Source organism: Pseudorca crassidens, chromosome 18 (assembly GCF_039906515.1).
Source record: "Pseudorca crassidens isolate mPseCra1 chromosome 18, mPseCra1.hap1, whole genome shotgun sequence".
NCBI classification, from domain to species: Eukaryota; Metazoa; Chordata; class Mammalia; order Artiodactyla; family Delphinidae; genus Pseudorca; species Pseudorca crassidens.
This window is the reverse complement of record NC_090313.1, coordinates 52,168,345-52,240,433: the sequence shown is the minus strand read 5'-3', so window position 1 is coordinate 52,240,433 and position 72,089 is coordinate 52,168,345.

Genomic DNA, 72,089 nt, shown 5'->3' with positions numbered 1-72,089 from the left:
GAGAACATGTCTTCTATTGCCCCCACCTATCCAGTCAATGAATGATGGATAATAGGCTGCAAAATATCTCAAGGTAGGACAACTTTTGATGCAATTAATACTCTTGATCTCCCTATGAAATCAGGCTGAGTCTAAACTTCAGGTAAAACCATAAATTTGCTTGACTTTTTCTCCTGCTCTGTTCTCACAGATTTCACCAGAGAGCACTAACTCAATAAACAACTTATGCCTAAATCACCATCTCAAATTCTGTTTCTGGGATCTCAAACTAGGACAATATCCTATTGTCATAAAGGAAACTGTTTAATTAGAGAAAATCAAATGGGAGGGTCAAAGAATTATCTGTTGAATGTAAAACCATATGGGAAAAACTATACATACTCAATACTAACTATACTCCTTAGCTCCTCTGTATCATCTAATCTACTGTCCATCCCTTGTAGTGTATTTTGTCAGTTACTGTATTCTTCATCTCTGTTTGGTTCTTCTTTGTATTCTCTAACTCTTTGTTAGATACTCCTAACTTCTCACTCTGTTCATCCAATCTTCTCTCAAGTTCTTTGAGCATCTTTATGATTATTACCTTGAACTTTTTATCAGGTAGATTGCTTATCTCTATTTTAATTAGTTTTTCTTCTGGGGGTTATCTTATTTCTTTCTTTGGAACATATTCCTCTGTCTCCTCATTTTGCCTTATTTGCTCTGCTTATTTCTATGTATCTGGTATGTTGGTTATATTTCCCAACCCTGGAGAAGTGGCCTTTTTAGGAGATATCCTATGTGTCCCAGCCACACATTCCCCTCTGGTCACCAGAGCTATATGCTTTAGGGGTGTCCCTATGTGGACTGAGTGCGTCCTTCTGTTTTGACAGGCTGACCACTCTGCCTGGTTTGGTAGGCATGCTGGCCCCTGATCTGGTTGGTTGTCTGGTCCTGTCTTGTGCAGAGGCTGCCTGCTGTTGGTGAGCAGGGCTGGTCACAAGTCAGCTAACTGCAGAACCCTGGGGTTCCCAGCTCTAGTATTTGCTTGCTGGTGGGTGCTACTGGCTCCTGACATGGCTGGCTGTGGGTTCCAGGATGTCCCAAAGCTGGTGTCTCCACTGGTGAGTGGAACTGGATTCTCAGGCAGTTGGCTGAGGTGTACGAGGTGTCTCAGTGTCGACCTGCTGGTGGGCAGTGTTGGGGCCCAGGGATGCCCAGGCTAATGACAGCCTGCTGGTGTTGGATCCAGATCTGGGGTCTTTGGCTGCCAGGTTCTGGGGAACCCAGAGCTACTGTAGTCCTGCTGGTGGGTGGGACACTTTCTGGTACAGCTGACTTTGAGGTTTGGGGTATCCTGAAGCTGGTGTCTGCCTACTGGTGGATGGGGTTATATCCCAGGATGGTTGGCTGAGGGGCCCAAGTTGTCCCAGAGCTGGTGTTGGCTTGCTGGTGAGCAGAGCTTGGGTCCATGGAGGCCTGGGGTTACTGTGGCCCACTGGTTGGTGGTGCTGGGTCCTGGGGTCTCTGGCTGCAGGGTCCTAGGGGTTCTAGAATTGATGTTGGCCTGCTGGTGGTTGAAGATGAGTTTTGACAACTGGTTTGGGGATTCTGGTGGGTCCCGGGGCTAGTGCTGGTGCACTGATATATAAGACCAAGTCCTGAGCCCTCTGGTAGACAGGCTGGTTCTGGGAGGGCTGTGGGCTCAGCATGTCTTAAGGCAACTGACATTCTGATTGGTGGGGCTTTGTCCCCACCCAGTTGGCTGCTTGTCTTGAGGCATCCCTGAACTGCTGCTAAGAGTACTCATGAGCAGGGTCAGCTCCTGGCTCTAATAAGCTAAATGGAAGATTCCTAAAATGGTGCTTGCCAGCACCAATGTACTCCTGGGAGAATGAGCTCCCATAAATGTCTGCTGCCAGTGTCTGTGTCCCCAGGGTGAGTTCCAGTTGCCTCCTGTCTCTCCAAGATCAACAGGTGTGTCTGACCCAGGCTCCTTTCAAATTACTGCTTCTTCCCTGGGTCTCAGAGCCTGTGAGATTTTGTGTGCACCCTTTAACAGTGGAGTCTCTATTTCCCACATCCTTCTGGCTCTCCCTAAAGTAAGCCCTGCTGGACTTCAAAGCAAATGTTCTTAGGGCTCATTTTCTGGGTGTAGGAACCCTGGACTGGGTAGCCTGATATGAGTCTTGGACCCTTCGTTGCTTGAGAAGACCCTCTGCAATTGTAATTATTCTCCCATTTGTAGGTCACCCACCTAAGGGTATGGGTCTTGACTAGACTGCATTGCCACTCACCTATCCATATCATCAAGGTTTCTTATTTATATTTTTAGTTGTAGAAGATATTTTCTGCTAGTCTTCTGGTTTTCTCATTAATAGTTATTCTGTAAATAGTTGTAATTTGGGGGCTTCCCTGGTGGCACAGTGGTTGAGAATCTGCCTGCTGGTGCAGGGGACACGGGTTCGAGCCCTGGTCTGGGAGGATCACACATGCCGCAGAGCAACTAGGCCCGTGAACCACAACTTCTGAGCCTGTGCATCTGGAGCCTGTGCTCCGCAACAAGAGAGGCCGCGATAGTGAGAGGCCCGCACACTGCAATGAAGAGTGGCCCCCGCTTGCCACAACTAGAGAAAGCCCTCACACAGAAACGAAGACCCAACACAGCAAAAGTAAACAAATAAAATAATAAACTCCTACCAACAACATCTTCTTTGGAAAAAAAAAAAAGTTGTAATTTTGGTGTACCCATGTGGGGAGGTGAGATCAAAGTCTTCCTACTCCACTGTCTTGATCACATTCTCTCACTTAGATCCTAATAACAAAGTAGGCACTGTGTCCCATGATGAAATAAATTTGTGGAAACAACATTGAGATAATATAACAATGTCCACATATGGAGGCTAGGGTGAGAAATGCTGAGTGCCTTCACATAAAAATTTAGAAAAAACAGAGGCAAAATTATCGAATTATGTTTAAACACTCTTTCATGTTCAAGATGTTGATAAGTATATTTGTATAAAAGATTTTATAAGGACTCAAATACATAATTGCTTTCTTTTGATAAAAATGAATTGCCTCCTGAAAATACTTTTATGGAAATACATAGATGCCAGTGCATTTTACTGACATTTTTTTTTTTGCTGTACGCGGGCCTCTCACTGTTGTGGCCTCTCCTGTTGTGGAGCACAGGCTCCAGACGCACAGGCTCAGCAGCCATGACTCACAGGCCTAGCCGCTCCGCGGCGTGTGGGATCTTCCTGGACCGGGGCACGAATCCGTGTCCCCTGCAACGGTAGGCGGACTCTCAACCACTGCGCCATCAGGGAAGCCCCTGACATTTTTTATTAAGTTACATTTTAAAAAAAAATCTTATCAGCATTCATATAAGTAAACAGTGTGTTTTACTGCTCATTTCCTAATAATTTAACCTGGTACCATCTGACAAAAAGATTGTAACTATTGAAAAACACTTTAACATATTAGAAGTATCTCTTCTTGCAGAAAAATAATATGTTCACTTATTAAGATATGCAAGATATGGATATAAAGTCCATTTTGAAGATACATATTTTGCCTATGATTTCCCCATAGTGAAATAACATGTTAAAAAGAAAGGGTTTTTTGTTCGCTTGTTTTATTTTCATTTTGTTTTTACAATTAGCTAAACTCAAAGCACTCAGAACACAATCTTTTTCCAGATTTTTGTGTTCTTACAAAGATATACAAGTTTTCAAATATAAAATTACTGACATCTTAATTGCATAAATATGAGATATGAATGAGACTGTAACTCACTTCCAGAAACTTTTTTTAAATCAATATTTTCTAACAGGAAAGTTTAGAACTAAATTAAATCATAAACATAAAATGACATTTTTCCCCATCCATATTTGTTAAAGGCACCAAATATACCTGAGAATACTACCATATATATAAAGAAAATAAAAGCCAGAAAGAAGTCACAGAACCTTGAAGGAAATAGCTATAAAAACCAAAAATCACTCCAATACTAAACACACGTGACCTCCATAATAGACAATTGAATTCTGAATCATGTCTCTGAGCTCATTGTGTTTTGCTGCATAGGCATTTTATTTGGCTGCTGTTTTCTTCAATTTTATTCCTAGGCAGAAAATCTGCTGAACCTCTGGAAGCTGGCAACTCAGCCAGGCAATTTACTTGTGCCCATATAACTGAATACAACATAGTGTCAACATTTACCTCTGCCAATTCCTGACGGCAAACACACTTTGGCTAGACCGTCATAAACCTGGACTAATGAGAAATATAAAGCCTCAGAAGGATCAAAGATTCAGTCTTTTCACATTAACAACAGAGGTTGGGATACCATATGTAATTGTTTCAATCTGCCTAGACAACTGTTCACCATCAATATTGCTCTACCCCCACAAACACAATCCTGGCCTCATCCATTGCACAGAAAATTTGTAAATAGGTTTGTGGTTGGGATTCTGTGTGATCTGCTGAGTGTGCATGTCTTATATGTTATGTGAGACAATATCCCATAGTTTCTTCCATGGCCAACTCTTCCTAAGATATGCCTGTGGTCATTTAACAACAACTAAAATTGTCTGAAATTATCCCAGCAGCCTTTGGTCAAAATGCAGTGTTCTTCAGATGAGCCCCAAGTGTCTGGTCTATTCTAACAGAACAATTTCTTAGTGTCTAGTGGTATCAACATTTGCTTTGAGCTTTCAGTTGGGTGAGGCAAATAAAATATTTTAAATGATGATTTCCAGTTACTTCTTGAAAAATAGGGGAAGTCCTGATTTTCTATTTTTTATTTTTCTGAAGCTGAACTTGTTCTTTGGGGAAAAATATTGCCCGTATTCATCCACATTTGTGGCAACACTTACAATACAAAAATAAATTGTGTAACTATACAATACTCCAGCCCAAAGGAGCACAGATTCCAAATCTACTTGGTTCAGACTGCAGCTTCACTCTCCAAATAAGATTTATGACTCCACTTGGGACTTGCATTATTGGGCAGTGAGGAAACTTTACTAAGGAAGAGGAACATGTATTTAAGTCATGACAGAATTCTGACAGATTTTCTCCTAGAAAGGATGGGAAGATTGAGAGTTACCTTAAATCCCCTTAACTCTTTTGATGGGAAGCAGTGAAGCAAGTTTAAGGTAATGTCATTTTCTGCTGTTATATCAGTACTATCTAAGATAAATTTCACCATCTAAGCTGCAATTTATCAACGTTTTTAGTGATAGTACAACAAATCATCCCAAAAAGAAAGTTGTTCAAGTTGTTTTCCCAAAACTAATTGTTTTTCTGGTATTATGAAATTTAGATAAGTTGTAATTTTCTCAGTATGTTTAAATAATTTTATAACAGGAAACAACCTTAAGGGGACCCAGGTTGCCTGATTTTTAATACAATCTGTAGCCGAAAGGCGAAGCTGTTTAAATATTAATTCTGCAATGTCATTCATTACTAGATTCGGAAAAATATACTTCGGTTGCTACTACTGAATCCTCCCTGAATATGTTTCATGTTAATTACCTGCTTTAATAAAGGTTAGGAGTGGATGACTTAGAAATAAAACCCAACAGTAAAAACAATCATTTTATCCTTTTCTGCACTTATTTTCTTTTATCATTTATCCTTATACTTCAATTCGTTTGTGCTTTTGTAACTGGCTATGACAATGGTGCAGAATGTTAAAAAGGTATATCTTGGTTCAAAGTCAGGTAATAATAACCTTCTCTGGTAATGACCAACATAGAAGTTAAATATTAACCATTTTCAAATTTTCCTTTTTGACTTTCCTGGCGGTAATCTAATAAGATGTCAATGTAAACGTTTCTTTTAATATTCATGCCCACAATTATATGAATATGCAAGACTCTTCGTGCTCCTAATACAGAGCAACAGCAAATATAAAGCGAGTCTGTGGAGAACTTCAAGATGGCAGGCGGATAAGACATGGACATCACCTTCTTCCCCCGAAATACATCAGAAACACACCTACACGTCGAACAACTCCTACAGAGCACCTACTGAACGCTGGCAGAAGACTTCAGACTTCCAAAAAGGCAAGAAATTCCCCATGTACCTGTGTAGGGTAAAAGAAAAAAGAAAAAACAGAGACAAAAGAATAGGGACGGGACCTGCACTTCTGGGAGGGAGCTGTGAAGGAGGAAAAATTTCCACACACAGAGAAGCCCTTTCACTGGCAGAGACGGGGGCTAGGCGGGGGTTGGTAAGCTTCAGAGCCACGGAGGAGAGCGCAGCAACAGGGGTGTAGAGGGCAAAGTGGAGAGATTCCCACACAGACGATCGGCCGACCAGCACTCACCAGCCCGAGAGGACTGTCTGCTCACCCGCCAGGACGGGTGGGGGCTGGGAGCCTGAAGGGGACTACTACACCACAGCTAGCCGGGAAGGAGTCTGGGAAAAAGTCTGGACCTGCCTAAGAGGCAAGAGACCATTGTTTCCTGGTGCACGAGGAGAGGGGATTCAGTGCAATGCCTAAACGAGCTCCAGAGATGGGTGCGAGCTGCGGCTATCAGCGCGGACCCCAGAGACGAGCATGAGATGCTAAGTCTGCTGCTGCCGCCACCAAGAAGCCCGTTTGCAAGCACAGGTCACTATCCACACCTGCCCTCCTGAGAGCCTGTGCAGCCCGCCACTGCCAGGATCCTGTGATCCGGGGACACCTTCCCCGGGAGAACACACGGCATGCCTCAGGCTGTTGCAATGTCATGCTGGCCTCTGCTGCCGCAGGCTTGCCCCGCATTCCATAACCCTCCCTCCCCCCAAGCCTGAGTGAACCAGAGCCCCCGAATCAGCTGCTACTTTAACCCTGTCCTGTCTGAAGCGGGAACAGAAGCCCTCAGACAACCTCCATGCAGAGGTGGGGCCAAATCCAAAGCTGAACCCCAGGAGCTGTGTGAACAAAGAAGAGAAAGGGAAATTTCTCCCAGCAGCCTCGGGAGCAGCAGATTATATCTCCACAATCAACTTGATGTACCCTGCATCTGTGGAATAACTGAATAGACAACTAATTATACCAAAATTGAGGCGGTGGACTTTGGGAGCAACTGTAGACTTGGGGTTTGCTTTCTGCATCTAATTTGTCCTGGCTTTATGTTTATATTAGTTTAGTATTTGGAGTTTATTACCATTGGTAGATTTGTTTATTGATTTGATTTTTCTCTTCCTCCTTTATATATATATATATATATATATATATATATATATATATATATATATATATATTTATTTCCTTTTTCTCTTTATGTGAGTGTGTATGTGTGTGCTTCTTTGTGTGATTTTGCCTATATAGCTTTGCTTTTACCATTTGTCCTAGGGTTCTGACTGTCTTTTTTTTTTTGGTATAGTTTCTAGGACTTGTTATCATTGGTAGATTTTTTTGTTTGTTTGTTTTGGTTGCTCTCTCTTTCTCTTTTTTTATTACTTTTTAATTTTTAATAATCATTTTTTATTTTAATAACTTTTCTTTTCTTTCTTTCGTTCCTTCTATCTTTCTTTCTTTCCCTTTTTCTTTCTTTCTTTCTCCTTTTCTTTCTTTCTTTCTTTCTTTCTTTCTTTCTTTCTTTCTTTCTTTCTTTCATTTTTTCTCCCATTTCTTCTGAGCTGTTTGGCTGACAGGGTCTTGGTGCTCTGGCCAGTTGTCAGGGCTGTGCCTCTGAGGTGGGAGAGCCAACTTCAGGACACTGGTCCACAAGAGACCTCCCAGCTCCACATACTAGCAAATGGCAAAAAATCTCCCAGAGATCTCCATCTCAATACCAAGACCTAGCTTCACTCAATGACCAGCAAGCTACAGTGCTGGACACCCTATGCCAAACAGCTAACAAGACAGAAACACAACCTCTCCCATTAGCAGAGAGGCTGACTAAAATAATAATAAGGTCACAGACACCCCAAAACACACCACCAGATGTGGTCCTGACCACCAGAAAGACAAGATCCAGCCTCATCCACCAGAACACAGGCACCAGTCCCCTCCACCAGGAAACCTACACAACCCACTGAATCAACCTTATCCACTGGAGGCAGACACCAAAAACAATGGGAACTACAAACCTTCAGCCTGCAAAAAGAAGACTCCAAACACAGTAAGTTAAGCAAAATAAGAAGACAGAGAAATATGCAGCTGAAAAAGGAGCAAGATAAACACTCACCAGACCAAAGAAATGAAGAGGAAATAGTCAGTTTACCTAAAAAAGAATTCAGAGTAATGATAATAAAGATGATCCAAAATCTTGGAAACAGAATGGAGAAAATACAAGAAATGTTTAACAAGGACTGCGAAAAAATAAAGAGCAAACAAACAATGATGAACAACACAATAAATTAAATTAAAAATTCTCCAGAAGGAATCAATAACAGAATAACTGAGGCAGAAGAACAGATAAGTGACCTGGGAGATAAAATAGTGGAAATAATTACTGCAGAGCAGAATAAAGAAAAAAAGCATGTAAAGAATTGAGGACAATTTTACAGAAGTCTGGGACAACATTAAATGCACCAACATTCGAATCATAGGGGTCCATGAAGAAGAATAGGAAAAGAAAGGGACTGAGAAAACATTTCAAGAGATTATAGTTGAAAAATTCCATAATATGGGAAAGGAAAGAGTCAATCAAGTCCAAAAAGTGCAGAGAGTCCCATACAGGATAAATCCAAGGAGAAAAATGCCACAACACATATTACTCAAACTATCAAAAATTAAATACAAAGACAAAAATTAAAAGCAGCAAGGGAAAAACAACAAAGAATATACAAGGAAATCCCCATAAGTTTAACAGCTGATCTTTCAGCAGAAACTCTGCAAGACTGAAGTAAATGGCAGGAAATATTTAAAGTGATGAAAGGGAAATACCTACAACTAAGATTACTCTAACCAGCAAAGATCTCATTCAGATTTGACAGAGAAATTAAAAACTTTACAGACAAGAAAAAGCTAAGAGAATTCACCACAACCAAACGACAAAACCAGCTTTACAACAAATGCTAAAGGAAATCATCTAGTCAGAGAACAAAAGAGAAAGAAACTACCTACAAAAACAAACCCAAAACAATTAATAAATGGTAATAGGGGGCTTCCCTGGTGGGGCAGTGGTTGAGAGTCTGCCTGCCGATGCAGGGGACACAGGTTTGTGCCCTGGTCTGGGAAGATCCCTCATGCTGTGGAGCAGCTGAGCCCGTGAGCCATGGCTGCTGAGCCTGCGTGTCTGGAGTCTGTGCTCTGCAACGGGAGAGGCCACAACAGTGAGAGGCCCACGTACCGCAAAAAAAAAAAAAAAAAAGGTAATAGGAACATATATATCAATAATTACCTTAAATGTAAATGGATTAAATGTTCCAACCAAAAGTAATAGACTGGCTGAATGGATACAAAAACAAGAACCATATATATGCTGTCTACAAGAGACACACTTCAGACACATATAGACTGAACGTGAGGGGATGGAAAATGATATTCCATGCAAATGGAAATCAAACGAAAGCTGGAGTAGCAATTCTCATATCAGAAAATATAGACTTTAAAATAAAGACTATTACAAGAGACAAAGAAGGACACTATGTAATGATCAAGGGATCAATCCAGGAGGAAGATATAACAATTGTAAATATTTAAGCACCCAACATAGCAGCACCTCAATATGTAAGGCAAATGCTAACAGCCATAAAAGGGGAAATAGACAATAACACAATAATAGAATGGGACTTTAACATCCCACTATCACCAATGGACAGATCACCCACAATGTAAATGCATAAGGAAACAAAAGCTTTAAATGATTTATTAAACAAGATGGACTTAGTTGATATTTATAGGGCATTCCATCCAAAAACAACAGAATACACTTTCTTCTCAAGTGCTCATGGAACTTTCTCCAAGATAGATTGTATCTTGGGTCACAAATCAAGCCTTGTTAAATTTAAGAAAATTGAAATCGTATCAAGTATGTTTTCTGACCACAACGCTATGAGACTAGATATCAATTACAGGAAAATATCTGTAAAAAGTGCAAACACATGGAGGCTAAACAATATACTACTTAATAACCAAGAGAGCCCTGAAGAAATAAAAGAAGAAATCAAAAATACCTAGAAACTATGACAATGAAAACACAATGACCCAAAACCTATGGGATGCAGAAAAAGCAGTTCTCAGAGGGAAGTTTACAGCAATAGAATCCTAATTCAAGAAACAAGAAACATCTCAAATAAACAATGTAACCTTACACCTAAAGCAATTAGAGAATGAAGAACAAAAAACCACAAAATTAGCAGAAGGAAAGAAATCATAAAGATCAGATCAGAAATAAATGAAAAAAAAGAAGGAAACAATAGCAAAGATCAATAAAACTAAAAGATGGTTCTTTGAGAATATAAACAAAATTGATAAACTGTTAGCCAGACTCATCAAGAACAAAAGGGAGAAAACTCAAATAAACAAAATTAGAAATGAAAAAAGAGAAGTAACAACTGACACTGCAGAAATAAAAGGGATCATGAGAGATTACTACAAGCAACCATATGCCAATAAAATGGCCAACATAGAAGAAATGGACAAATTCCTAGGATAGCACAACCTTCTGAAATTGAACCAGGAAGACATAGAAAATATAAACAAAGATATCACAAACACTAAAATTGAGACTGTGATTAAAAATCTTTCAACAAACAAAAGTCCAGGACCAGATGGCTTCACAGGCAAATTCTAACTACTAGAGCTAAACAATGAATTTGGTAAAGTAGCAGGATAAAGAATTCATGCAGAGAAATCTTGCATTCCTATACACTAATGATGAAAACCCTGAAAGAGAAATTAAGGAAACACTCTCATTTATCTTTGCAACAAAAAACTGAGAATACCTAGGAATAAACCAACCTAAGGAGACAAAAACCTGTATGCAGAAAACTATAAGATACTGATGAAAGAAATTAAAGATGATACCAACAGATTGAGAAATACACCATATTCTTGGATAGGAAGAATCAATATTGTGAAAATGACTATACTACCCAAAGCAATCTACAGATTCAATGCAATTTCTATCAAACTACCAGTGTCATTTTTCACAGAACTAGAACAAAAAATTTCACAGTTTGTATGGAAACACAAAAGACCCCAAACAGCTGAAGCAATTTTGAGAAAGAAAACCAGAGCTGGTGGAATTAGGCTCCCAGACTTCAGAATATACTGCAAAGCTACAGTAGTCAAGACAGTATGGTACTGGCACAAAAACAGAAATATAGATCAATGGAAAAGGATAGAAAGCCCAGAGATAAACCCACACACATATGGTTACTTTACTTTTGGTAAAGGTGTTAAGAATATACAATGGAGAAAAGACAGCCTTTTCAATAAATGGTGCTGGGAAAACTGGAGAGCTACATGTAAAATAAAGGAAATAGAACACTCCTTAACACCATACACAAAAATAAACTCAGAATGGATTAAAGACCTAAATGTAAGGCCACACACTATAAAACTCTTAGAGGAAAAATTAGGCAGAACACTCTATGACATAAATTACAGCAAGATCCTTTTTTTACCCACCTCCTAGAGAATTGGAAATAAAAACCAAAATAAACAAATGGGACTTAATGAAACTTAAAAGCTTTTGCACAGCAAAGGAAACCATAAACAAGATGAAAAGACAATCCTCAGAGTAGGAGAATATATTTGCAAATGAAGCAACTGACAAAGGATTAATCTCTGAAATTTACAAGCAGTTCATGTAGCTCAATGTCTAAAAAACAAACAGCCCAATCCAAAAGTGGGCAAAGATCTAAATAGACATTTTTCCAAAGAAGATATACAGATTGCCAACAAACACGTGAAAGAATGCTCAATGTCATTAATCATTAGAGAAATGCAAATCAACAGTACAATGAGATATCATTTTACACCAGTCAGAATGGCCATCATCAAAATCTACAAACAAAAATGCTGGAGAGGGTGTGGAGAAAATGGAACACTCTTGCACTGTTGTTGGAAATGTAAATTGATACAGCTACTATGGGGAACAGTATGGAGGTTCCTCAAAAAGCTAAAAATAGAACTACCATTCCACCCAGCAATCCCACTAGTGGGCATATACCCTGAGAAAACCATAATTCAGAGTCATGTACACAATGTTCATTGCAGCTCTATTTACATAGCCAGGACATGGAAGCAACCTAAGTGTGCATCAGCAGATGAATGGATAAAGAAGATGTCGCACATGTATACAATGGACTATTACTCAGCCATAAAAATAAATGCAATTGAGTTTTTTGTATTGAGGTCGATGGACCTAGAGTCTGTCATACAGATTGAAGTAAGTCAGAAAGAGAAAAACAAATACCACATACTAACACATATATATGGAACCAAAGAAACGAAAAAATAAATGGTTTTGAAGAACCTAGGGGCAGAACAGAAATAAGGACGCAGATGTAGAGAATGGACTTGAGGACATGGGTAGAGGGAAGGGTAAGCTGGGACGAAGTGAGAGAGTAGCACGGACTTATAAATATTACCTAATATAAAATAGATAGCTAGTGGGAAGAAGCTGCAAAGCACAGGGAGATCAGCTCGGTGCTTTGTGACCTCTTAGAGGGGTTAGATAGGGAGGGTGGGAGGGAGATGCAAGAGGGAAGAGATATGGGTATATATGTATATGTATAGCTGATTCACTTTGTTAAAAAGCAGAAACTAACACACCACTTTAAAGCAATTATACTCAATAAGAATGTTTAAAAAAATAAATAAAGAGAGTCTTATCTTGGATTTTACCCTATATATTCTGAGGTGTGTGAGTCTTTCAAAGTAAAGTATTCTCTTGTTTATGATACATCTAGCTCAATTTCAAAATCTTTGACATTGGCTAAATGTAGTTGCATAAGTAACATATAGTGTATTAACCTTCACAGTAAATGTTCTTGTTTTGTGAGTTTAGTCATAATGGGCTTTTTCAAACATTGACTATCTCTGCTGAATAATTGTTTTCCTTCAGAGTCATTTAAACATGTTTTTGTTTCCACTTTTGTTTAAATAAAAGAATGGTCACCATGAAATATATTAACCCCTCCTCCCACTCTATTTTTGTTTAGTCTTTTGGATCTTTTTTAGCAATAATATAACCAGTCTTAAAGTTCTTCTCAAAATAGGTCAAGTAATTCAATTATATTAATAATTGTTTTTTCAAGGTAAAAATGCTCCCCACACCCCACTCCCAAATCTGATCTTATCACTCTGTTGAATGACTTTACTAAAACTTCAGTGTCAGATTCAGAGAATCGGTTTATATTATCCTCAGTAAGGCAAAATTTTATTTAAAATGAACATTAAATAATTCTCTTCTCCACACATATTTTAAAATATTCTTGGTAGTGATGATCCATCTCCCTTTTATGTATTTTTTTTCATTAGTCTCCCCAGACAAATTAATATTAGACTTTCTGTCTTTTGAAATTCCCTGTCCCAAAAGTTTTCAGTAAAATTTTCACTGATTGCTTTATTAATCTGTATTCTGCTGGTATCAAAGACCAAAGTTCAACTCCATGTAGGTAAAACAAAAGGGAACTTAATTAGCTCAGATAACTTGGAAATCCAGGAAATATACCTGTGCTCAGGCACATTTAGACCCTTCTGTTCAAAGTATGTTGTGATATTTTACCTTAGGTTCTGCTTTGTGGCTTCACTGCTCTGGTTGTTTCTTACAATGGAGAGGATTACTTGTTGGGTCAACAAATATCTCTGACCAGACCAGCAAGAGACCAAAGCATATCTTTATCTATAAACTTTAATAGATAAATATACTATAATAATGTTAGGTTTCTCTGACAACAGTTTTATATTAAATATTGAATTAATTTTTTGTTTTAAATCCTACATTTAGTTTGTTTACATAGACCTTGAAGAAAAATCAGTTTAATAAGTTTTTCAGAGGAGAGTTCCTTGGTCAGAAGAAAAACTTCCTCTTATTTTCTTCTTTTTCTCAGTATTTTTCAATAGTCATCAATTTGAAAAATGACCAGTTAACAATTTTACAACTCTGTAGAGTGATTATGGTCACTAAAATACTCCCTCATGTGCAGGTAAGTGTGTATAAATGGCCTGTTTTGTACTAGCAGAAAACAGAAAATATGCAACACAGTAAATTCTCTCTATTTCTTACATTCAATATTTTTCCCTGAAGCCTTATTGATGTTGTGTAGAACTAGTGATATGCTGTTATTTCATTTTCTCTTCCATCCTTTCTTCCTTATTCCCAGTTTGAAGAAAACAGGAGAATATGGATCAGCATTTCTGAATCCATATAGCCTTAAGTAATTCCAACCTAAGATATCATCAGTAATAATAATACAATAGCTTAAAGAAGTCATGGATAGAGGACTGTTTCAGAGTTTATGAAATGAGACCACTTTATTTGAAATAAAAAAATTATTTTGTACTTGATATCAAAATGGAGCAACAATTAGAAACTACCAAGGTATAAAATCAAAGCCAGAGACAGAACTCCAGACTCTCTCTATACCATCACATATCTTCATAGTAGCATTAAAATAGGTATTTTCTAGTTTCAAATCCATTTATAGAAGGAGAAACTTTATTTCAGAAAATATTTAAGGATTATTCTTTATGTGCCATGTACTGTTTACAATGTTAAATAATGATGCAAAAGTTGAAATGTACCCTTCACAATCACTTAGAATGAACAAGCAAAGGGAAAAATGTATAATATTTATAAATTAAAAATTATATATCAGACAAGATTCTAGACTCAATTCTAGATAGACTTTACAAGAGAGATCATATGATATTTGGGCAACTTGAAGGATTTTCCATGATATAAGAGCAAAATTATTATTCCTAAACCTTTGGTAATAAAACTAATAAAAAAAAGAAAAAAAATTCCAAAAGTTTAGCAATCAAAAATGTATCACTTTTGTATGTCATTTTGTGATGAGGTGACTTTGACCATGCTGCGATGTGATGACAGTTTATTCTCCAGCGTGGCATTCCTGGGGTACAATCTCTTCTTCATCCTACAGAAATAAAAGATGCTTAGCATGGACATACAACTGTCTTTTGTGTATGTGTGTTTAACTCTAAAAATGTATTTATTTTCCAGACTTCTACGATGGTAATATAGCCTTAGAATGGTAGTATCACTCACAAATGAAAGGTAGGGAGTCTTCTTTTCAATCCCATATAAGCTTATATTTTATACGTTTCATACGATTTTTGGCACTATATGTGTGCAATTTAAATAATAATGATAAAAGAGACCCATGTACTAGCCACCTAAGATAAAAAATAAATTTGCCAAAACCTTAGAAACGTCATTGCTCACACCTCTTTCCCTCTGTCCTTTGCTTAATAGAAAACCTCTTCTATTACATTCGTGATAATTATTTCCTTTGCTTCATACATTTATCTCTCATGTGCACTTAGAGATAACATGGTTTAGTTATGCTTATATATTTTTGTGACTTTTATCCTCTACTTAAAGTCATGTTTTTGAGATACATTGATGTGAATACAAGTATTTGTATTAACATTTATGCCTGTGTAATTAATACTGTATGTTTTGGTGGCAACACATTTTTATTTTCTATTCTGTTATTGATGGTCATTAGGTCATATCCAGCTTGGGGTTATTATGAAAAATGCTATGAATAATCTGCTGCACATCACTTGGTGCATAGATATGGGAATTTCTCTAGGGTATATATTTAGAGTAAAAATGTTAGGTGTAGGGTATGTGCACGTTTAAATTTACTAGGTAAAGCCAAACTATTTTGTAAAGCCCATAAAAATATCTACTCTAAACAGTGATATATGAGAACTGTCACTAGTGCATGGTTATACATTCACAACCTGGATATTTTATATTACTCTTCCTGGTTCAATTGATTTCTTCCTTTATTCCTTGTATTCCTATAAACAGGGACTTAAATCTAATTATTTTATTAAATTCAGGTAAAAATTTTTTGGTGGGAATACCACAGAGATGTTACAATACAATTTATTTTGCAACATCTCAAACATTGCATAAAGTCAGAACCTCAATGTTCATGATCCTAAAGTTTGATCATTTTGTTATGATCATGGCTGAAGTTTTCTCCATTTTAAAGGTATATATTTTTAAAAATATTTATTTATTTATGGCTGTGTTGGGTCTTCGTTTCTGTGCGAGGGCTTTCTCCAGTTGTGGCAAGCGGGGGCCACTCTTCATCGCGGTGCGCGGGCCTCTCACTATCGTGGCCTCTCTTGTTGCGGAGCACAGGCTCCAGACGCGCAGGCTCAGTAGTTGTGGCTCACGGGCCTAGTTGCTCCACGGCATGTGTGATCTTCCCAGACCAGGCTCGAACCTGTGTCCCCTGCATTGGCAGGCAGATTCTCAACCACTATGCCACCAGGGAAGCCCTAAAAGTACATTTTTGTACTTAGAAAATAATGTCTGAAAGACATATTGAAGCAATATGAATCACTTTTCAGCAGCTAAGTTTGGGGAGGTTTTATAATCATAATTTTCTAATCCAATCACTCCTTTTACATTTATTAGTGAGCAACCCTTTTAAATCAAGCAATATAATGACCCTTAAGGAGGCAGGGTAAATGCTTACTTATGTCCTTTTAATTACCGATTTTCTGAATAAAGATATGATGTCATAGATACTTCAAATGGTGTAAATGAGTCTCTTTTATCAATTTTTGAGCATCATTAAGGACTCATTGATTTATATTTAATATTTTATAATTAATGAGAATCATTGAATACAAATGTGGCTGTTGTGAGTACCACAAAGCTCACCTCTGTGTCCCTTGAAAACTCCTTTAGTCTCTGAGTTCCTCTTTGTTTTCTGGTATAACATGGTCCTAGGGCTTACTTGGTACGTTCATGACACAGAACTTATCTAAACCATTTATCCTCAAAACCTTGGATTTTTTAGTGGAAAATTATACTATGAAGGAAGATCTGGAAGCTACATCTATTTATTGCTACTAAGACATTTTTACTTTCAAGATTAGTAAATAAAAAATGTTTAGAAAAAATATGTACAAATATATAAATTCATAGATAGATGGAGAGATAGATCAAATAATTTAAAATTAAATTGGGTGTGCTTAATTATTTGTAGTCCTTTCACATAAACCAAAATTTATAATTATTAATAATATTAATAGATTTTACTTAACGTGTCACCCATCATCATTCATGAAGCATTTTAAAATTATAATTAATATATTAATAGTGACAGACTATTGACAAACTTTATTTCTTTGTAGTTTTTCCCTTGTAACATACCCCATTACAGATGTACAATAAGATAGTATATTGTTCTGAAGTTACTTGAAAAGATTTACATTTTTTCTGTGGGATTAAGTCACCAATTTGAAATCAGGAATCAGTTGTCCACTTCTGTTGCCAGTCACTAAACAGAATCATTCTATTGTCCCTCTGCAGAGCATTTAATCTAAAAAAATTCTAATTACTCAAAATATGATTTTTTATGGGCTTGCTGTCTACAAGAGTCCAATCAAGGAGACAGTCTCATTTATTGGCTAAAGTTTTATTATGCTTATGAAATAATTTCTGATTTAATAGAAATATAAGTTCAGACCTATTGAGATGTTACTGTTTCTTCAGTAATAGAACATTTCAGTTCATAAATACAGGTTCAGCCATCTTTTGTTATGACCAAACAGTCAGATGTGCTTTCTTCAGTGTGGTTGCATTGTGCCAATATGTTTCTTTCTTTCTTGTGTACCATAGTTGTTTCATAATAATAGTTTTTAATTCACAGATATCTTTAAAACATTTTAAAGGTTAAAGTAAATTACAAATAAACTATCATTCTAGGCAAGTGACACAAAGGAGAGTTGGGGCAGAATCAAATATATAAGTTTATATTTCTTACCACTGGAAAATTTTGAAAGAGTATGGAAAAGCTGAAGATATGGCTCAAAAAACTTCTAATTGATTTTAGATGAAATCAATTCAAAAATTAGTTAATAAAAGTATCTTCTAAAATTCAGACATATACAAGTATTCTAAATGTTTTGGAAAATAAATGAAGAAAGATTGCATGGTAAATATGCCAAAAGGAAATAAAGCAAAATGTTACCACCGGCTAAATCTAGATGGGATGATTTATTTTTATTTTAAAATTCTATTTATATTTGTTTTCTGCAATCTTTGCAATGCAATTCAGGATCCAATCTTTACAATGAATATATATTACTTTAAAATAATGAACTAATTATGGCAAAGTCACTTTGCCAGCTATGTTAAAATCCAAGGGTAAAGAATGATTAAAATGACAATGACACTGCCTATCTTAATTTCTCAATGGCTACTGCAATATTAATTTAGAAATAATTTAGAAATAAAAGACATAGAGTGACCCAGTATGTTTAAAAAAGAGAATTATAAAAAACAATAATTCCTTTTTTTCTACCCAATACATTTAACTGTATCTTGTCTTAAATATATGTTCCAAATACCAATACCAAATCAACTTTTCTTATAACTGCAGTGTGATTTCATTTGAAATGTATCTGACTCTTATCTCTCATTTTCCTTAATCATAGAGAGAATACATTTACAGCATCATATTTGTTATTCGAATCATAGAACATGAAAGTTTATCACACTTTTTTTCTTATAATCATTTGAAAATTTTCATATGTTAGCTATAAGTCCATTTTCTTTTTGTGTTTTGATATCTTGAAAATATGATTTGGAAAGTTATCTAAAAGAAGAGATATAAAAATTAGGTAGGAGACAGGTTCTACATTGATCTTAGAAACAACTCTCTTTTAGATTATTTGAGAAATGCAAAGCATGAGTATTCAGTATTTAGCAGATGCATTTATTGTTATAAGCAAACAAAGTAACATCCCTAAACTAGTCGAATACATGAAAATATATATATTTTCAAACACATGAAAAGAATATTTTTACCACTTATTTTATTATGTGAATAAAATATTGATAGACCTAGAAAGATATGAAGGGTACCCAAGACTGATTAGATTTTTGAAAACAGTTTCAATGATATTTTAAAAAATAAGAAAATTACCCACAATAGACTTTTCATATTTGTTATTTATGAATACAACTTTAGATTTAGCTCAGTTTTTTCATAATCTTCTGGATAATTTCATCTTTTAGACTACCATCCAACTTAAATATGAATAAGTACTTTATATACTTCTAATAGTCTATGAACCAAGAGAAGAAGATTTACTGGGTTCCATGTATTTGGGAGATTCCATTCATGAAGTACTGTTCCTTAACTAGAGCAAATCCTCAGTACAAGGACCAAAACTTTCATTAATTTTTCATGATGAGAAAACAGCCAGTAGCTTCATTATGTTTACATAATGAAGCATACAACTCAATCTTAGGTTTTTGTCCTCAAACGTGTAGGATTTTTCTCAATATTCTTTGAAGTTACATTAATATTCTACCTATGGATATTTTGTTAACTCAATTGAGATCATCTATCTGTCTATCTATCATCTATCTGCCACCTATTCATCATCTTTCTATCTAATCTAATCTGCCCCTTCCCAATCCTTCACCATATTTGATTTTAAATATTTTTTACGTTATCACACAATCACTGTTACTTCTTCCAACATGCTTCCAATTAATCTTATTTTTTTCTTAACACTTTAAAATAATTTATATAAAATACAGTTAACCCATTTAAAGTGTTCAAGTCAATATTTTTAAATGTATTCACAAAGTTCTGAAACCATCAACACTATCTAATTTTAGAATAGTTTCATCACCCAAAGGAAACACGGCTCCCCTTAGCAGTTATTTCCTGTTCTACCCTAAGGCCAGCTCATAGGCATCTACTCATATACTTTCTGTTTATATAGATTTGTCAGTTCTGGATGTTTTATATAAATGGAAGAATATAACGTATTATATTTTTGACTGGCTTCCTTCACTTAGCAAAATATTGTCAAGGTTCATCCATGTTGTAGCATGTATAAGTAATTTATTCCATTTTATAATTGAATAAAATGCTATTGTATGACACTTTATACCATTCATCAGTTTAAAGGCATGTGTTGTTCCTGCTTTTGGTCATTATGAATAATGTTGCTATAAACATTTGTGTGCACTTTTTTATATTGCATAGATTTTTATTTAAAGTTTATACCTAGAAGTGGAATTACTGGGTCATATCATAAAACTATATATAACATTTTGATGAATTGTCATACTGTTTTATAAAGTAATTGTACAATTATACATTCCTTTGACCAACCTACAAGCATTCCAATTTCTCCATACCCTCAACAATACTTGTTATTATCTGTCTTTTTGATAATAGTTACCCTAGTGGGTGTAAAGTGGTATCTTATTGTTGTTTTGATTTGCATTTCCTTAATATCTGAAGCTGTTCAGCAAATGTCAAGTGCTTATTGGTCCTTTGTTTATTTGTGTACATAAACATTCTGATTATCATTTAAGTGGTATTTTTACTTTTTAAAATATTTAATATTTTTATAATTGAGTTGTAATAGTTCTCTAGAACTATTACATTCTAGATACAGATATTTTATCAGGTAAATATTTTGTTTCATTATGTGGCTTGCCTTTTTATTTTCTTGGTGAGATACTTTAAAGCATACATGTTTTAGTTATGGATGAAGTAAAATTCATATTTTTTCTTTGTATCTTGGCTTTTATTGTCATATCTTATAAAGCTTTGCCTATCCCAAGTTCATGAAGATTTATCTTGTGTTTTCTCTGAGATTTTTATATTTTTAGCACTTACATTTAGATTGTTGATCCATTTAGAATTAATTTTTGTGTTACAGTGTAAGGAAGAAATACAACTTCATTATTTTGCACTTGGTATCCTGTGGTTTCAGCAATATTTATTGAAAAACACTGGAGGTACCCCCCCCATAGAATGCCTTGGTATCCTTTTCAATTGTCAATTTATTATTCATATAAAGTTACTTTCTTGACTCTGAATTTCATCCCATTGATCTAAATGTCTACCCTTATGCCAATATATTACTGCAGCTTTGTAATAATTTTTGAAATTATAAGTTGGAATGCTCCAATTTTATTCTTTTTCAAGATGATTTTGGATACTTTAAGTCTAAACATTTTCATGGGTTCAGCAACTAGAATTTTCATAGGAATTTGTGTTAAATATGTAGATCAATTTGGGGAGTATTGTCATAATAACAACACTAAGTCTTCTGATGCATGAACTTGGGATATCTTTCCATGTATTTAGGTCTTCTTTAATTTCTCTCAACAATATTTTGATCATGATGTATAATCCTTTTGATATATTATTGGATTATGTTTACTAGTGTTTTGTAAATGGTTCTTGTGCATATATTTATAAGGGATATTGGTTTGTGGTTTTAATTTTTTGGGATGTCTTTGCTTGGCTTTACTGTTTGGGTAATACAGGCATACCACCTTTTATTGTACTTGCTTTGTTTTGCTTTGAAGATATTGCATTTTTTACAAATTGGAGGTTTATGGCAACCCTCCATAGAATGTCTATCATTGCTATTTTTCAAACAGCATTATTTTTTATCACTTGCTTTCATCCTGATGCATTCTTTAATGGTCATATCACTTGCTTTCCTCCTGATGAACTCTTTATTATGTCATACCTGCTAACTATGAATGCTCTCAGTTGTTGCCTAAATGGGAATATGTTATTTCCCTTTTATTTTGTAAGATAGTTTTGTAGGATATAAGATTCTAGGTTGACAGATATTTTGCCTTTCAGAGCTTTGCATAGGTCATCCCACTGCCTTCTGGTTTTCTCCGTTTCTGATGAGAAACCAGCTGTAATTGTTATTGAGGTTTCTTGTATGTGACAAGTCAGTTTTCTTTTGCTGCTTTCAGGGTTTTCCTTTTATCTTTTGCCTTCAAAAGTTCTACTATGATGTGTTTGCTTGTGGATATCTTTCTATATATTCTACTTAGAGATAGTTGAGCTTATTGGATGCATAGATTAAATTGTTTGTTTAATTTGGAAGTTTTTGCATTTAGGTGTTTGAACATATTTATAATAGTACTTTGAAGGTTTTTTTGTTGTTGTTGTTTGTTTTTTCTCTGAAGTACCATATTTGGGTCACGTTGAAGGCAGTTTTTATTGCCTGTTTTATTTTTTCTGTGTATGAGTCAAAGTTTCATGACTTGTTTGTTTTGTATGTCTCATGATATTTTATTGAAAACTTTGTTATTATTTGTTTATTTATTTATTTATTTAGTGATTTTGATAGACTCTTTCAGGAAAGTCTATTACCCCTGCAGAATCCAGCCTCTAATGTTGCATCCCAGAAGTTGCACTATCTTCATGATACCCCATACACTGTGGATGACAAACTGTCCAGTCTGCCTCTATTAGTATCACACTCAGATGTTTATTTCCAATGATTACTAGTTGATTACTATTCCAACTAAGTCAGCCTCTTCTGCAGGATAGTTTTTGGGCACAGTCTTCGGGGTTTGACCCAATCCCAAGAAAGCTCTGTTTTCCCTGGTTCTTTCTGATAAATGACTAGCTGGTCTATTATTTTATTTGTTGCTATAACAAGGAACTACCAGCCTCATCTTAATTATTTATCACTAAGATCTCCATTTCTGATAGTATCCTTGGGCGTGAAGATCCCCAAACTCTGCTGCAGATAAAGTCAGTCACTTTATGGAGAGCTACAAATTTCTGTTATTATGGCCTACAACTCCACCTGGGAAGAACCTATGTGCCATTCATCCAGAGCTGGGGGCATGGAGTGCCTCATTTGCCTTACATTTGCATTCCTACTCTAAGGAGAGCAGGGGGCATGGATGATAGCCTCTGGTTTCTTGGCTTCCTTTTCCTGTCATTGGAACATCTGCCATATGAGTGATGTGGTAGGATGATCAAGGCCTGGGATTCTCAATCTGCTGCAACTGCAGTAGTCTTGCACTCTATGAGTAGAAGCTTGGTAGATGAAGCAGATTGATTGATTTTGCTCTGCTTGCCTCAAATAAAGGTTTTGCAACATAGATCTGGGAAATGAGAAATTTTTGTCTGCCACTATCAGAGAGAAACCATATATATATATATATATATATATATATATATATATATATATTCATTTTCTGTGTGATCAAGACAATGACAGGGACCCTTTTTTTTTTATGCAATTACATTTGTTTCATTAGAGAGAGGGTCCATGAGGAGCTCAACCTGACTTTCTAGGAATGGTTCTCCTCCTACTATATTTTAATAATTATACTCTGAGGCAATGTGTTAGTCTAAATATCTTGTAGTTTGATGCCATATATATGTGGTGTCAAATGCTAATGTTGATATATGTTTTCTATGCTATGACAACCAGGACAAGTAATACACAATATTCTAATTCTTTGTTGTTTTATTAATTTTTAACCAAAATTATGATAAAGCTATCTGCATCATTCCTTCAACAAGATTGTGTCAATATTAAATAAAATAAATAACTACCCAGAATGCCTTGAACTTAGAAACTAAAATTTATCTGCCCAGTCTAGAATCTTCTTCATGTAAGGTAAATGTACTTCTTCTCTCCTAGGAAAGATAATGGACCCTTAAAAAAAGAAATAATGAAAGCTCCATACTTATATTTCTAAAGAAAGCATATAGCACAGAGACAGAATTGGCAGCAAACCAGAATAAATGTAGAAGCACTCTTAGGTAACTTGTGTCTACTCTTTTATTTAGGCTCTCTACTTCATTTTGGATTTTAGCCCTAGGATTATTTTTGTAGGGGTCTTTGAACCTTACATTACAGTTCAAGAACATTAAAAAAAGAATGATATTTCAATTTACATAAGATGTCCTTCTCAAGATCTTTAGTCCATTATGCACAAGTTCCTCTTATTTCTTCTCCCACAGTTATCCAATTATTTCACTCATTTTCTGAAAAATCTAACCCTTAATGTGAATAATCCCAACTATGTAGTTTGTTTTCCTGATCTGCGATGTTCTGTATGTGGTCATGACGAGATGGTCATGGACTATGTGTATGCTGTACATACATGTTACTTTTGCATTTCCTCTCACATAGACCAAGGATCTATGCTTATCAGGTTAATAACATTATGCGTTGACTTTAATTTCTGTCTAAGTCTCCACTGAGACTGTTTCCAAGTCTGATATGTACAAGTCATTGATCATATGTTTTATCATAAAATAGTCATCATTTGAACTAGTAGTAATATAGTTTTCCCTTCAGTGTATTGATAGCCCATAGATTAAGTTCTAAACATTCAATTACACATTTTAAGCAATAAATAAGGATGATAATTTTCTTGAAATTGATCCTTTTCTTTGGAATAATAATCTGCCACATAGGAAGATTTTTGTGTGAACATAAAAATTCTCATGACTTTAAACCATATGAAAATTAAGTCTCAGACAGTGCCTAAGTAAGATAATTTTATTGTGGCAGTAAAAGCTGATGTCTGATTAGTAAAGACTGGTCTTCATTACCAAACATTATGTTCAGACTCCTTTTCTATCCTTATTTACAAGGAAATTTATGCTTTGCATGACTCATAAAATGTTTCTGGATTTTTAAAAGAACTTACTAAAAATTAAAGATATTTTGTTTTAATGTTTATAGAAGTGAGAACTATTTATATTTAATGGGATTATAATAACATTAATAATAGTTAACACATATATAGAACATATTCTGTGCCATGCATTGTTGTAATTCTCTTCTTTCCTCTGAATCCCTTACATAGTGAACAATGGCAAGTGACAGAACTGTCAATAAATGGTTAATAGCAAGTCTGCAATCTTTTCTTTCATTTTATAATTGTGGTGAAAGAAGGAGGATGTGTTCCAGAAGTAAACAAATAAAGACAATCCAGTCAAATCTTCACATGTACATGTTAATGATAGAACTCTTAGAAATTATACAAATGCTTTTGCTAGCTGGAAAGTTCTTATGTATGGAAAGGTTTCATCAGACCATTCCATGCCTAGTGTGTATAGCATACTTTGTAAACAAAGCTGGAATCATGGAATTTTGAGGCATGTTTCATAGCAAATATCACATTAGCTGTGCAACTATCTGAGTATAAAGTGGAGATATTTCAGGGTTGAACATTTCTCTTTTAAGTCATGGTGATAAATGCAAAAGTTAGATTTTCAGTATATTAATTGTGGCCTAAGCGTGTCCTGATAACGCAGGATAGGAGATGTAAAGGCATTCCTAGACTCCAACTTGTTCCTCCTGAATATTCTTTAGTTATTACTTACAATTAATAGTAAAGCTTGATGTTGGGTAAACTTTCTAATTTGTGATAGTTTGATTTGGTGTTCTTTGTTTTATCGATTAATGCTGCATTTTTGTCTAAAAAAGTCTACTTTATCCGGACTTCCCTGGTGGCGTGGTGGTTGAGAATCTGTCTGCCAATGCAGGGGACATGGGTTTGAGCTCTGGTCTGGGAAGACCCCACATGCCGCGGAGCAGCTAAGCCCGTGCGCCACAACTACTGAGCCTGCGTGTCTGGAGCCTGTGCTCCGCAACAAGAGAGGCTGCGACAGAGAGAGGCCCGCGCACCATTATGAAGAGTGGCCCCCACTTGCCACAGCTAGAGAAAGCCCTCGCACAGAAACAAAGTCCCAACACAGCCAAAAAAATTAAAATATACATTAAAAAAAGAATATTGTATTTAAAAAAAGTCTACTTAATCCATATCTTTCTACCTCACTTTTTCTGGTAAACAGGCCTTCATTATTTTATCTTAATCAGTTGAAATTTAAACTGAAAGGAATATACTTATTGAACATATTTACATTGTGTAAAATATAGAAAGGAATATACTTATTGAAAATATTTACATTGTGTAAAATATATATATACTTAGAATAAGAGATAATTTATAATTTACTTAGTTGTTTTCTAGAGAGATAAGCAGGTTTTTTGTAACTCTGAATTTATATAATTAATCCAAAAAAGTCTAAGTACAATCTTAACTAGGAACTAGCTGTTGTTTATGTTTTAATTACTTTAATAATAATTGTCATGCTGCATTAATTACCAAGCAGAATTTGCAAACATTCTTTCCTAATTCCCCCCACTATTTTACCAACCAGAGGGCTTCATGGCAATCTCACCCTGCTGAGGTTCAGAGCATAAAAAAAATGAATACTTAAAATTAAAATATAGCTTGTCACACAGAATGAGCACTTGATGCCATTTACAAGGACTAGGTGAATGTTTATTCAGGCATGTTTGATGTCCCAGCAGGAATTATTTCAGTTAAATATCAGTGTCATTGCCATTAGAGAATACTGAAATAAGAGCAAAAGACACACACACACACACACACACACACACACACACACACACACACAATAGGAATTTAAGGCATCTGAACTGAACCAGATTTGCAGGAGGATGGGTTCAATTTGTCTGCATTACCTAAAGTAAGAGAAAGTAGCCTCAGAAATAGATCAAGAAAGTTTGACCTTTGTTGTTACACTGAATGTGAAATTCCTGCAGATACCATTATTTGGAATTTTCTCCTGGTGAGTGAAAGATAATACCTTTTTAGGAAGGTTAGGAAATGAGAATGATTAGAAAAAATGCTTTACGTTTTTGCACTTAGTATATAGTTTCTTGAACTAACAAGTTAGAAGTTATTTTAATGAAGAAAAAATACACAAGATGAATATTTGGTTTAATCACACATGTAAATATGCCTAACTGAAGGGAGGGAGAGAGAGAGAGGAAAGAAGGAGGAGGAGGAGGAGGTGGAGGAGAGAGAAAGGATAAGAATGTCCTATTTAAGGGGCTTCCCTGGTGGCACAGTGGTTGAGAGTCCGCCTGCCGATGAAGGAGACACAGGTTCCTGCCCCGGTCTAGGAAGATCCCACATGCTGCAGAGTGGGTGGGCCCGTGAGCCATGGCCGCTGAGCCTGCGCATCCGGAGCCTGTGCTCCACAACGGGAGAGGCCACAGCAGTGAGAAACCTGCATACCGCAAAAAAAAAAAAAAAAAGAATGTCCTATTTAAATATATTTTTATTTTTAAAATACTCCAAGATACTATGATTTGTAAATATGTATATGTGTAAAACACAACAATTATAGCAGCTTAATGTAAGCAAAATTAAGCCATGTTTTAGTTCCAAAATACCACTCAACAACACAGCACATCAGCAACCATTCACACAGAATGATGTAGATAATTAATCTAATTTTCCCTCCACTTCATTTTGTGTTCTATTAGTTTTCTTATTCAACCTTCCAAGTCACAAATCTAATTTAAAAATTCTTAACTAGTCTAACGCATAATGTGTTCTATCTGCGTTCAGTGTCTAGCAGTGAGCAGAGAAGCTGGAATACTAATTTGCTTCAGAGTGTGCAAAACACTCAATAATCAAATAATAAAATCCCAGATCCAGCACTTCTTAATGACATGACCAAATGAGTCCAATGCGTTGAAACGTGAGCATAAGTTAAAAAAAATTAAAACAACGAAGAATAAAATAATGTGAAAGAAGAAGAAAAAAATCAAGCTACCCGGTGCCATATATTCAGTATACTGGGTCTCCACTCAGAATGGTCACTATTCAAGATAAAAAGACACTAAAATTAACAAGACAAGTTTGAATAACAACTTTGCTTACTAGTGTTGCTATTTTAGTACTGCTTATTACTTATATTCTCTCTCTCGTTTTTCTTTTCTGCCTATCAACACACACACACACACACACACACACACACACATGCAGTTACCATTATTTAAGTTTAATATTTGAAATTGTTTTCAATAGACTCTTTGTAAGAGTCTGTATTATATTTTTCAAGGTGGTGGGGCTTTCTTTTTCCTTTCCTTTCTTGCTGTGTTCACATCCCCTTTGGTAAAATAAAGTTTATTTGGATATACTCTCTTGAATTCAAAGTAAATGAAAAACCCACACATTTCAGAAAATGAAGAAATAGGATATGTCAGAAAAATTAACCATGTACTGAGTGATTAAACTATTTTGTGTAAGAATGCCATTTCTATTTTGTTTAAATGTAATGCAATTTACCAGACCATAAAGAACTCCTTAGATGAAATGGCTGTTTTCCAGGCAATGCTACTCTGCTGCTGATTGCAATATATTCTGACATCTATGACAGTTTTATAGTTCTTCTATTCTGTGCTCTGAAGTGTCCTTACTTTGATGAAGGCTTACTCCTGGGAAATGTACTAAAATTTTGTAGACTGAAAGAACGATAAACAGTTTCATAGGAAAACAGTATCACCACGTGGCACAATTGTGTTGCTAATTTGTTTTATGTTAATATAGTAAAATATTTCAAAAGGCCTTTACATCAGGATTTAGAGGAGAATTTTTTACACATGTGAATACTCCAGGTAAAATATAAGAACAAAAATCATGAAAAAGAAATAAAGGCTCACCATATCTTTGATAGCCTCTTCTGTCCAATGCAAAATATATTAGAACAAGGTATATTATGTGAATTGTTTGAACTATTATATAACAGAGCTTAAAATGGATTTGAGTACAATAATTTTAATAAAGATTATCTTAGGCTAAACAACATAAATGTATATTTTGTAGAATAGTTTATTATAAATAGTGACCAAAGATATTCATTGCTTTAAAAATACTCTTAGGGGGCTTCCCTGGTGGTGCAGTGGTTGAGAGTCCGCCTTCTGATGCAGGGGACACAGGTTTGTGCCCCAGTCCGGGAAGATCCCGCATGCCACTGAGTGGCTGGGCCCATGAGCCATGGCCACTGAGCCTGCACGTCTGGAGCCTGTGCTCCACAAGGGGAAAGGCCACAACAGTGAGAGGCCCGCATACCGAGAAAAAAAAAAAATACTCTTAGAACATGTTTAGTAAATAATATCTGAAAAAAATTTTAGAGATTCATGAATTGCTTGTGATAAGTACTGTATTTCCATTTTGATAAAAGCAGATATATAAAAAGCAAATTCCTATTTAGAATGTGTTATATTAAATAACTATAAGGAAACATACACAGAAAATGAAGTCTGGCCTGCAACATCTAAATGATCAATTCACAAGAGAAGAGTTTACAATGTTATCAAACGATAAGAACATAAATGGATGTGTGCGTGCATACTCATATTGAAATAAGTTATGGAACATATTGGCATATGTAGATGCGCAGATATTCTTGTGATATTCATGTATAAACCAATGGAAAGTATTTCAGTTAGATCAGTGTCCAATTTAAAGAGAGTCTCCTAAGTGATTTTTTCAAATCACAATTAGTTAATAAATAATTTTATACTGAAGTAATGATACAATAAATTTTAAGAATATGAGCTTTAGGTTGTTAACTTTTTCATTATAGAAGTATGAATTAATCTTAGAAAAAAATTAGAAATGAGGAGCCATCCCAATAAGTTATTTGAATAAGGAATTATTTTCATGAAGAATAAGTAGACTGCATAGAGCCCAGGATAAAGATAAATATTATTATAATTGTCAATTTGTTTCATGAGCTATAACTTTTGAAATGTATATAAACTATTGCACCTCAACTAGATGAAATACTTAGGTAAATAAATGTGTTTGTATATTGGATAAGCTTACTTTTTTCATGGGCAGCACATGTAAATTGGAAAGGAAAAATATAATCCATTTTACGGCAAAGTTACAAATATATAAATGTCGGATATACTAATTGGATATTATTCTTTTTTGCATATTTTTCATATTAAAGGCTTTTATCCAATTTTTTGGGAAGGATGAAAAACTAAGACCAGCATTTTTTTGCAGCATTGACTAGTTTCAAGATCTAGGGTTGAGAGATTGGAGCATAGCTATAACCCATAAGTTGCAGTAAAAATCCTTGTGAGGTTAAAAGGATTTACTTGCTAAATCCATAGTTCAATTATCTATATTATTTCTCATCTGCTTTAATTCCCTATTTGTTTATTTGTTTTTCTTGGTTATGGATCACATTCTCCTGCATTTTCTCATGTGCAGTAAGTTTTGATTATGGATATTATGAATGTTATGGTTTCAAGTGTCTAGGTGTTATTTTAGGGAGTGTAGAAGTTTGTTTCTGGAGTGGGTTAAGTTACTTAGAAAAGAGTTTATTCTTTTTCTACATATATTTTTGTTTTGTTAGGAAGTTTTTACTAGAATAGTTTTTACTCTTAGGTATGAGCCCTTTGGAGTCTCTGCTGAATGTTGCAAGTTTTCACACAAGAATTCTCCACTTATGAACACCTTAACATTTGACCCATCAATCCCACTTTTATATAGTCAATAAAGATAAAAATATATGTCCAAAGAAAACTGTACTTGTTCATAACAGCTTCCTTCACATTTGTCAAAATCTGGAAACAAAACAGATGTTTATCAATTAATGAATGGATAAACAAAACAATGTATATCCATAGAGTTGAATACTGAGCAATAAAAGATCACTCAATAGAGATAAATATAAGAACATAAATTAATTTCAAAAAAACATTAAGCTGAATGAAAGAGCCAGACACAAATTATACATACTGTATCATCTCTTTACATGAAATTCTGGAGGAGGCAAACTTACCTACCCTAACAGAAAGATGAGTGGATGACTAGGGCTGAGATTTGGGGGAATTGACTGAGAAGGGACAGATGGAATATTTTGGAAACTGGAAGTATTTCATGTCTTGATTATGGTAGTTCTGTTATGGATGTATATATTTGTCCAAACTAAAAAAAAAAAAAAAAGACATTTAAGACAGCTGCATCTCATTATATGTGAACTATTTCTCAATAACTTGAACTAATTCACTTGGGAAATGAGAGTAGCATGCTAGAGGAGCCCAGGCTTTGAAGTCATATATAATGGGATCAAATCAATTCTCATATGTGTGACAATTGGCAAGTCAATCATTCTCTCTAAGTCTTAGTTACCTCATCTATAAAATGGGGAATGATGGCAAACATCTCAGATTGACTGTAAGTAACAATTCCATGTAGAGCACCTCTCACATAAAATATACTGAAAAATATGAGCCCCTTTCTCTCTCTTTCAATATACTTTCTTATTCTAGGATACAAATCATCTAATGATGACATTATGAATTACTCAGCCAAAATGATGCTCCTCCAAAAGTGTAGCGCTTATATTTGAAGTACGTTTTAATTAGCATACTTAATATTTACATATGTCAAAGCTAAGGCAAAAAGACTGCCCAACATTAGCATGGTCTGTTTGATGTTGACCTTTCTAATAGAGTTACCTATAGCTCATAGAGTGATCTGATTTCAGGGATTCAGTAAGATAGTTAATGACTGAGATTTTATTGCCCCAAGCTAAACTAGCTTCTGTTCACTCATTCATGATTATAAATAAATTTGCAGTTTATATCTTAAAAGATATATATGAGTTGTTCCTAAAGAATTCTACTCTTCAAAGCATGAAAATAAGTAAGAACAGAAAACATAGGCAAATGTTTAGGCAAAAATACACATGCGTGAGGGTATATTTTGAAATCTCTGAATAAAGTATTTATTAAAATCTGTAGTTGCTACAGTCTTTAACATTTGAATAGTTTAAGAAATCATTTAACTATTCCATAAAAATTGCATAGATTTAGATTTTCATTTTCTTAGGCTATCCTATTTTCCAATAAAACTCATCACTGGGACCCATCTTGCATCATTAACTGACATCTCAAATTCATCTGCTAGTGCTGTAATAAATAGCCTAGGGAAAGGCTATATGGGAGTACATAGTACATTAAGTAAGCCTCTGAACACAGAGAACTAATAATTTTATACTTTCTTAGAGAACAAATTGTTTGAAAGAAATAAACAAGTTTAAAAGGAGGTAATGAAAACTATATCTGGAAAAGTAATATACTATTGAATACATTTCAACAACTTTATTATTATGCAACAATCTTTTCTCCCTACCTATGATTCCTTAAATTATTTCCCAGCACATTATCTCCAAAGATGCAAAATAAAAGAATCAAAACTGCTAAATAAAAATAAGCAGGCTTATTTTCTTATTAGTCTCTCACAAACATGCAAAACTGTGTTGCAAGTAAAAATACATTTTTTTTATCTCATATCTTTTTTTTTTTCCCTTAGGAAGCCTTGCAATTACCCACTGGACTAGGAGCAGAATGAACAGAAATTATCTATGAAAGGTGAAATAAAACTCTGCTATTTTCTTTTATATGTGTATCAATCAAAGAGGGAACACATTTTGGAATCAAGAAAGGAATTATTACTACTGAAGATAAAAATAAAATATGTCTACCTTTAAGTTATTAAAACTATACGATATATACTGAGGACATTCTGTAAACTGTTCAATATGCTAAATATTTTGTATCCATTAAAATATTTTATTTCATTAGCCTCACCTGATTGGCAATAATATTTCTTTTACAGGTTATTTGCATGAAGTCATCAGGTTGAGTTATCAAAAAAACTCAGGCAACATACAGGCAGATTTAGTACTCTTAAGCCTAGGAAGTATCAATTAACTTTAATAACTAAAAAGAAAAGAGCCAAATGAAATCTACTATTGTAGCTGAATAATCAAACTTGATATTTCTTTATAAGGATCTGTGAAAAAATACATCTCTGAATTTATTTAAATAAAAATGTTTATAATGCATTATTTATCATGTATAGAATATAGAATATAAGAATGGAAGTATAGAAAATAAGCAAGAGACAGTATTTAACCAAATTTTGTAATATATAATCATTTAAATATAAAATATCTCCACCAGTATCATCATTTTAATGTGTCTGTGTGTGTGTTCCTTGTTTGAAACCTTACAATTGATCCCAGGTTAATATTAATTAAAGAATAGAAAAAAATGATATAGAATACTGATTGAAAAAACTTGATAACAATGTTCAAGAGCAAACTTCAAATTAGTATTATTCGACTATCTCAATTGTCCTCTTGATATACTTCTGTGTGATTTGACTGATGAATTATATATTAGTTTGTAAGTATTTAAATCAATCATATTGTCCAGGTACTTTTCATATTCATTGTCAATCTGCCTTACATCGGGTGAAAATGCATTAGAAAAACACTGAAAGAAGTTCTTTAACACTTTAAAAGTATTTCAAAATGGATTGCCAAATTTCACTTAAAATAATAAAATTAGTTTAATTAATTTCATTATGAATGGATTTGGTATTCATCACTTTGGGATTATGAATAAAATAACACTTATAAATGAGGAACCATATGCTTAAGATGAATATTGGCTCATGTAGTAGAAACTTGGCATGCAAAATATTAAGGAGGAGCCAAAGCACTCATTTAAGAAATTACTACATCAATGTTTTGCCCATATTATTATCTTTAAAATAAATATATGTTTAATAATTTTAATTCCTGTTAATTTTGAGGAAATATGGACAATCATACACATACATAACCAGTTAATATTTGTTTACTTATTTAATACTTATATGTTATTTATTATAAGAAATTGGCTTATGCAGTCGAGTTAGGGAGGTGGCTAAGCACATCCAAAGTTCAGGCTGTCAGGAAGTGAGGTGCATACGCAGACTGAAACCACACAGTCACAGGAGGAGGCTGCTGTACACAGGGAAGATTAACTCTCTCTCTCCAGGAAGGGCCTACACCCTCTTTTAAAGAATTCCGAATTATTTAGTCAGGTCTGTCAGACGTAATCTTCCTCTGAACTGATTAGGTCAGACAATCTCAGGATAATCCCTTAATTGAAAGTTAACTGATCAAGGAACTGAATTACATCAAAATCCCTTTTATTTTGTCATATAATATTATGGAGTCACAAAAGTAAAACCTCTCATGTCCTGTCCACACTCAAGTTGAGGGAAGTATAAAGAGCGTGTACACAAAGGGGTAGGAATCTAAGTGTCATCAGTGGTTTTATGTTAGAAAACCACCAAGGTATTATTATTATATTATTAGCCTAAAAGAGAAAAAAGCCATAAAATTTCATCCATCAGTTTTTAAACATTTGATCATTTCTTTAATAAAGGGAAAGTTTCCTAACTTGATAGGTAATACCAATCATTATCTGGAATATCAATGTAAGTAAAGTAAAAGTCATAAATCTGAAATCTCACTTCTGTATATATATATAAATTCTCACACAAAACCATAATAGGACAAATGCAAATCAAAACCACAATGAGATATCACCTCACCCGTGTCAGAATGGCTACCACTAAAAAGAAATAACAAATATTGAAAGGATATGGAGAAAGAGGAACCCTCGTACACTCTTGGTGGGAAAGTGAATTGGTGCAGCCACTGTGGAAAATAATATGGAGGTTTCTCAAAAAAAACAAAAATAAAACTACCATGTGACCCAGCAGTTCCACTCCTGGGTATATAACCTCGCCAATAAAAGCACTAATTCAAAAAGATACATGCATCTCAATGTCATAGCAGCATTATTTATAATTGCGAAGATATGAAAGCAACTTGTGTCCATCAACAGATGAATAGATAAGAAGATGTGGTATGTGTGTACACACATATGCATGCACACACAGACACAATGGGATACTCCTCAGCCATAAAAAAAGAATGAAATTTTGCCATTTGCAGCAACAAGGATGGACGTGGAGGGCATTAAACTAGGTGAAATAAGTCAGACAAAGACAAATGCTCTATGATATCACTTATATGTGGAATCTAAAAAATACAGCAAACTGGCGAATACAACAAAACAGACTCACAGATATAGAGAACCAACTAATGATTACCAGTTGGAAGAGGGAAGTGATGAGGGGCAATATAGCAATAAAAGATTAAGAGGTACAAATTATTATGCATAAATTAAGCTACAAGGATATATTGTGCAACATGGAGAATATAGCCAATATTTTATAATAACTATAAATGGAGTATAAACTTTAAAAATTGTGAATTACTATACTGTATACCTGTAAATTATATAATATTATACATAAACTATACTTCAAAAAATAAAGTATGCACACACAAAACAAAAATACAAAACAAAATATAATGAGATGTAAGCAATAATGTTCACTGAAAATTTTTATTTCTTTTCTGGTGATAGCCAAGAGTTGAAGCTGTATATTTACCCATGACAGGGGAAATAAATATGTAAAATTTCATATAGATACAATAATTACAAGTAGTAACACAAAGCAAATTTCTTGTTAAAATTATCAGTGATGGGGGCTTCCCTGGTGGCGCAGTGGTTGAGAATCCGCCTGCTGATGCAGGGGACACGGGTTCGTGCCCTGGCCCGGGAAGATCCCACATGCCGCGGAGCAGCTATGTCCGTGAGCCATGGCCGCTGAGCCTGCGCATCTAGAGCCTGTGCTCCGCAACAGGAGAGGCCACAACAGGGAGAGGTCTGCGTACCGCAAAAAAAAAAAAAAATTATCAATGATAAAGGTAAATAAAGGAATGATATCTGTAGCAAAATATCATTTGTGCAATTTAAAAATTCACTTATACAAATCAATACTATATACTTAATAAGAATTCCTACAGATAAGAATAAATAATACCTATTAACCATCACAGACAAAGAGAGGCTAGGAGACATGATCACCAGGGAATAGTGGTTATGATGTATATGGGATCTCTGTACTATCTTTTCAATTTTTCTGTAAATCTATTTTGAAATAAAAAGTTATTAAAAGGAAAAAAAAATCTCCTTATTATATCTATTAAAAACAAATCCAGGCCATCTTAATAGAAGGTATACTTTATAATATTAACATGACAGTATCATTAATATCTGGCTACTTTATTTAGTTCTATAATGGTCTTAGCAGTTTTGAATCAACATCTACCTATTTTGATATTTATATATTTATATACCTAAGATATGGATATGCTTATGTACTTTTAATTCCATGTTATAAATCAGAAAAAAAAGAGATTCTGAAGATTAAGTGATTCACTTAAGGTAGAATAAGCTTCCCAAGTGAAATGCTGTGTATCGGTGACAGTGAGCCAATATTTTGATTACCTTCAGGCATTGGGACACCTGGGCTAAATCTGGAGAAGCAATGGTCAGAGTTAGCAGACTAACCCAATGTCATACCACTATTTTTATTTACTATATGTCATAAGATACGAAAAAGTTGAGAAGAATTTCACCATACCAGCCCTCCTCCATGTTTATATATAGCATTTTAAAAAAAGCATAACAGCTCTTTACCTCAAATGTTTATATAAAGCACATCTATAATGTGATTGCTGTATAACTGCTTGCAAAAATATCTGTTGATATTAAGATAACTGCTTGCAAAAATAACTGTTGATATTAAGATGCTTTATGATTGATATACTGAGTGGCTGCATGGTATCTGAATTCTCTCTCTATGTCTCAGTAATTCCCAACATTTGAAGCAAATGTTAAATTCTGTTCTATAAGCTGAATACAGATTACCAAGGTTCTCTTGGTTCTATGACAGTGGGCAAGAATTAAGGCTAAGATAATCAAATTCACCTGGCAGAGAATCAGAAGCCACTGGTGCAATGATGTAACATCAATATACATTTTCCAGAATCACGCCTGTATCTGTATTGCCTAGAGCCCAATGTCAGGGGTATCTATGGGGCAAGATGTAGCATTTCTCATCAGAGAAGGAGGAAGCCTTTTTTATTAACAAAAGTTTTTCCAATATATGTAAAAAGGGAATTCACCATTAATTTCCCTTTTTACTAGGCTCTAGGTTGTCAAGGAAAGGAAGTTAATAGACATGTTTGGAGATTGGAGAGGATATTATACAATGAAAGTCTCTCCCTTAGTACAATGGAAATTGTGTCATCACTAAAACATGTTTCTCCCTTTCTGTCTGCCTAGTGGAGCACAGGCTCCAGACACGCAGGCGAAGCGGCCATGACTCACGGGCCCAGCTGTTCTGTGGCATGTGGGATCTTCCCGGACTGGGGCACGAACCCGTGTCCCCTGCATTGGCAGGCGGACTCTCAACCACTGCGCCACCAGGGAAGCCCTCCCCTTGCTACCTTTGAAGCCTAAAAGGCCACAGAAATTAGAGGCATCACGTGAAATCTTTACCATGTCATTTTTATTCTTCCATTAGAAAAAAATGTTTTTTCTTTTACATGTATCTGAATGAATTTTATAATGATGAACAAATGTTTTAATAATCAAATCTTTCAAGCTAGTGATGATTCAAAAGCTGACTGTTTGATCTTGTCAGCTTTCCAGAATGTCTTAAAAAATGAACAGCACATTTTCAGATCATTATAGCAGACATTTTAAGTTGATGACATGATATTTTATCTTCAAATGGAGAAAATGCCCAAGAGTAAGCAATTTTCAAAATTTATAACCCAACAAAGATAGGAACATATGAAAGAATTGTTATACTGAACTATGATGAATAGTTTCAAGCTTTTCTGATTAATGGACTGTTCAGAAAGATGTGCATCTGGGAGCACTGAGTTTAAAATTAAATGTGAGGAATTCCTGAGTTCTAATTTCATATCTTCAAACAGTATGACTCTGTAAACAGTATGAATCTGTAAAAGCTGTGATGGATTTTTTTAAGCAGGATTTAAGATGAGCAGTGTCAATTTCAAAGGAGAATAATAGTGATTTACTTTGTGTTCATTACTTCATAGAGGCAACTGAAAAGGGAAAATGAAGTCAACTGTTTGTTTGGCATCCAATCAATACAGCGTTTAAAAACTTTTAAAACTTTTGTCCACTCTAAGTGTTCCTCATATATGAGTAGTATGTCAACTTAATACTGCATTACAAAATCCTTGCCAAAATCTCAAAACTTTGCATAATTAATTGTTCTTTAAAACATTAGCTGACTTTGATAATATTTGAAGCACACATTAAAAAAAAATAAAGGTACGTACAATCTTGGCTATTCATTTTCTATGTATATCTGTATTACAAAAATGTCAAGAATTTTTTTGTTAGAATTGATGTCTTGGAAGTCTTAAGATGTATTTTTTTTCAACATCTTTATTGGAGTATAAGTGCTTTACAATGGTGTGTTAGTTTCTACTTTATAACAAAGTGAATCAGTTATATATATACATATGTTCCCATATCTCTTCCCTCTTGCATCTTCCTCCCTCCCACCCTCCCTATCCCACCCCTCTAAGTGGTCACAAAGCACCGAGCTAATCTCCGTGTGCTATGAGGCTGCTTCCCACTAGCTAACTATTTTATGTTTGGTAGTTCACGCCACTCTCTCACTTTGTCACAGCTTACCCTTCACCTTCCCCATATCCTCAAGTCCATGCTCTAGTAGGTCTGCATCTTTATTCCCGTCTTACCCCTAGGTACCTCATGACCTTTTTTATTTCTTAGATTCCATATATATGTGTTAGCATACGGTATTTGTTTTTCTCTTTCTGACTTACTTCACTCTGTATGACAAACTCTAGGTCCATCCAACTCACTACAAATAACTCAATTTCATTTCTTTTTATGGCTGAGTAATATTCCATTGTATACATGTGCCACATCTTCTTTAGCCATTCATCTGTTGATGGACACTAAGGTTGCTTCCATGTCCTGGCTATTGTAAATAGAGCTGCAATAAACATTCTGGTACATGACTCTTTTTGAATTATGGTTTTCTCAGGGTATATACCCAGTAGTGGGATTGCTGGGTCGTATGGTAGTTCTATTTGTAGTTTTTTAAGGAACCTGCATAAGGTTCTCCATAGTGGCTGTATCAATTTACATTCCCACCAACAGTGCAAGAGTATTCTCTTTTCTCCACACCCTCTCCAGCATTTATTGTTTCTAGATTTTTTGATGATGGCCATTCTGACTGGGGTGAGATGATATCTCATTGTAGTTTTGATTTGCATTTCTGTAATGATTAATGATGTTGAGCATTCGTTCATGTGTTTGTTGGAAATCTGTATATCTTCTTTGGAGAAATGTCTATTTAGGTCTTCTGCCCATTTTTGGATTGGGTTGTTTGTTTTTTTGTTATTGAGCTGCATGAGTTGCTTGTAAATTTTGGAGATTAATCCTTTGTCAGTTGCTTCATTTGCAAATATTTTCTCCCATTCTGAGAGTTGTCTTTTGGTCTTGTTTATGGTTTCCTTTGCTGTGCAAAAGCTTTTAAGTTTCATTAGGTCCCATTTGTTTATTTTTGTTTTTATTTTGTTTTTATTTCCATTTCTCTAGGAGGTAGGTCAGAAAGGATCTTGCTGTGATTTATGTCTTAGAGCATTCTGCCTATGATTTCCTCTAAGAGTTTGATAGTGTCTGGCCTTACATTTAGGTCTTTAATCCATTTTGAGGTTATTTTTGTGTATGGTGTTAGGGAGTGTTCTAATTTCAAACTTTTACATGTAGCTGTACAGTTTTCGCAGCACCACTTATTGAAGAGACTGTCTTTTGTCCACTGTATATTCTTGCCTCCTTTATCAAAGATACAGTGACCATATGTGTGTGGGTTTATCTCTGGGCTTTCTATCCTGTTCCATTGATCTATATTTCTGTTTTTGTTTCTGTTTTGATTACTGTAGCTTTGTAGTATAGTCTGAAGTCAGGGAGCCTGATTCCTCCAGCTCCATTTTTCATTCTCAATATTGCTTTGGCTATTCGGGGTCTTTTGTGTTTCCATACAAATTGTGAAATTTTTTGTTCTAGTTCTGTGAAAAATGCCAGTGGTAGTTTGATAGAAATTGCATTGAATCTGTAGATTGCTTTGGGTAGTAGAGTCATTTTTCACAATGTTGATTCTTCCAATTAAGTTGTATTTTTAAACATTAAAAATAAAACTAAAATAAATATATGTAGAATTTTTTAAGGAAACTACAAAGAAGTTAAAACAATATGTAAAAAATAGCTTGATGGGGGTAAAAACAGAACTATGGAATGAAAATCCTTAACAGCAACAAAAAGAATTTATCATGACATATGTGAATCCAAGACTCATTCTTTGTGAAGGGATAAGACAGTTGACTTTTTGACTAAATTTTAATTAGGAGACAAAATTATTATTATTCAAATTGAATAAAGGACACCTGAAATGTAGATGAAATTTCAAATAACAAAATGGATGTAGAGCTAAAGATAATGTATAGAAAGTATTAAAAAATCTGAATAAACCCACACCAAGTAAGAAAAACATGTTGGGAAACCACACAGTCTTCCCTTATAAAACAGAAATAAACAGATAAAGAAATAAATAATTGAACACATATATAATATTAAAATGCTCAGATTGTTGAATAAATTTGATGAAAAATTCATTAAATTTCTTAAATACCAGGAATGAGTCACTTTATAATTTAATAGGAAAAAACAATCCCACTTATAATAATATTCAAAAATAACATAAATATATTTTAGGAAGATGGTGACTCTGACTACAGCTTTTTAAAATATATTATTTATTTATTTATTTATTGACTGTATTGGGTCTTAGTTGCTGCATGAGAGGTCTTTCATTGTGGTGTGCAGGCTTCTCCCTAGTTGTGAGAAGGCTTCTCTCTATTTGTGGCATGTGGGTTTTCTCTCTCTAGTTGTGGCACATGAACTTCAGAGCTCATGGGCTCTGTAGCTTGTGACATGCAGGCTCCCTCACTGAGGTGCAAGAGCTCACCTGTTGTGGCACACTGGTTTAGTTGCCATGTGGCATGTGGGACCTTAGTTCCCAGACCAGGGATCGAACCCACATCCGCTGCATTGGAAGGTGGATTCTTTACCACTGGACCACCAGGGAAGTCCCTAGCCATAACTTTTTACTCTGTGCAAACCCCGACCTAAAATCAGACAGAGCAATTAAGCAGCAAAATCTGAATTCATCAACAGTGTTCACAATAAACTAGGTGACAAGTCATCCAAAGTAACACCCCAAAGAGCAATAGCTACAAGACATGTGTGTTATCCATGTCTAAACAAAGCAGAGTAGAGGGAGGTAAGAGAGGGCCTGACAGACCAGAGACCTGGGATCCCAAACTAGTGAGTAGGGAGTGTTTTTTTTCCTATTCAAATAGCATCTGACAGCGAAGTTTGTGACAGGAACTAGAGGAGCAGTCTAGCTCCTAGAATCCCTGAAAACTGAGTTGGCAGAGCTCTTTTCCAGTGTAGGAACACCAAGTAAGGAGAAGGTATTGGGCTGCCAACAAAACTGAGTATGACAGGAAAAACAGACACAAAAGAAAGGATAGTGGAGGAGGATATAGAATGAGGGAATCTGATTTTGGGGACATTAGATTTTGGAACAAGCCACTAGATTTGGGGACATTAAAGTAAAAAAAAAAAAAAAAGACTGAAGAGGATATTCTGTGAACTCAGAATAGCTTTCCTGAAAAAGTTTCATTGTAAACACTCAAGAAGACTAGTTTCACACACAAAAATAAACAACATAAAAGAATTGAGGTTAAATCCCACAACCTTTTTTTAACAAAATAGAACAGCATTACTTCACTATAGAATATGAAGATTTGCTAGAAAAAGATCTGCTCACAGAACTGATATAAAACTATTAGCTTCTACAGCAAATGGGTGAAGATGTTAGTAAAATGATAAAAAAAACATGAAATAACACAAGAGAAAAAAAGTAGAAAAAAACTCAGGGATGAGATAACAGACTTCAAGAAAGAATTAAATCAAATATGTCTCTATTTAGAAAGAAATCATGAGCAAAGCTTAATTTTACTCTTTATTATTGATGTACAAATTATTATTATTGATTTACAAATTAAAATTTATAATTTTATAAATTATATTATTGATGTACAAATTAAAATTTATAATTGCATTTGTCTCATATATGGCCTACTCAAACATGGTCTATTTCTTTTGCTAATTGGTTATTGAGGTGAAAAATAAAGCCAACTTGTTATTGAGGTGAAAAATAAAGCCAAGGACCTTTGACATTTTATGGACAAGTTTGATATTTAGTTTTCACTATTATGAGCACTTCTGATATTGTCTAGTTACTTTACATTGCGTCTCAATGTTCTTAAGTAAAAAATGAAGAAAAGAATGTGGGCATATTAATTTTTGTACAATTTAAAGGATAAACCAGCAATATATCATGTTTGCTAAGTGGTCCTTACTAACCTTTTCATCATATGGATTGAGTGAGATAGGTATATTAAATCTTATAAATAGTTTTGGTGAGTTGCTAAAATCACATGTATCCCTCCTAGAGACCAGATATAAGTGACATTTCAATTCAAATTTATATTTCAAGTTTAATATTTTAATCTCAAATTTTGTGTTTTATTTGGAGAGTTTGATGATATAACTGTGATTTTAATAGATATAAAGCTAAAAATACATAAAAATAGATTTTTATAGGTCTTTGGTGTAATTTCTGAGTCGTGATATAATATAAACATAGAAGGAGAATGAATTACTCCCATGGCAGTAGCTTGAATTGACAGAAGAGTGTTCACTGGCTTCAAAATTATAGCTGATTATTACCAAAAAGATGATATTGAAATATCAGTAAGTGAAATATCAGTAAGCTCAATCATTGCATTTTATTCCTAATTTAGTCAATTAGTGATGTATGATTCCAAGCAAAATCTGAACAGAGATTACATTGCCTCCCATGAGTATAATCCAGCTACTTCACCCTTATGGTAGAGGAATTACTCAGTTATAAAGATCTGCTGAAGAAGGTCAATGGTATAGACCTTATGCTAAGCTTTTCTGTACAATTTAGGAAGTTGTGACCTATTTGTGTCTGTTTCTATAACCCAACTACCTATTTTCTTATCAATTATTTGAGGTATATTTGTTCTGAGAAAAGGGAAAAAAAAACAATGCATGGAAAATGTGATCAGTTTTAATGTTTTAAATGCATATTGGTTGACTAGATTTTTCCCTGTCATGAGGGAAAAAAAAAACTGCACACATTCAATACATATACATTTTTGTTTTAAATATTTTGCCTATGTGTAATTTTTTGGAGGAAAGAAATATTTATTATAAAGCAAGTAAGTTACTCTTTTCATACTATATGAACTATATGTGCTACTGATAACATTACTACTAATCCCTTTCATTCAAGCTAAATAGACATATAATATAGAATAAAACCATGTATTTACATTATTAACTCTGCCTTAAAATGCTAAAAATTCAAAGAGGTTAAAGGGAAAACATTTTAGCTGTTTAATCACATGGAGTATTTCTGTTATATTCAGACTGATAAAACTTGGAAGATAAAGTATTTTTTTGAAAAAGTAAAAATTTAGAAGATAAAACATTATGCATTATTTGACCATGGTTCTGAAAAAAGCTAAATTGAAGGAACTGTACATCATCTCTAGTCAATCACAAAGCATGAACTATTGTTTAGAATTACATAAAGAGAAATGGCTACATAACTGGTGTTTTGATTTTTGTTTTGTTTTGTTAGCTTTAGGCCCATTATAACACTTGGAAACAAGTAAGATGCTAGAAATATTTCTAATACTTTTATGTACATTAAGATTTTAGTTCTCATTGTCAAAAACACCACAGAAACACTCTTTAATGATTTAAACATTGAAGATTTGCAATTGATATATAGAGAAACTGTGTGGGATTGCCTACTTTCTGGGACATTTATAATAAAAGATAAAATGTTGGATTAAATCCTATTAACTACTGAAGTGGATACTGTTATTTGTTCTCTCATCCTGTTCTACCAGGAGAACGCTAAAATAAACTTTCCTGGAATCTATTGTAGCCGAATGAAGCTACACCAATTAGAGGTAGTTGGATAAGATTTGGATGGCAGAAACTAAACAGAAGACACCTCTTGTTCATGGCAGTTGTTGTTCACAAATCCCCCAAATGAGAGTGTTTGTAGCAGCTAAACCGTCCATTCATGTGTGTTGCAGGTGTGAGGAAGTTGTGGTAGTGGCCATGGTGAGGGTGATGGCAGTGACTCCTTAGTACTAGACAGCAAGCTCACAGCTGGGATCTTGAAAACAAAAGCCCAATGCCTGTCCTCTTGCTTCTGATCCAGTCTTCAAAAGATGTTACAATCACTATATTTAATTATCCATGGCTTAAATTACTGAGGATTATTTTTTCTCTTGTATTAAACCTTAACCCACATAACTATCAATGCTTAATACTGCATTTATGGGGTGTAAAGAACTTGAATTTACTTTCTCTAACTGGCATTTCTTTTACTCTTATGTATGAACAGCATTATATTTATATGAACAGCATTAAATAACATACTAAGTATTATTTGATAGTGTTTGGGGGTATTTGGTTTTGTTTTAGAAAAATATAAATTTACCTAAAAAGAAATGTATTACTTTTGTCTCTGAGTTTCACTTAGGATCAGCTTCACACTAATCTGGCTTAGGAAAAGGTAAATACAATGACAATAATAAAATTGTGTAACTCTTTATCTTTGCCAAGTAATTTTCCAAGCCTTCATTTTTCCAAACATTGGAACATCAAAACCCCAAAATAGGAAATATTATTTATAGTCACCATTCAAGACTCTAAGTAATGATTCCTGAGAATTTAAGAGCATGGCCAGTAATATTTATGTCATCCCAACATTTATATGTTAGAACTAACTCCCCATGTGATGGTATTGGAGGTGGGGGCCTTTGGAAGATGATTAAGTCACGTAGGTGAAGTCCTCATGAGTGGGATTAGTGAGTGCCCTTATGAAAGAGACCCTATGTGAGGACACAGTGAAAAGACAGCCATCTATGAACCAGGAAGGAAGCTCTCACCAGACAAGGAGTCTGCTAGTGCCTTGACCTTGTACTTCCCAGACTCTGGAATTGTGTGAAATGCATGTTTGTTGTTTAAGCTACCCAGTCTAAGGTATTTTTTGCTATAAGAGCCTAAATATACTGGGACATATGGATATTATTCTTGAGGACTTTGATATAAAAACAAGGTAATTATTAAAACTGAATCTTAAAAAGAAACTCTTTAACTTATAATTTTGGAAATAATTATCCCAATTAAAATGGAATATAGAAACCAGAGGAATAACTAAGATATGACAATCACTAATTGTTAATGTGTCTGCTGGTAGACTAGCTTTATATCCTCTTTCTGAGGATGGTATGAATGGAATAGAATAAGCTCTGTAATTATTATTCTCAAACATTGTTGGAAAAATTTCTCATAATTTTATAATTTAATTTATTGTAAGTCTATATTCTAATGTTATATAAACTTACTAAATGAACTTATGTAGACACACATATTGCACACACAGACACATACACATATTTATAGATTTGTTATCCTTGTATATGTGAAAATGATCTTAGATAATCAATGAGGTAGAAACAAATGGAGAGAAATAATGAAAACTCAGATAAAGAGGCAAGAAAAGGAAAGGGAGAAAAATTATTTTTAAGCAGCAATCTTCATTTGTACACAGATAAACAGTAGATTCTCCTTTTTGGTGAAATGCTTGTATTTTTGTAAGCAATTTTGAACTTGGTATTAAATAAGAAATCCCTAGATATGCTTGTGTACCATATCTTTATAATGAATAAAGTAACCATATTGTACACAAAAAACTTACTTTTTGCTTTACCAGGAGATACATGTTTATAACAATATTATGAACAACTGAGAATCATACTTCTTAAATTTCTCCTGTTACAACGCAAGCAGTACAATGTATGCACGTGAAAACTCTTTATATCTATGGGCTATGGGAATCTTATTGATCATGCAACAGACAAATAGCCTGAATGTGCCCAGGATTTAGCTTTACCAAAATGAGATAAAACAGAAAGAACAAGTCAATAATACAGAAAATTACACATCCTAATATTAAAAATATATATATATCTTAATTATCAACCATTTTATTATTTTATGAATAAGGCACATTTAGTTTAATTTTTTTTAATATGTAATAGAGATGATTTTGTATAAAATTGGAAGTCAACAGATATATACATTTATGTATTATATATAAGTAAATAATGTGATATGAAAATATATATTGTTGTATTATGTGCATTCTTTTCATTTTTCTTTCTCACAATATCTCGTGGAGATTGATCAATCTCAAGATGTTTAGACGTCATTTATTACCTAGATGTGCTGCATAGTAGCCTAGGATATGAATCTATAGCTGTGGTCTACAGACCTTTACACAAATGATCAGCTACTAAATATTTTAGACTCTGTGGGTTAAATGGTCTTTGTCACAGCTACTCAACAACATCATTGTAGCATGAAAACAGTCATAGACAGTATGTAAATAAATTGATGTGGTTGTGTTCCATAAATTGTTATGTAGAAAAACAGGCAGGCCCTAGATGTTCAAATCTCATCTATACAATTAGTTTTAAAGGTCTCTCCCTGACAGTCAATTTGGTCCTTTCTGAATAATATGCAATTACAAACAGACCTGCAATAAGTATCTTTATTTATGCATCATATTTTCACATATAATTATATTCACACATACATTAAAATAATTTCATAGAAGTTTTAATTCCCTTTGCATAGAGGATCATCAACTTATACTCCAAGCACTCCAAACTGGTACATGAAAAATCATATCTAATTGTATTTTTTAAATATTTTCCTCTACTGATCAGTGAAATTGAGTATAATTTCATTGATTGGTATAATTTATCTTTACCTTATACTGCAAATATATATATTTTGCTTATTTTTCTAAACATAATTCAGCATTATCTTGTCTAGTTTCAAAAATATTTTGTTCAAAATTTTATCTAAAATAAGTTTATATTAGATATGTTTATGAAAAATCCTTTTAATGGATGGTCCTGAGGGGCCAATAAATTCTTACAGTCAATAGCAGTCAAGCAGTTCCTATGCCTAAAAGAACATCAATCAGACATATGTATTTACACTGCTGTTAATGCTTTTACTGGCTTCTTAGGGAAATGGAAATTAACCATTTTTGACACAAGTAGCTGGCTTTCTAGAAGGATGGAATAACCTACTGAATACTCAAGTATGGCACCAGCTAGAATAGAACAGCGTGTGATGAGACAGCTGTACAGGAAGATGCAGTATGTTCCCTGAACTACTGGCAATTATGTGGTGTTCTTTCTTATTAAACTTAAATAATTTTATCATTCAATAAATGTAGGAATTTTTTCTTTCATCATGACACTATTATACTTTCATGACATGTTCCAAAACATGGACCATCCTTCTTTGAAGGCATTAGTTCATAACGGACCAATACTTCCACATGTGAACAATATGTCTGTTGAACTTGAAATTGTGACTGGCCCTGTTCAGTTTTTGTTCTTCATGCTCTGCCACAATAGTGAAGTTAGAGGGTTAATGAACAATTGTGGTCATTGGTCTTGATGATCAATGGGAAATAGCTTTAATGACACTTTATTTCTTTTGACATATAAAGAAACTGAAGCTGGTCATTTTCAGTAAAAACTATTCTACAGATGTGATTTCATAATTTAGTAAATAATTTGCATCTTAAGTGATAATTTAATCAAATTATATCTTACATTGGAGACTCAGAAAATTGCAGTGACTTACCCAAATAAGATGTATGATAAAGTTTTCCTAATTCTCAGTCTAATAATTTCTACTTGATGCTTGACTTCATCTAGGATTCAATTAAGGTCACATATCTTTAGAACTGACAAATGTTGAATTGTCATCCTGAATAATTTTTTTGAATTTTTAAAATAAAATTTTAGCATAATGTACTTGGCAAAAATTGTGAGCATAATTTTACATCACTTTATTATTGCTTAAAGATATAGACTAGACTAGGCATTAAGATTTTCTTTAATACAGTATTTCATAAAATATGACTTTTAAATAATTTATAAAGAAAGCATAAGTGATATTAACAATGAATATTTGAAACATTTCAAAAAGATTTTCTCTGTCCTTTCAGATTTGCAGACTTTTACCTGACTAAAAAATGTGTTCAGAACTACTGCTTTGGGCAATAATAAAAGTTTTCCACTGAGTTTATTTTAAATTTATATCTTATCAGATAGAGTAATTGGTTTTGTTATTATACTTGAATAATATAATTTATATATATATATATATCTGTTAAAAATATAAACCACCTACTTACCTTTTTCAGCATACAGCGTTTACTATTAAATGGCATTAATTGGTAAGAGGTGAAAGATTACATGATTTTGGCTTCACTGAACCTAAAATTATTAAAAGTATTCAGAATCATTTTATTTCAGTCTGGCAAGCATCTACCCCAAAATAAAATCCAAGGGAATTGAAAAATGCAATAATAATAATAATAATAATGATACTGTCACATAAGTTTTATAATGTGGTATATATTATTGCTGTCAATAATTTTACCTATTGCCAATCCATTTTGTTTTAAAATAGTTAATTCTCAATAATTATTTTAATTAATTTAAACTTCTAGAAATAAAAATATAGGTTGTTTTGAAGAAATTGTCTAGGTGAGAAAAACTGGAAACAATAGAAAACAAATAGTGAAGTTATCTCTCTTTGATGCCACTAAAGAAAAGGTGTAATAGAAATTTTGAAAGGTGAGCAAGATAGTCACAGTTCTACTTTCTTTCCTCCAGTATGCCTGGGACTGAGGCTGAGGAGCTAAATAGAAAGTAGCAGTTAAATGTCTGAGAAAATTAGCACACGTCCAACATTTTCAACAAAGTGGGGAACACTAATGGAGTTCAGGCCAACCAAGACGGAGAGACTCTAACAAACAACAAAGTTCCAGGTGGGACACAAAAGGGCTACAGCTTAAGACAAACCAGTAATGTACCAGTTCCACAAAGACTAAGTGTAGGCTCAAATCAGTTCAATCTCTGATTTGGTTGAGGTCATATATCCTTAATATACTCTATGCCAAAGTCAGAAGTAAATTATGCTAAAATAATAAAACATCATCTAGAATATAAAATTGTCTTTAAACATACCACAGTGTTGCACATTCAACAAAAAATTACTAAGTATACAATAAGGCAAAAATACATGATCAGAACTCTGAATATTGCAGGACAGAGTAAGTTCTCACTGCACCATGACTCCCATGATTAACCACTATAAGCTCTGGAAATAATGTGGAAACAACTACTAACAGGGAGTTGAAAAAATCAGATTTTGGAAGGAAGTGAAAACTTAGATGAGAAGAATAACATGGAATTATTTTCTCATTTTTCTGGCATTTTGCCTGAATATATGTACATACCTTATATACATGCATACAGTATAGGAAACTTTGATAGAACAATTTGATAGAACAAGTAGTCTTTCCAGACTCATGAACCTGATGATAAATTTAAGAGAAACTGAAGATACTGGAAAGTGAGGAGGGAATCATAGAAAAAAAAAAAAAAAAAGGAGAGAGAGAGAGAGAGAACAAAAGTGAAGTAGGCTCATATTATATGTATAAACACTTCCTAATCCTTGACGATCCCACTCATACACAGGGCAAATGCAAATCAAATCATATCAAATGATTTGAGAAGCCACTTAAGAGGTACAGCTTAAAGTTTTGATCAAATCAGGGTATAACCCAAAACTGCTTGATATAAAATAACAGCAATGGAATAATCAAGTAAATGTGACCCTTTCTCAAGACAATTATGGACAGTTATGGACATCAACATTATAATAACTTACATGTTGGAATTAGGAAAAAAAATAATTGAAAGCAATTCTTATTACTATGCCTACAGGTAAAGGAATGCTTGCACACTATAAATGAAAAGATAGAGAATTCATCTGACAAAGAGGAAACTAATGGTAGTTATAGAATTAAAAATAAATACAATATGATTTACTTGAGAAGCATAAGTAAATAACAGTAGGTAACAGAAGAAAAAGTCAATGAATCTGATGGCACTACAATGCATCACAATCACTCTGAAGAATAAAGGGAAAGAGAGATAGCTGAAATATGTATATGAACAGTCTCAGGTATATGTGGAAGATAAAAGAAAATCAAATGTACACGTAATTATTGTCATGAAGAAGAAGAAAAAGAGAATAAGGGAGAGAAATATCTTAAAAAAAAATGGCCATAAGAAAATATATGGAAGAAAAAATCAAGGCAAATATAAATCTTTATATTTGATAAAGGCAAATATATAGAAAAAGTAGTATATCAGCCAATTAAAATGTTAGTAGAAGGTTAAAAGACAAAAGTCTTAAATCAACTACAACTGCAACATGTCATTAAGTGTTACATAAAGTTAAAAGATGTAAAATATGACATCAAAAATATAATAAGTGAGTGGGGATAGTAAAAATGGACTTCTTTTAGAATACATTCATATTTAAGTGGCTTATCAGCTTAAAATAAGCAAATATATATAAAGGTTGATATATATAATTCTCATAGTAACCACAAAACAAAAATCTATAATAGAAACACAAAAAATAAAATGTCTATCAACAGAGAGATGGATAAAGTATATATGATATATATAAACAATGGAATATTACTCAGCCATACAGCAGAATGAAATTCTGCCACTTAAGACAACATGGACGGACTTAGAGGGTATTATACTTAGTGAAATAAGTCAGACAGAGAAAGACAAATACTGTATGATATCACTTATGTGTGAAATCTAAAAAATAAAACAAACTAGTAAATATAACAAAAACAAAACAGATTCACAAATATAGAGAACAGACTAGCGGTCACCAGTTGGGAGAGAGAAGTGGGGGAGGAGCAAGATAGGGGTAGTGGATTAAGAGGTGTAAAACAAATAAGCTACAAGAGTACATTCTACAGCACAGGGAATATAGCCAATATTTTATAATAACTGTACTTGGATTATAACTTTTAAAAAATTTGAATCACTATGTTGTACATCTGACACATAATATTGTAACTTGGCTATGCCTGAATAAAAAATAAAATAAATAAAATAAAAATAAAGTTAATAAAAGTGACCATATTACTTTTAAAGCAATTTACAGATTCGATGCAATACCTACCAAAATACCTGTGGAATTTTTCATAATACTAGAACAAATAATCTTAAAATTTGTATGGAACCCAAAAGACCTCAAATAGTCAAAGCAATCTTAAGAAAGAAGAAAGCTGGATATATCATGCTTCCTAATTTCTAAATATAACACAAAGCTGTAGTAATAACAACAGTATGGTACTGTCCAAAGTAGACACATAATTCAATGAATCAGATAGGGAGCCCAGAAATAAACCCAAGATTATACGGGCAATTAATCTATGACAATGGAATATACAATAGGGAAAAGATAGTCTCTTCAATAAATGATATTGGCAAAACTAGACATCTACATGTAAAAGAATGAAACTAGATATTTTCTTACACCACATACTAAAACAAACTCAAAATGGAATAAAGAATTAAATATAAAGCTTGGAATCAAAAAACTCCTAGAAGAAAACATAGGCAGTATGCTCTTTGACATTGATCTTAACAGTAATTTTTTGGATATATCTCCACAGGCAAGGGTAATCAATGCAAAAATAAACAAATGGGATCACATCAAACTAAAAAGCTTTTGCACTGCAAAGGAAACCATCAACAAAATGAAAAGTATGCCTACTGAATGGGAGAAGATATTTGCAAATGATATAGTTGATAAAGAGTTAATATCCAAAATATAGTAAAAAAAAAAACTCATGCAACTCAGTATAAAAAAATGATTAAAATATTGGCAGAGGATTCGAATAGATTTATTTTCCAAAGAAGACATACAGATGGCCAACAGGCAATGAAAAGATGATCAGCATCACTATCATCAGGGAAATGAAAATCAAAACCACAATGAGATATCACCTCAAACTTGTCAGAATGTCTGTCATCAAAAAGTATATAATAATAACAAGTTTCCATAAGAATGTGAAGAAAAGGAAATCCTCATGCACTGATGGGGATATAAATTGGTACAGCCACTATGGAAAACAGTGTGGAGTTTCCTCAAAAAATTAAAAATAGAACTACTTCACAGTTCAGCAATTATACTTCTGGGTATTTATTTGAAGAATATAAAACATTGATTTAAAAGATATATGCACCCCAGTGTTCATTGTTCATTGCAGCATTATTTATAGTAGACAAGACTTATAAGCAAACTAAGTGTCCATTGATAGAGGAATGAATAAAGGAAATGTGGTGTATATATATATATATATATATATATATATATATATATATATATATATATATATATAATGGAATATTAGCCATAAAAAGAATGACATTCTGCCATTTGCAATAACATGGATGTACCTAAACGGTATTATGTTAAGTGAAATAAGTCAGACAGAGAAAAACACATATCATAAGATTTCATGTACATGTGGAATCTATAAAACAAAGCAAACAAACAAGTATAACAAAACAGACACAGACTCATAGATACAGAGAACAAACACATGGTTGCCAGAGTGGAAGAGAGTAGGGAAATCAAAATAGGTGAAGTGAATTAAGAGGTACAAACTTCCAGGTATAAAATAAATAAGTCATGGGAGGTAATGTACAGCATAGGGAATAAATACAGTCAATAATACTGTAATAAATTTAAGTGGTGACAGGTGGTACCTAGACTTATAGTGGTGATCATTTTTTAATGCATAAAAATATTGAATCACTATGTTATACCTCTGAAACTAATAAAATATTGTAAGTCAATTTGATAAAAGGAACAATGGCCTCAAATTTTCCAAATTTGCTGATTAAATTCAACAATTTTCCAAATATCAAGAAAGACTAAAATGAAAAAAAAAAAAACGTTTTTAGTACATCATAGTCTAAATCCTGAAACCACAAATGAAGAGAAAATCTTGTAAAAAATTGTGAAATATATTACAAACAGGGGAATAACAATTCCTAAACAACTGAATTTTTTTAGGAACAATGGAGAATAAAAGACAGTACAACAACTTTAATGAAAAAAAAGAATAAAAATTATAAGCCTAGAATTCTATATCCATCAAAAATAAGATCAAGATGAAAGAAATGGAAGATGTTTTCTACATTAAATAAAAACACTTAAAAATTTGGTTGCTAACAGATCTCCACAAAAAGAAATACTGAAAGAACTGGTAATAGACTGAAATCTGGATCTCTGAGAAGGAATACAAAACATTGAAAATAGTAATTGTTTGGGTGAGTATTGAAGGGAATAAGTACTTTTATCTTTCATTATTTCTTCTCTTTCTTTTTAAATTACATAAAGCTTTTTAGAGGAAAAATAAAACAATATTTTGGAATTTATAATAAAATGAACTGTAAATTATTTAATATTGTTTTTAAAAGTCTATGTTAACACTGGTAGATCATGAATAATTATGGTATACATTGAAATCCCTAAATCAATAATATTAAAAATAAAAATAATAATATTGGCTGGAAAGCTGAAGACTTATCACTTCTGAAATTACATAAATAATACCAAACTAATTTGACGGATATAGCATGTTCATGGATTGGAAGACTAAACATTAAAATGTCAAATCTCTACAATTTTATGTATTAATTCAATCATAATTCTATTAGGAGTATTTTTGAAAATGACAAGCAACATAAAAAATTCATACAGAAATGGAAATAAAAATAATCCTATAAAAGAACAAAATTGAAACATTTATAATACATACTCCAGACTAACGCCAAGGTAATTAAGATAGAGTGGTTGTAGTGGAAGAACTGACAAACTGGTCAATGGATCAGAAGAGAGTGCCCAGATATAAATACACATTATTACAATCATTTAAGTTTTGACATAGTAGCCAATTGGGAAGGTAAAGTGTTTTCAACAAGTGAAACTGGAATTACTGGATATCAATATTGGGGGAAAAGTGAACATCTACCTCTGCCTCACACTGTTGAAAAATAATTTGTATTGTTTCACAGATCTAAAGGTAAAAAGCTAAATACTTAAAACTTTTATTGAAAAACTTTAGACAATACTTCTGTGTCTTTGGGTGGGCATATGCAGCTTAGACAGGAAAGCAAAAGAAACAAGCATAAAAAAAAAATTGGTGAATACATCTCCATTAAAAGTAAAAATTTTGATTACCAAAATGCAACATTAAGTAAGTAATTAGGCAATCTACAGACTGGGAAAAATATTCACAGATCACATCTCTCAAAAAACTGGTTTTCGAGTTATAGAAAAACTGTCCACAACTCAATAAAAACGAGGAAAGAGAAACCAACCCCCAAAAATAGGTGAAAAATTTAAGTAGACACACATAAAAGAAGACATACAAATAGACAATATATGCATGAAGAAGTTCTAACATCATTTGTCCTTATAAAAAGGCAAATTAAAATCATCAGGACATATCACTACACATCTACCAGAATGGTTAATTGAAAACAATAACAGCACTCATGGAACTTTACCAAAAGAGACCTATTTAATCTGTGGATTATATGAGCATATATTTATAATTCCATTTTGATTTACTGAATGTGTTTTTTAGTGCATCTCTTCATGCAGCTTTTTTAGTTGTTGTTCTAGGTATTTCACTATTTATACACAACTGATCAGTCTATTGGTGTTCTCTTTTCACCATTCAAGTTAAAAATAGAAATCTTATTGCCCTTTATATCCCTTTGTGTCTCTCACTTTACAATATGTCTTAAATAGCTCCTCTTCATACATACACTTAGGACTACATTAGACAGTGTTAAATTTTTACTTTAACCAGCACACATAATTTAGAAAACACAGAGGAGGAATGTGTATTTTATTTACTCATGTTTTGCTTACTGTGATCTTTCTTCATTCCTGATTTCCAAGATTCCATATTTTAGTGTTTCCTTTCTGTTTAAAGAACTTTCTTTAGCCCTTCTTTTATGATAGGTGTGTCTGTGATAAATTATTTTTGTTTTCCTTCATGTGACAGTATCTTGATTTCTCCTTTATTCCTGAAGGGTATTTTCAGTGGGCATATTGTGAGTATACTGTGTATATACAGTGATTTTTCTTGTGGCACATGAAAAATAGTATTGTTTACCTATTATTTCTGGCAACCATGGTTTCTGATACAGAATATAATATTTTTTCAAATTATTTTTACTCTATAGGTAAACTGTCATTTTTCTGTTGATGCTTTTGAAATTTATTCTTCCTACTTAGTTTTTAGAAAGTAATTATGATGTATCTTGATGTAGATTATTTGACTTAATACTATTTAGAACTAACTCAAGTTGAATCTGTAGGTTTATGTCTTTTGCAACATTTGGAGAGTTTTCAGCCATTATTTCTTTAAGTACACTTATAGCTCCTCCTCCTTTACCTCCCCTGCCAGGAAAAACTCAAATCTATGAGTGTTAAATCTTTTTTTATTCTCCTATAAGCCCGTGAGACTTTGTTCACTTTCTTCAGTGTATCTTTTCTATGCTGTTGAAATTGCATAATTTCTATTATTCCATCTTCAATTTCACTGGGATTTTTGTTGGTTGTCATTGATGATCTTCTGCTCTGTCACCTCCATTCTCCTGTTGAGTTCAACCTGAGCTTTTTATTTTGGTTATTGCATTTTTAAGTTGTAATATTTCTATTTAGGTCTTCTTAATATATTCAATTTCTTTGAAGAGACTCTGTTTTTTTATTTTTTTAATTTAATTTATTAAAAATTATGTTATAATTGCTCATTGAAGAGGTTTTATAATGGGTGCATTAAAATCTTTTTCAGATATTTCTAATGTCTCTGTTTTCTCAGTCTTGTCATCAATTGATCCTCTATTTTCAAATCCATTGTGACATATTCTTGATTCTTGTTATGATGATTGATTTTCAATTGAAGCTTAAATATTTTTGTATTGTGTTATTTGACTTTTGAGTCTTGTTTAAATGTTCTGTTTTAGCTGATCCATTCTGACATTGTTCTGCCAAATGGTGAGAGAAGTCCAGGTTACACACTAAGTCTCTATTCATACTACGGATGGGGAGGAGGAAGTTTCTTGTTATTACTAGGCTAAGGTAAGGTGGGAGTCATAACCATTTAGATTCTTGGAATATGTTGCACCTTTTCAATGCCCTCTTTTTTTTTTTTTTTTTTTTTGCGGTACACGGGCCTCTCACTGTTGTGGCCTCTCCTGTTGTGGAGCACAGACTCCGGATGCGCAGGCTCAGCGGCCATGGCTCACAGGCCCAGCCACTCCGCGGCACGTGGGATCTTCCTGGACCGGGGCACAAACCTGTGTCCCGTGCATTGGCGGGTGGACTCTCAACCACTGCGCCACCAGGGAAGCCCTTCAATGCCCTTTTAATGTCTCATTTTCCAGATTTCCTAATTTTTCTAGCAAGACTCTTGTTTACCCCAGCTATTATTTCCACCCCAGGCAGCTTTGATGTTAAGGAATTGACACTGAATGTTTCTATGAATGCTCTAAGGGATAGGGTTTCTCAGTGAGAGAGTTCAGACAACAATATAGACAAACTCTGTGTCTGGATAGTTTTCAGGAAACTGCCAACCAGTTCAAATAGTGACAATCTCTGGAGATGGGGCTTTTGACAAACTCTAAAACCTTCACTAACAGCTGTTAAGCTTCTAGTTTTGATGGCTATCCTTGTTACAAGACTGTTAATTTCAAGGGTGCATGGGGTAAGGGAAATGGGAAAGGGAAAGTTAAAACACCAAGAAATTTGTATTTACTGTGATTCAGTCATTTTTCTTGAATAACCACTCTTTCAGTTTGCCTGTGGTTAATTTCTAGAGTTCTAAAAAGTTCATTTTGACAATTTTTACCAGTATCGACAATTTTTGCGACTTTGTAAATAACTTAAAGCTAAAAATAAGAGTATTTGGCTGCTACTTAATGCCTAATGATTTACAAAAAAATGAGAAAGTCGCCTTTAAGTCAGGGGAAGAGACTTTGCACGGAGATCATTCACATTTACAACCGTGGTTCAATTCCTCCGACCAATGCTTACAACTGAACGCTAAAAGGATGAGCCCCGTTCATGCCCGGCATCTCTCTTTAATGGCAGATTTCAAAGCATAAGCAGCGGCAGAGCAGCAGTTGCTCAAAGCTACAACTTTGCCAGGCAGGTTAAGGTCACGTGATTGCGCATTTGTTTCCCCCAGACGCGGGTATCACGGCGATGTGCCTTTCACCGTCAAAGCCAGGGTCTGTAAGGAGTCAGGAAGGGACGTCTGCCGTGAACAGACCAGAAGCTTTGTGCGGCTCCTTTCTCCCTGAGGTGTGTGGCCTGGAGAACTCCACAGTACGTTCTGTCAATAGCGAGAGTTCCGAGTCCTCAGGATGCACGCTGGGCCTGGGGGAATGGGGATCACCTGGGACTCTAGCGCTTTCAGCTGACACCAAGGCCTTGTCTGGAAGTGTCTGCCAACTGGTCCCCACCAGGGGAAGCACAGTCTTCAGCCTGACCTCAAGTGACCTTTTGGACGCGTCTGATTCCAAATCTTATCACTGAAGAGTCAGTCTGCATTTGTTTTTTTTGTTTGTTTGTTTCTTGTTTTTTTTTAAATAAAAGAGCCTAGCTAAAAAAAAAAAAAAAAAAAAAAAATCACTGCTTTTATGGACTAGCATATTCTATAGCTCTTACTCCACCATTCCAAAGTGTTTTCAAGGTTGTTTTAAACACCAAATTTGGGGGATGTTTGTTTTGTAGCAACCAGAAAACTGTTATTAGATGGTGAGGGAGAAAACTAGAAAAATGAAGCATGATGCATTTTAAAGACTGCATATTTAATATGGTTTAGGGAAAAAATACCTTGTGCAACCTATTATCTTTTTTTTTGGATTCTGATCACTGACCATTGGTTTAATACTTTGCCGACTCTATAGACTTTTTTTTATCTTTGTTCTTTTGTTTTTGTTCAGTAGACTTTATTAATCAACATTCCCCACCATATAAACCATGTATATCAAAAAAATGTGTCTCTGGTGATTATAAAATGAAAAGATGTTCCTTTGTTAATTAAATTTGTTTTTGTTTTTATTCTGCTTTTCCCCTTAGGCCACTATCAATGTCAAATTTGTTTTAGCCAAGAGGCACAAACATAATGTTTCATCATGAAATATATAAAGGTATACATTATGAAAGAAATGTTATCAAAATCTCATGTAAAATGTAGATATTTATATTTATGACAGCTCTATAACATAAATGACATTATCTTCACAAATTTATTAACTTTGCTTCTTTGACATAAAACTCTAAAAATGATTAACGATAGAAATAAAAATACATTATTCATTAATTGCACAAATCTGTAAAATAGCCTATTTTTAGAAATATTTATCATTTTAGATTATAATGGATTTGTTGCTTTGTTTCTATATAGTAATCAATTGATATACTTCTTTTGGGAGCTCATTAATATATTTATTTTGAGATAGAGAGAATACAGATTATAAGTTAAATTAACTGATATTGAGGTGTTCAGCTCATCACAACTTTTATTTTAAGGAGAAGATTTACATATATATTCTTTCCAATAAGGCTATATTCTGCTTATGAAGAGAACTCAAATCAGATTTCTATTGTTTATTTTTATCTCAAATATTCTAAACCATAATCTATTTCTGTCACTGTGGGCTACAATAAAGGTAAGGGTTGATTTGGATTTTTAAAATTTTATACATATGGAAGGTTTTCTGAACTTAAAATTTATCAAATTCTATCATGAAAACATTGTAGTGTCCTATATATATATATATATATATATATATATATATATATATATATTCATTTTAGATGGAGTGGAGAATTTATAGCCAACTCTTGGAAAACATATTCAGTTTTCCCTGTCCATGTGAGTATATGGTTTAGTACATTCCCTGATGTACAAACTTTTAAAACATATTAAATCAGGTAAATGGAAAGGGACAAAGGTCTTCTATATGAAGTTTATATGTACTTGAACTCAGCAATAATTTGAATGATTTTTGCTATTATTAAAAAATATAGACACTATGTTTCATGATTTTGATAATGATATCTTTTCATTTATTTCCAGCATTTGTTATTTCCTTTGTTGGGGGCACATTAAAAAAAAATAAACATTATCAAGTGCATCACCCCTTTATCATAACTGAGCTTTGCAAATCCTACATAGTAAAGTGGTACAAGATTTGATTTTAAAATATCTTAAATTAAAGAAATGAAACTTATCTATTACCATATTCCAAACTGTGTTCGATGGGTTCAAAAACACTACTTTCTTAACCTTTTAGTGCCTTCTCTGCATATTTGTTTAGGAGAAATGTAAATTTACTCTCTCTGTACTTTATAAATTCCCCATGGAGTCTCTTCTCACTAAAGTGTTCAATTGCTACTTGTGAGGATGATGGTAACACTGATCAAGGCTGTGTTGGGACAGCATCAAGATACATTCTAGTTAGATTTCAACTGATGGGACATGCTGGGGATTTCAGGTTTAACTTTCTTATTAAATAAAAAGTTGGAAATATTGTCCAAGGACATTTCTAAGTGTTATATTTCTGTTTGCACCTAAATTTTCTGAAGAAAAATATTTCTAATCAAAAGCATTTATTTTAGAGTTCAGTAATTATTTTTCACCAAAATAAAACACAATCTTGCTATTTTCACACATTGTCTTTTTTTAGGTGCTTCAAGTTACCTGGTTTTTAATCATTAGTTAAAGTATTCAAATCATAACAATGCTATATCTGTGATGATAAAAACAGAACTTTTCAAACCTTTCTAGTTGTCCTTGATATATATTATAACTTGGTTTTAAAGGATGTCACTTTTGTTTCTTCCCCAAAAAGAAGTGGGAGCAGGAAAATCTGCCTTTTTATATCACACCTGATAAAGTGTAATGCAGTTTAACACAAATCTCTAGACTGGATATTAGGCATTATGGGTTACGGTTTCAACACTTCCACAAACCTCTCTCTCAATTGAATCCAGTCCAAATTGTGGGGAATAGAATTTGTTCCAATTTTGGACAAACAATCAGGTTGCCCTTATATCTGAGTATTGTGTCTAATTGCAATCATAAAAACATACAAATGCAAAAGGACTAAGAATTGACTGAAGTCCTTCTATTCTTATAAGACAGGGTTTGCTACTCTTTCTTCAAAACAGCTGTTTTTAAGGGATTAGAATTTGAGTTTGCTGAGAATGCCACTGAAGTATTTTGACTGCCCTGACCACAGTTTGAAAAATTCTATCATAATCCATAGAGATAAATCAATTTTCCTATATAAATGGATAACATATCATTTCCCACCCCACTTGTGAAACCAGGAAGGTAATATTGATACCAATGATATATACATTTGAAAAAAGGAAAGTCTAAAAATTTAGTAGGTGAATTTCACACTGTGGCAGGACTTTCACACATTGGATGAAAGACAAATAACATGACAAATGGCAAAATATGGGAATAAATGTCACTATAAAATCATTTAATGTATAAAGTATATATATATACATATGTATGATTGTAGAAAATGTAGTATACTTCTTTAAGTTGTTAATAATAGAAAAAATTTACTATGTGGTATATGGAGACTCACTGTACATTCTTAACTTTTCTGTAAACCAAAAATGTTTTAGAAAATAAAGCCTATTTTAAAACTTTAAAAATACATGTTCACCTTTAACTTTCACCCATAAAATTTTATTATGATGCTTGGAAAACTATTGGATGTTAATATAATGCATTATCACATTTCATCCTTTTTGTGTAGTGTATTCATTAAGCAATATTTTGTTCTTTTTCCATTAAATTCATGCCTTCACAGGACAATAGGATTAATGAATAAAGAGTTGAGAAAATAGTTTGAATATCTTGCAATCTAAATGGCAAGGCTTATGATGATTCAAAATGAAATACCAATAAATTTACTTTAAGAATATCATGAATCAGATATTCAAATATTGAAAATGTAATGCAACTATATTATAGTAATTTATGTTGGTTTTTAAAAATTCCCATTTTTCAAATATTCATCAGTTCTACATGCATCAGAGAGCAGAATGTTTGTGATTAAATAAGCTTATTTTTTTGACAGATACATAACTATGTACCCTGAGGAAAGCAACAGAGAAAACAGACTTTGTATAATATCTTCAATATAATTAATCATTGATATTTGGAGCTTAGAATTAAAATGATTCAGAAGAGTAACAACCTTGGGTAGATTAAAATCCAAAAAGGGAGCCAAACCAACATGTAGCTCAGTTCATGACTCTTACAAAACACTTAATGATTGCTTATTATTTTAAGCTTTGTATGGTTTGAATCAATATGGAGCCTAAAATGATGTTAACTTAAAATCCAGAAAGACTCTATTCAGTGCTCTGTGATGACCTAAATGGGAAAAGGAAATCTTAAAAAGAGGGGGTATATGTATAACTCACTTTGCTGTACAGCAGAGACTAACACAACATTGTAAAAGCAACTATACTCTAATAATTTTTATTTTTTTAGAAATCATTTTCTCTGTATCGTTGGAGAAATGGGAAATTATGACTCCAGAATACAGTATGGGAAAATCCCCATTATAAAAATATAATCAATTATATATTACATGTATTATATTTTGGCATTTATTATAACCCTCCTTATTTGCCATGAAAACAATACTTTACCAGTTGAGTAATATAAATTAATAAAAACACATACATTTAAAAACTGTATTTTAAGGTAAGCCTTGAAAAAATGTTGCTTTTAGTAAATGTCAGCTAATGAAAATAATTAAGTAGAAACTATCTGGGAAACATTTAATACTCAGCAAAGGGAAAACACCATTGTTAAGTCTATCGTGTCTTCTAGCTTTAGACTTTATTTCCCCTTCTTTCCCTCCTTCTTCTTCCTCCCCCTCCGCCTTCTACTCCTCTCCTCTTCCCCCTCTCCTTCCTTCCCCTCTCCCTTCTTCCCTTTCTTCCTCCTCTTCCTTCTTCTCCTTCTCCTCCTTCTCCTTCTCCTTCTTCTCCTTCTCATTTTCTCCTTCTCCTTCTCCTTCTCCTTCCCATTTTCTCCTTCTCCTTCTCCTTCTCCTTCTTCTTCTCCTTCTTCTTCTTCTTCTTCTTCTTCTTCTTCTTCTTCTTCTTCTTCTTCTTCTTCTTCTTCTTCTTCTTCTTCTTCTTCTTCTTCTTCTTCTTTTTCTTCTTCTTCTTCTTCTTCTTCTTCTTCTTCTTCTTCTTCTTCCTCCTCCTCCTCCTGCTCCTCTACCTCTCCTGCTCTTGCTTCTTCTTCTTCTGCTTCATATTTATTAACTCAATTTGAAATTTGGACCTGCTAAAATCCCTTGCTAGAGATTTCAAAATACATTTATAATTTCATGGAGTTATCTATACATATAAGTATATCACTTTTCTCAACACTTGAACATGTTTCAATGAGTTTTCAGCATAAGTGGAGGCTAAATTAGTGGATTAGGGTTTTAAAATATAAGCTATTCATTACAGAATAAATTCAGGATTTTTTTCAATTAATTATCAAGTGTCCACTCGAGGAACTGAAACTAAAATACAACAAACAAAAGATAACTACAAGATGTGAAATATATGCCATACATATCTTAGTACCAATATAAAAAGCAAATAATAATAAATATAAACTCCAAATTGAATGTTGCAAAGGTAAATACTTGGAATTAAAAGAAGTCTCTCTTTACAAAAGCAACTGTAGACATTGCCCTTCACTGTAAGTAGCTACAGAAATTTTATAAATTTACTGAAAGATATTAATTCCCTTAAGCTCAAAAAGACAATGAATACTTATACCATGTCATTCAATCAGTCTTCCATTCATTCAACAAGAATTTATAGTCTCCTATTTGTTCCAGATATCTCTGAAAGGTAGAAGTTTTGATAGAGGCCAATAGCAAAAGTTATCCTGTCTCATGAAACTTGTATTTCAGTGAATATGTTTTTTATTTTAATATCATATTTTAAAACTTTCAGAAGGTATAGAACTTTTGACATTTACCTTTAATAATACAAATTTAAATGTAACTATATTATTTTATGTTTTATATGACCAAGATTCTGTCTTTATAATTTCTTCCCTTGTCTCACTTAAGATAATGCTGTGCCAGTTTCATTAATTCATTCTTTCATTAACTCATTTATTCAATAAATATTCATCATATGCAGGGTATTCCATGATTGGCACTAGAATAATAAGCCATGACCCTCTCTTCAAGAAACTTACAGTCTACTAAAGCAATCCAAAATGTTAAATAGATATATGCAGGATTAATTTGTCCCTTAAAGCACTACTTCCTTCTAATTTAATCTCAGATTTCAATACCTATGCCCTTTAAAATTGAGAAACATGGACATTCTACAATGGAAAGTAAAGTTTCACTTCAACGTTTACCAAGAAATAGAGTTTATCTCTTTTGCATCCCCAATGACTGAGACAGTGTCTGGTACACAGTTCGTTGCTCAGAAAATAGTGCTTAACTGGTTAAATCATGATTTAAATAACCTTTATTTTTAAAAAAGTAAATTGGATAACAAGAATGTGTTTGGAGTTAATGTCTTGTTAAGAGAACAACACATGATTCTACCAGGCTGAAATGAAAAGGAAGATAGGAGAACAGACCACTGTTACCATCTTGAAAGAATATTTTACTTGAAACAATACCAGAGACATAGGGGTTTACATAAATATGGTTTTACTGATGTGTCATATATATGTTTACAGGATATCTTAGGAGATGGAAAAAACTAGAAAATTTACTTCATGTGTATATGAAAGGATATGTTATTTCTTAAAATTTGGTCTAGTGGCAGCAGAGTTCCTCATTTAATAACACACTTATTTTTTAATCTATGGAGTATAATAAACATAACTTTCATATTGAAAGGTATGTTAGAGATAGCCATTGACTTCAAAGTCTGTGAACCCTCTTTGTGTAATATTTTCCAGTTAAGATAAGAATAATGAAGTAACATAATAACTTAAGGCAGAAAACTATCTACGATAATATCTACTCAGTCTTACATTTGCATTTTCAAATTCATCAACAACATCCTACTTTTTACATACAATTTAATCCATTTTAAAGATATAAATATAAGGCTAAACCAGTTAAATTTCTCTAGTTTGAAATATTCCTTATTATTTACCCATTTTCTTCTCTTTCACATGTCTAGTTTATCAATGCCTGTTAAAAAGTGGTTATGAGAAATGTACAAAAATCTCATGTGACATAGCATATTTCTTCTTCATTCAGGTTTGCACAACAGAGAATTTTCTATTTCATCATCTTTTCTGTACAATTATGAAGGAATTCTATTGTTATGTTTGACCTCAAAATGTAGTTAAAATATTAAGAAAGGAAATTTTGACTAGATAAGAAATAATAATAAAGATAAGAGAAGTGTATCATGTAGACTAGCATATTAGTCAATATGGCTGGTGTGTTTTAAGTCAAGTGTCTTCTAAGGGAATAAAATTCTAGCTTGTAAACTTACACAGGTATGGCAACTGAAGTCTTTTATCTCTTATTAACAAAGAATTCAATCTGCCTTTTGAATCAATTTCCCTTTAATTAAAGTAAAATATCTTAGAGTTTTGCTATCATGAATTCTGGGAAATATCTTTTATATAATGACTAATAAAAAATACTTCTAAGTTAGAATTTGCAAGTATTCATCTCATTTGTCTGTACCCTATGTTTTTTTTCTGTATCAAATATATTCTTAAAAAAGGTCATTGTTAAAGTATGCATATTAAAAATTTTGTAGAGATGAGAGCTAAATAAGCTAGCTACTGGATATCTAAGTATAATATAATGTCCCTGAAAGTTTCACTCTTCTAAAAATTATAGCAATTAGCAAGTTTCCTCCCAGTCTAGGAACAGTGAAAAGATCCATTTTGGTTTTCTCAGGCTTTTATTTTTTTGTAGGAAATCCTCTCTCAGGATTTCTGTCTCAATTTCTCTTCTTACAATCTGACAAGCCTGAATTGATCACTGAATAACTCAATTAAAACTACTTTTTTTTTTTTTACAGTTTCTCTCCCATTGCCTGAATTTTATATAAATGACTCCTATTAAATGTATGAGCAAAGTGAAATCACTTTGCAGGAGATGAACCTTTGATATCTAGGGATTAGCTTTTTCTGTGTTTGCACATGGAGGTCCCTTTTCATTCTTTATAAGTGGATTTTAATGATACAGAAACTCCATTTATCATGATACATTAATTAGCTGTGCTATAATCCCTAAGATAAAATGCATAATAAAAGTGTAAAGTGAGAGGAAACAACCTTTACTCTTAAGAATGTCAGGAACCAGGTTATTCAAACATAGATTGCACATTTTTCTATCGTTTTTAATTTTAATAAGGTATTGTTACCTTTTACCGAGAGCAATACTCTTTTTTTTCAATTCTTCATATTTATCCTACCCCCTTATTTTTTCAGATTTCTCAGTCAAAGACCAGTTAGTTCATTTAGTGACACATATAAGTATGCCGAGTTCATGAAATTTGTGACCCTTTTCTCTTTCCATCCATCTTGTGTAAAGACAAAGGGGATAATTTTACCCCATTTGAAAGAACTGCACCCAAGCACTTCTATGATTTCACTGATCACAACTAATTTCTTCCTACCTTCTCCCTAATAGTTGCTCTGCATTCAGAGTCACTGTGTCTTTCTTCTTAGATGTTCTTATCAGCACAGCTATAAGAATAGATACAAAGGTTTCACACATTCCTTATGCTTTTACCTGTCTCCTGTATTTAATTTATGTATTAGGAGAAAAGAGTCCTGAGTTAAGACTCAGGATAACTATTGGGTTGACCAAAAAATTTGTTCGTATTTTTCTGTAAGATGGTTCTAGTAATGTTTAGTCGTCTTTAATTACGTTGGAAACAATTTTGTTAGATTGTATTGTGACAGCTGTCATATCAGCATGCATTAAAAGAAAAAACCTTACCAAATTGGTGAATTTTTGTGTAGCCATTTTAATATTGAAGATGTAAGAAAAAAAGCAGCATCTTCAGAATATTATGCTTTATTATTACATTCAAGAAAGGTAAAAACACAACTGAAATGCAAAAAAAAAAAAATTGTGCAGTGTATGGAGTAGGTGCTGTGACTGACTGAATATATCAAAAGTGGTTTGCTAAGTTTCTTGCTGGTGATTTCTAGCTGGACGATGATCCATGGTTGGGTACACTTGAAGCTGATAGCAGTCAAATCAAGACATTAATTGAGAACAATCAACATTATACCATGCAGGAGATAGCCGACATACTCAAAATATCAAAATCAAGTGCTGAAAATCATTTACACCAACTTGGTTATGTTAGTCCCTTTGATGTTTGGGTTCCACATAACTTAAGTGAAAGAAACCGTCTTGACTGTATTTCCGCATGCAATTCTCTACTTAAACAAAACGAAAATGTTCCTTTTTTAAAAAAAAAAATTGTGACGGCCATGGAAAGTGGATACTGTAGAATCATGTAGAACAGAAGAGATTGTGGGGCAAGTGAAATGAACCACCATCAACCACACAAAAGACCGGTCTTCATTCAAAGAAAGTGATGCTGTGTATATGGTGGGATTGGAAAGGAGTCCTCTATTATGAGATTCTTCTGGAAAACAAAATGATTAATTCCAACAAGTACTGCTCCCAATTAGACCAACTGAAAGCACGCAATGAAAAGTGCCTGGAATTAATCCACAGAAGGTGCATAATCTTCCATCAGGATACCACAAGACCACACGTTTCTTTGATGACCAGGCAAAACCTATTACAGCTTGGCTGGGAAGTTCTGATTCATCCGCCATATTCACCAGATATTGCACCTTCATATTTCCATTTATTTCGGTCTTTTCAAAATTCTCTTAATGGAAAAATATTTCAGTTCCCTGGAAGACTGTAAAGGGAACCTGGAACAGTTCTTTGCTCAAAAAGATAAAAAGTTTTGGGAAGATGGAATTATGAAGTTATCTGAAAAATGGCAGAAGGTAGTGGAACGAAATGGTGAGTACATTGTTCAATAAAGTTCTTGGTGAAAATGAAAAATGTGTCTTTTATTTTTACTTAAAAACCAAAGAAACTTTTTGGCCAACTCAATAGTTTTTCACTATAGTTTTGTCACAGATACTGTGTTGGACCTTTGCTTATATTTTCTGATGTGTACAAGGAATATGTTAGAGAATCTCAAAACTTCTAATAAGTTTTGACAGAAGACTACTGCTGAAAGAACTGTAAACCTCAGACCTATTTAAAGAGTCTCTAGGTATACCTAAAGACAAGAAGGGAGACTAAAACATGGAGACTATAGGAAAGTTTAGCCTTTGACACCACAGCTGCAGCAAACAGTAAGCAAAATCTGGTCCCTAGCCAGATAAACATAAAATCTCACACGAAAGGCCTATCTACCTCATTTCCTTTTACTCTGTACAACATGCCCAGTTTTCAACACAATTTACAAGGTTGCCATTTAAATGGCAAAAAACACGGTATGAAGAGAAAAGCCAAGCTTTAGAACCAAACTCAGACATTCCAGAGATTTTTGGAATTATCACACCAGAAATTTAAAATAAATATGATTAATATGCTCAGAGTTTTAATGCAAAAATTGGACAACATGCATGAACATATGGATAATGAAAGTAAAAAGATGGAAGTTCTAAGAAAACATCAAAAGAAAATTCTAGAAATGAAAACTTCTGTAACAGAAATGGACATGGCAAAGGAGCTAATCAGTGAGCTTGAAGATATGTCAATAGAAACTTCAAAAGCTGCAATGCAAAGAGAAAGAACAATTAATTAAAAAGATGACATACAATCTAAGAACTGTGTGACAATTACAAAATGTATAAATTATATGTAATGGGAATACTGGAGGGAAAGAAACTTCCCCCCCTCCTCTTTCTTCTTCTTTCTTCATTAATTTAATTCATATCATTAATTTAACTAATAACATTTATATACATACCCCAATTTGAAATTTGGAGCTGTGGATATCCTTCGCTACTGGTTTCAAACTAAATTTATTATTTCATGAAGTAATCTATGCAAATAAGTATAAACTTTTATTAGCCTGTTTTCTAAAATCTTGTAATATTTCAATGACTATTTAACACACATATAGGTTATATCAGGAAATTTGTATTTTTAAAATATAAACTGTTTGGCTAATAAAGAATTCATTATAGGATAAAGAGGGGCATTGCATGATGATAAGAGAGTCAATTTTCCAAGACAATATAACAATCCTTAATGTATATGTATGGAAAAACATAGCATCAAGATCAAAATTCATGAGGCAAAAACTGATAGAACTACAGGGAGAAATAGACAAATCCACTCTTATAGTTGGATGCTTCAACAGAACCAGCACACAAAAAATCTGTAAGGATATAGTTGAACTGAACAGTATTATAAACCAAATGCATCTAATTGACATTTATAGAATATTTCATCAAAGAACAGCAGAATACATATTTTTCTCAAGGTCACATTGAATATTCACCAAGATGTGTAACTTTCTGGACCATGAAACACATTTTAACATGTTTAAAATAAGAGATATGATACAAAGTATGTGCTCAGACCACATGGAATTAAAGTAGAAATTAATGATAGAGAAAAAGCTAGAAATCCCAAAGTATTTTGAGATTAACATCACACTTCTAAAAAACACTGTGTCAAAAAAATGTGTTAAGTGGAATTTAAAATATTTTTATCTGATTAATATAAAAATACAACTTATCAAAATTTGTGTGATATGGCAAAAGTAGTGCATAGAGGAAAATTTACATCATAGAATGCAATATTAGAATGAAGAAAGATCTAAAACCAATCATCTAAGCTTCCACATTATGAAAAAATTAAAAAAAAACAAATTAAATCCAAAGAAGTGGATGAAAATAAATAATAAAATTCAGAACAGATATCAGTGACATTGAAAACAGGCAAACAATAGAAAAAATCAACAAAACAAAAAGCTAGTTTGTTGTGAATTTGTCAAATTAGCACTCGTTAAGTGGAACACAGTGTGCTGGATATTGTGTTGTTGCAGTTCAACAACAGACCATAAAAGACTTGAAATAGAGAAGTTTATTACTCATAGGTCCTGGCATACCTAGAAGGTCCACGTGAGGAGGTCAAGGCAGAGTGCAGACAGAGATAGGACTTAGGACATATGTCTTTACTAGGGTCTGTAGGAAGTATTTTGCAGTCTAGCACGAAGACCAGACTGGTCAATTCAAACAAAAAGAGCAAGGATTTTGGTAAACCCCACAGGGGTCTTATCAAAGGGGTAGATATGAATAAGGTGTTGGGAGGCATGGGAGACTGTTAATCACAAGGGCTGTTGGGAAAATCATATCAGGAACTTACATTTGTTTGTGACTGCAGGCTGCTATCTATGGCCTCTGCTTGCATGAGGGGCTACTGTCAGTTTAAGGTCAATGCAGGCTACTTGGCCAAAAACGGATACTGAGGCAGCAAGACCATGGAGTAGCGGATGCCAAGGGCAGTAAATGGGTAATAAGGGAATACGCTGACCAACTCTATTGCCACAAATTCAATAACTTAAATTAAATATACCAATTCATTAAAACATACAAGTTACCAAAACTCACAAGGACAAATAGATCATCTGAAAAAATCTGTGTCTATTAAAGAAATTAAATATAAATAATAACAATCTAAATCAGAAAGCACCAGGACCCAATGGTTTCACTGGTGAATTCCACCAGACACTAAAGAGCAAAAGATATACAATTTTCTATAATCTGTTCCTGAAAGCAGAAGCAGAGGGAACACTTCCTAACTCATTTATAAGGTCAGCATTACTCTCATACCAAAACTAGACATTGCAAGAAAGGAAAACTATCTTATGATAGTAGGTGCAAAATTCTCAATAAAATATTAGGAAATCAAATCCAACGATGTATAAAAATAAGTACACACTACAACCATGTGGTATTTTACCAAATATACAAGGCTAGTTCAACATTCAAAAATAAATTAATGCAATATATTATATCAACAGGCTAAGAAGAAAAGTCATATGGTTACATCAATAGATACAGAAAAAACATTTGACAAAATCTAATGCCCATTTGTGGTTTTAAAATCTCAGCAAACTGGTAATAGAGGCAAATTTCCTCGTTTATAAAAATATCTACAAAAAATCAACTACTACATTATAATTAATGGTGATAAACTAGATGCTTTATTATTAAGCTCAGAAAAAAGGAAAGAATGTTTCCCTAACTACTTCTACTCAATATTTCAACACTGTAATAAATTTTCTATCTAATACATTAAGAAAACAATAGGAAATAAATATATACAGATTGTGAAGGAATAAATGAATCTGTCTTTATTAACAGATGTCATGATTGTCAATGGACAGAGTCCCAGATATTTCACACACACACACAAATCTTCTTAAACTAATAAGCCATTATAGCAAGGCTGCAGGACAAGAAGTTAATACAGAAAGATCAATTTCTTTCCTATATACAAGCAATGAACAACTGGCAGTTGAAGTTAAAAGCACAACAAACTTTTAATTAACATCCTCAAAGTTGAAATTCTTAGATATAAATCTAATAACGTATTCTCAAAATATATATGAGGAAAACTATAAAACTGAGGTAAAAACTCAAAAAACTAAATAATTAGAGAGATTTCACAGTTAAGAAGCATCCACAATTAAGATATTAGTTCTCCCCAAATTGATCTATAAATTCAAGGCAATCCCAGTCAAAATCTCAGCAAGTTTTACTTTTTGAATATCATCAAATTGATTTTAAAGTTTATATGGAAAATAAAAAGTCCCAAAATAAGAAATACAATATTAAAGGAGAAGAATAAAATTCAAGGACCGACACTACCCTACTTCAAGACATTATAAAGTTACAGTAATTGAGACAGTGTGCTTTTTGTGAAAACGTAGACAATCAGATCAATGGAATGGAATCGAGTACAGAAATACACCTACACAAATATAGTCAATTGATTTTTGACAAATTAGTAACAGCATTTCAATAGAGAAAGGATAGTCTTTGCAACCAATGGTGCTAAAATAACTGAGCATCAAAAGGCAAGAAAATGAACTTAGATGCAAAAGTTACAATCTCAAAAACAAAACAAAACAGAACAAAAAACTCAAAGTGGATCATAGACCTAAATGTAAATGTAAAACTATAAAACTTCCAGAATATAACATAGTAGACAATATAGATGAACTTGAGTTTGACAATGAGTTTTCAGATACAACATTGCTCTGTAAAGACACTGTTAAGAGAATGAAGACCAGTCACAAACTGGAAGAAAATACTTTTAATGCATAGCTCTGAGAAAGTACTTGTATCCAAAATATACATGAACACTTAAAAATCAACAATAAGAAAACAAACAACCTAATTAAAACATAGACAAAGGATCTTAACAAACACCTCACCAAAGAAGATACATAGATGGCAAATAAGCCTACATGAATATTCTCAATGTCAATATCATATATATTAGGAAATTGCAAGTTAAACAATGAGATATCACTGCACTAAAATCCAAAACACTGAGAACATCAAATGCTGGTGGAGAAATGGAGCAACAGGAAATCTCATTCCTTACTTCTAAAGATACAAATAATAAAACTACTTTAGAAGACAGTTCAACAGCTTCTTAGAAAAGGAAACATAGTCTTATTATAAAATCCAGCAATCCACTCCTAGATAAATTTACGCAAATGTGTTAAAACTATGTCCACACAAAAACCTTCACACTGATATTTATAGCAGCTTTATACATATTAACCAAGAATTGGAAGAAACAGAGATTTCCTTTTAAAGGTGAATGGATAAACAAACTGTGGTAATCCATACAATGGAATATTATTCAATGATAAAGAATGAAGTAATACATGGAGGAAGCTTAAATACATATTGTTAAGTAAAAGAAGCCAGTAAAAAAAGGCTGTGGCCTTCTTGTGTGAGTCCAACTATATGACATTCACAAAAAGGCAAAACTATAGGGACAGTAAAAAGATAAGTGTTTGCTAAGAGTTATTTCTGGGTGGTGGTAGTAAATAAGGGTAGCACAGGGGTTTGTAGGGCAATAAATCTATTCTACATGGTACTTGTAATTATAGATACATAGCATTATGCTTTTGGTAAAACTGACAAAACTGTAAAATATAAGGAGCAAATTCTCATGTAAAGCATTAGCTT